At 33.9% G+C, this 67,543-nt stretch overlaps 1 protein-coding gene across 2 annotated transcripts; it reads left to right on the forward strand.

Annotated features, from left to right (window-relative positions):
• The first annotated feature begins 5,423 nt into the window (after positions 1–5,423).
• LOC143231648 (endosome-associated-trafficking regulator 1-like) lies at positions 5,424–58,524 on the forward strand. 2 transcript variants are annotated; one of them, XM_076466194.1, is made up of 7 exons: positions 5,424–5,632; positions 15,524–16,080; positions 27,629–27,702; positions 39,797–39,908; positions 53,298–53,360; positions 53,607–53,752; positions 55,731–58,524. In XM_076466194.1, the coding sequence occupies exons 1-7, from the start codon at positions 5,623–5,625 to the stop codon at positions 55,813–55,815; spliced, it is 1,047 nt and encodes a 348-aa protein (XP_076322309.1). In that variant the 5' UTR covers positions 5,424–5,622; the 3' UTR covers positions 55,816–58,524. The 2 variants fall into 2 exon arrangements, with proteins under 2 accessions (XP_076322309.1, XP_076322308.1); XM_076466193.1 differs by having other exon boundaries at positions 5,425–5,884.
• Positions 58,525–67,543: the final 9,019 nt, after the last annotated feature.

Here is a 67,543-nt window from a genome sequence, read left to right on the forward strand (position 1 = left end):
ATTTTGGGCTTGAGTTGTTGTATAAGTAAGGCTTCATTAATTTTGCGTTTGTTTATGTTTGTTTCTTTATTTAGTATTTGAGTGTTTTCTATGGTTATGTTGTGTTTATTTGAAAACAGTCATCATGTTTTCAAATATTAAACCATGAATTTAGGTTTACAGTTTATCATTTCTTTTGCAAATATAATATTGTAAATATTTATCTGTAACTGTTACATTCATGTGAATCAAAATTGAGAACAGTCTTTGAAACCACTTGATCATAACTTATATGAGATACTTAAAGCAATTTATAGGCTTTCTAATTAATTTTGTTGCTGTATTTACTAGTAATGTAGTTGTAACAGACTTAAACCATGAAAATAATATACTTACCACTAGTGCTATTATATGTCTAGGTGTAACCCTACAACATCTTGAATCTATCTCTGTTCTAAGTAACACTTTCTGAAGGTATGGATCTATAATTTTTAACATAATTCAAAATATACATGTGTGAAAATGTTTAATGTAAGTACTGCAGTGATGTGTTTTCTGAGTGACTAATGAACACAAGACATTCTAATGTAGCACTATATTTCCACAACAGATACATACATCTACAGTATGCACTTAACTATTATGATACATCAAAAATGTGTGTGTGTGTGTTTAACTAGCAATTCCATATACTACATACATGTTAATAATAGGTCAGTTGTAATAATTGAAAAAATAAATAAAAGTTGTTGGTAGGGCTTCTAACACACTTCATACTTTGCAGTTTTAAGTGCAGTGTTAGTATAAGTTTATAAAACGTATAAACTACATCATCAAAGTGATAAAGTTCTGTAATGTTTAATTCAATCTTATAAAAGACTGAATTATATCTTGCAAATATAACCTGAAACCATATTTATCCTACTACTAACAACTGAGATGGTACCTGTAAAACTCCCTACACAGACAAGCCTTCCCATTACTTATCAATACATACCTTGGAACACATGAAAATTTCTAACAAAACTGTAGTTAAAATTCAAACTACATCTAACTTTCCTGTATGTTCTCACAATGAAGTGCTATCTTCACCACCCACTTCCTTGAAAGATGTTTAATTATAACTTATGGATGTAATTATCACAAACTGATGATAAAATAAAGTTTACATATTATGAATGAAAGTTCAAGCCTAAATAGATATTCAAACTCATTCCCCCTTGCATTTTTTCTTTCTATATTGAAAGATTAATAACACTGTTTATTGTATGTTTATATTAATATTTATAGTAAAGATTGTTTAATTTATTAATTTTATTTATTTGTTGAAGTTGAAATATGTGTAATTCAAAACATTCATTACAGATGTTTACATATGTTGCCATGGCTTTAGTGTTCATTGTCAGTTCTGTTTCTGTGTTCTGATTACTGGAGAAAGTATTTTTATGCGAGATGAAAATGAGCAAAAATAAAACACATCACAGTGTTAAATCACAATGAAAGCTTCCTAATTACTTAAACTAACAAGTTCTCATCTCATACTAATACCTCAACTTGAGTATGTCTTGTACTACAGGTATTGAAGCTTTAATATAATATTGTGTAGTAAGTAAAGTTTTCTAATCTATTTTTTATGGCAGAGTCACAGAAACTGAAATGAGTATCATGATATTTCACTCAGTTAGTAGAGTGGTATCTTCATGTGGTATCTGAAGATGTAATTTCAAACACTTTTTTAAAACACGATATTTTAATCAACATAAGTCATTGAAGTTTAAAAACAAAATAAGTCATTGTGATAAACCTCATAATGTAGTTTAACTAATTTTTATTGTAAGTTTACAATTAAGTTAAACATCCAAAGTATAATAATACAAAGTATTGAGTAAAATGTATATGTAAATACGGCTTGTATGGATATAAAAAAGTCTATACAGAGGAGCGAATAAGGTTTTGACCTTCTTCGGTCATCGTCAGATTCTTAAAGAAAGAAGAAACTGACCAATAGCAAAATTAAAGAAGCCTTACTTATACAACAACTCAAACCCAAAATAAATCAATACGATGGAACACCTTTATTTATACCTATATCAATAAATATAATCCAACGTTTAAGCACGCCCTCTACATTCCTACACAACCGCCTTCAAACATGTGGTCAACTATCGGTCAGTTACCTCTTTCATTCTGTGTTAGTTTGACTTAAGAGGATGAGAGAACTGAGATGGACCAACAGGTGTCTATTGTTTCTTAGAGATTTTAGCTATTTTTTATTTTACATTACTCTTGAGCAAAAACAATCCAAGTAACAGTTTTTAGGAATTTTTGTTTAACACACAGCTCACAACTCTCAGAGTTCATTATTATTTCAAAATTTCGCCCATCTTTAGATTGATTTTGAATTACAGAAATACTTACTAAATCTTTGTGAAAGAAGAATTTGTTTTTTATTAAATTGTTTGTTATAAGGCCACAAAAACGATTATATTTGCTCTTCTCAACACAAGTATCGAAATCCTGGTTTTAGCAGTATAAGTTCGCAGAAATGTCGTTGTACCGCTGGGGGGATGTTTTTCCTTAAACTACTTAAGACCAAGCTTGTTATCGTAGGGAAAATGATATCCAATCGGAGTTTGTAACTTTTCCTTGATAATTTAAAGCAATTTGCCCGTTCTTCTTTATTAGTTTTATTTTGGAAGAAAGATGTATACATCTTTCGTTTTAAAAAAAGCAAACATATATTTTAAAAATTCGGCAAGCCTTTAGTGTATTTTCAAGGAAATTTTGCTTTAATTCAACTTTTTTTTTTTTTACAAATAAGAATATTTATTCAAAATTCATAAACCTTGAAGTTTAGTATTCCTTCTTCAACTGTATTTTTATTCTGAATCACGGTGTTGTGTAAGAAGTTCGAAGAAGTTTGACTGTGTGGGTATTTGGGTATTGATGTTGTTAAATACCCAGGAGGGTCAGGTACATTTGACCTCTTCCTCCCTCCCGAACGATTATAGCGTCTGTCTTTAGGGTTTTTTTTTTTTGGTTTTTTTTTTTTTTAAAGCTTTGGGCCAGAGTAAAAGTATAACATCATACTCAGGTCCATTTCAGGGCTCAGTCCATGCATGGACGAACAAGAAGTTTTTTTTTTGTTGTTTTTTTTCCATTTAATTTTTTTTTTGTATTTTCATATATATATATTTTTTTTGTATTTTTTTTCTCCTTTTTCTCGATTGAGAGAATGCTACTACTACTTGTAGTAACACAAACACTCACACAGAAAAGAAAGTAATAATAATTATTATTATTCAATACTTGAATAATAATTCAAAAAGAGAAGAAAATAAAAATAATAATAATGATTAAAAAAAAGAAAATAATAATTATAAAAATAAAAAAGAAACAAGGACTAAGTGTCTAGTGCATTGTGGCCAGCTTGTGTTACATTCTTAAATATATGTTAAAAGGGGAGAGGTATTTAGTACCATTTACATCATGTACGTGATATCTGTCGAGATCACACATTAAGTCATTTTTGTGCCAATTCTTATTGAAATATTTTAGAGAATTATGCAAGAGTCTTTCAGCTATTGTATCTATGTTTGCATACTTGTGCATGAATGTGGTTGAGGTGCTACGTGGTACTTTGTATGCTGAAGTTAGTACAGAATTTTGTATACGTTGAAGTTTCTGTACATGTGTGGGTGCTATGTTAATCCAGGCAGGTGATGCATATTCTATTGTTGGTCTAATGTACGTTTTGTAGATTTTAAGTATGTTGTCTGGTGATGTTCCTTGGATTTTACCTGAAAGACTTCTTGCATAGTTTGCTCTTTTCCAGATTCGTGTCAGTACATTTTTAATATGTGGTAGCCACGTTAATTTTGAGTCATAGGTTAGACCTAGAAATTTAGCAGAAGTAGCAGTCAGTAAAAGTGATCCATTCATATAGAGTTTTGGTGGATCTTTTTTCAGCTTATTCAGTCTGCTGAATACTATGACTTGGGTTTTTGGAATATTAATTTTGATTCTGTATTTCTGGCAGTATTCTTCGATGTTATTTAGGTCTGGTTGTAGGTTCGTTGCTGCTATTGACGGAGTGGGGGCACTTTTCCAGACTGCTACATCGTCAGCGAACTGTGATGCATAACCTAAATTTAGGTCCGACAGAGGCATATTACTCACGTACATGATAAATAATATAGGGCTAACAACCCCTCCCTGCGGGACTCCTGCTTCGGGTGAAAAGGACCCAAGGTGTTGTGTAAGAATTTAACTAAACCGTAGGTTTAATTTTTTTCGTTCAATTCTGAATCACGGTGTTGTGTAAGAATTTAACTAAACCGTAGGTTTAATTTTTTTCGTTCAATTCTGAATCACGGTGTTGTGTAAGAATTTAACTAAACCGTAGGTTTAATTTTTTTTGTTCAATTCTGCCTTGTTTGCGATTTAATTTATTTTTTATACTTCTTACGGAATAACACTTATTCGAGAGTTGTCTATTAATTTTGGAGTTACTTATCACATATTCGACAGTTGAGTTAATTATTGATTAATCGTTTACAGAAGTTAATTTAATTAACAACATTTTCAGATATGTTTTCCCGTTTTTCAAATTGTAAAATAAATCCCGAAAGGCCCGGCACAGCTAGGTGGTTAAGGCACTTGACTCCTAATCTCAGGGTCGCAGGTTCGAATTCCCATCACATCAAACATGCTCGCCCTTTCAGCTTGGAGGCGTTATAATATGGTGGTCAATTCCAGTATTCGTTTGTAAAAGATTAGCCCAAGAATTGGTGGTGGGTGTGATGACTAGCTGTCTTCTCTCTAGTCTTATACTGCTAAATTAAGGACGGGTAGAGCAAGTAGCTCTCGAGTAGCTTTGCACGAAATAAAAAACAAACAAACAAAAAAATCCCGAAAAATTTAAACGAAAATAAAAACTTAAAACGAAGAACTTTAGCAATAATACGTGACAGAGTTAAGGAAGTTTTGAATATCATGATTTTCTGTAGCAAGATTCTGCTCTTATAAAACCACACAAAAGTTATGTTTGAGTGTTTATATTCTGAGACTAGTTAAAAAATAAAATCCATTCTTGGCACTTTTGTGTTATGTCGGCTACATTTTTATAAATTATGAAAATATAAAACAAGATATCATAATAATTTGATATTGTGTACGCGGACGCAAGTTTGAGAAAGCATTGGAATCTGAATGCAATTTTAAGGTGACTGGATTCGATTAAATAACCCTTATGGTCACACTCGTGATGGTTGGGCTATATATTTTATACATTATGGGAATATGAAATACAATTTAATGAAGGCCAGGCATGACCAAATGCTTAGGGCGTTCGACTCTTAATCTGATAATTGTGGCTTCGAATCCCCATCACATCAAACATGCTCGCTCTTTCAGCCGTGAGGACGTTATAATACAATTAATCCCACTATTCGTTGGTAAAAAAAGTAGCCCAAGGTTTGGTGGTTAGCCCTCCCTCTAGTCTTACACTGCTAAATTAGGGATGGCTTACGCAGTTAGCCCTCGTGCAGCTTTGCACTAAATTTAAAAAAAACAAAACAATTAAATTATAAATTTACCTTGCATACGAGTAGCGGACAGAAGTACGAGGGAACGTTGAGTGTTATGTTTATAGGTGAGAGTTGTTTCGTCTTTGTATGGAGTTTACAACCAACGAAAAATGCAGGATTTAACATGAACAGTAATAAATGGAATAACCTTTCATGTACTGAAAAACAATTAACTAAATAGCTCATAAGTATCTTAGCCTTTTGAGACAAGGTTATGGAAGACTTGACATCAGGCTTAACACCTCATTTACCGAACGTTAGACTTAAGCTAGGTAAAGTTGCAAACCTCTCAGATACTGATAGTGAAAAGGAAGACGGTAAGTAATTAATGTTATCCCTTGACAGATAGATTCCTTATTTCATTTTTATCTTTACATGATTAAATAAAAAAAAGTCAGTATGTTAACTCCTAATAATGTTTAAAAAAAAAACAAAGTTAAAAAAGGGCTTTTAGTTGAACCTTAATAATTTTGAAGTTAATTGAATTAAGGTATTCTCAAAACACAAACGTAAATTAAGTGTAACCCATCATATCCATTTTACTTTTAACTAAAGAATATCCTTGTTATTTATAACAATTCCCATTAACAGCAAATTTGGCATCACCTCCAAAGTATTTCACAAGAATATTTTGTTTTCAAATAAAAACTTAAAGAAAACACTTGGTTTCTCTGAGAACAGTCAAATCCCATCACAAACTATTGTAAAATAGCAGCAACTACTACATCTGAAAGCTACTCATTCCATATGCCAGTGACATAAACTACAAATTTTATGAGGCATTTCTTATAAAATGAGTTGTATACACCACTTCTTTTAAAAAACATGCCAACATAAAATAAATTTGAATTTTTAAGTAATACCTATTAACAGTATCACTCAAATTTAACTACGTATTAGTAATTCATATATTTCGAAATATTCGATTCCAACAAAAACCGTGAAGTAATCTATTTCGTTCTTGATGTCCCTTAACATTGTAATGATAGCTACAGAGTTTATTCTTGAAACTACCACATGTGTCTTTCAGTCTGAAAATCTCGTCTTTAAAATTACTATTTAAATTTTTATTCTGAAGAACTTGTTTTTCCACATCCTCGTTGTCTTGGCTTTTCAATCATTTTGTTAATTTCACAATTTCCTTAATCACTGTCACCACTGTACAAGTTTCTAGTAGTTTAGAACCCAAACATTGCCATTTAATATTTAAGTTTTCTGAACAAAACTTGGAAGGCATTAGAAAAGATAAAAACAGTTACAACAACACATTTCAAAACAATGATTCAATATTAAATGTCAGTACATTGTCATACATGAACTTCAGTCATTTATACTCAAAATTTTGAATACCAAAGGTTACAGTGATTGTGTGGTTGATTGTTTTACATGCATGTTTTGAAATGTATTGCATATGCAGGCTCAGTATTTGAAAAAAAAAAAGTGATCATGAGACTGCCTATTAATTACAGTTTTACTGATAGTGTGGCTAGAAATGTTGGGGCAGGTGCTGTTCATTGGATGTAATAATATAATAGAAATTACATAAACTGATTAACTCAAATATTAGGCTTAATGATAATGATAAGTATTTGTGATGATGAGAAACCTACTTGAAGTAAAATGTATTCTAAAGATGGCTGTTATGGATATTAAAACTTTAATTAAAATAAAGTACAGAACAATGTTTCAACTCTCGTACATCCCATTCAGGTTAACAAAGTGTTAAGGTTTGTTAACTTTTGTTTAATGTTAACATTTAACAGTAAATTACTTTCTTTTTTGTAAAAGGTACTTGTGAGGACCTATAAACTTTGTCATTCCCGATACATGAAAAAAATGACATTGGGGATTTATACATATAAATTAGACGTGTGCATAATTGTTAAAATTAGTCCAAGAAATATGTGATTATGACCCACATAGTTTTAGACAAGAATAATGTTGTTGCTAATAGTAGTCTCAAATTTTTTTTTGTGGGAAATGTAATTAGTAACCTTTTGTTAGTGGCTTTAGAAATTAATTTCCACATGTAGCCTGAACAAGAAACTACCTTGTTATTTCTATCACTGAACCTCTAAGATCTTTATACTTTCAAAGTAGCACTTACAGTTTATTATATCATTTTGTTACAACAAAATGGAATATTACGTGGTACCAGGAACTACATAAACTGTCAGCTTGCTTTATAATATCCTCTACTTTAACATCTAGCATGTGTAGTATAGACCTAGTCTTTCTGCACTTCACAGTAAATGCTCAATGACAGTGTTTTCCACAACATTCTTGTTCTTCATTGCAAGTAGCTAAAGGTTTTCAAATCTGTTAGACTGATATTTGAAAATAAAAACCTGTTTCTACAGCACTAGCTCTTTCCTGTAACTACCTTTTTCTGCACCTCTCTTTCCTGTCTCTGTAACGAACCTTTTCCTGCATAACCGACTCTTTCCTGTCATTATAACTGAACCTGTTTATACAGTACTATCATGTTCACCCTTTTAAGACCATTACCCTTATCCTTACCCTTCTTCAAAGAAACCTTTACCATAATTGTTAATATACTTTTTCACTACTGTAATTTGTTTTCCTCCTAATTTTCACTGTTCCATATCTAATAACCCAGTCATTCCCAAAGCTATCATTGTACCTTTCTAAAAATTGCAATTCTAAAACATAATCTAGTCTTAGTATCCTACACAAACTATGAATTCCACCAAATGCATTTCTGAAAAACCTTCTTTTTGGAAAAATGAATAGTATTAAAGAAATGGTACTTGTCAGAACTTCCTATCATTTGGAGCCACAATATATGATAACTTTAGTTAGTAAGAAGTATCTAGTAATTAATAAAAAATAAGTGTAGGGACCTTATAGGCTACTAGTCTATTACCTTTGCTCTTTATTTTGTTACTAATCTATCCTTTCATTAACTGTTGATAAATCTAAACAAAATTTCAATATAATTAATATTAATTGTGTTACTTATACTATATCTACAATGTGCACTGTGCCTCCAATAACTTATAACTAAGTGCTAATTTAACTGTCAGCATCTATGAAAAAAAGCAAAACAAGCAGAATTTGTTTCTAATTTAATAATGTGTATATCCTATGCTGTATCAAATTTGTGTGCAAGTGCTCAGATGGTCATATTATCTTTTTATCTATCTCTCTGACATTTGGGGATTGTTTGCCTCTCTTCCTTTAGATTTCTGGCAAAGAGAATATACATGTGGCTCATCCACATGCCTGCCTCTGTGGAGCTTTTTCCATCAGGTGGCACACTCCATATGCTTTTGTTCTGGGTGTTTTCTCAAGGGAGCTCATCTAGGTTTAATTTTGCACAAAGGCCCTTTACCATTGCAGTGTGAAATTCTAGCTACTGTGTGTACAGAGGTGAGGTGTATTGCCTTGGGAATAAACTTTTTTATAACATGAAAATGTATTTTTTGGTGGATACTTTTCCATATTTTCCCTTTCCCTTTTATTCTGTTTGCTTTTGGTGCACTTTCTCCTTGCTTTATATAAGAATGAAGCTATTTTGAGAGCAGTGCTTAAAGGGAGTTACTCTGCATGTATGTAATGTGAGCCTCCTATTGGTGGAAAGCTGTTGTTGCATGGTGATGTCAACTTTGTATTAACCCCATGAATTTTAGGCATAAGTTAGTTCAAGGCTAGTGGCATGCACGTTTCACAGATGCACAAGAGATATAGCTGTTCTCTGTGGGAGAGATAGAATTTATTAGAAACACATTTTCATATTAAAAAATGTTAACTTTTCTCTCTAACCTGTTCGTTACACAGTTGCTTGTGTTGATTTTTCCTGTACTAAAGATTCCTTTTCTGTTGCCTGTTTTTGGCTGGATTTATTCATTTTTTTTCTGGTGCTCTTATTTCTTGAATTTTTTTTCCATTTTGTTGATTTCCCTTCTTTTATTTTTTCTTTCATGAGCTTGCTGTCCTTTGTAACTTTTCATTAACAGGCTGTATACCACTACCTTGACAGTGTTAATGGAATAACATTATACAAACATCTTTTATGTATCAAGTCATCCCATAAGTAATGTCTGAAAATTTAATATAGAAAGTACATCATCATTTTTGTCTTTGTAGACTAAAATATCAAGTAGGACCTGTATAAAAATGTTCAGACAAATAAAAGAAACTAACCCAACTCCACTTTTTCAGATCATTAATCAAATAAACTCTTATGAAGATGGATGTGTCCGAGGAGCACATTAAACATATAATGCTTTATGAGTTTCAGAAAGGCAATAATGCAGCAGAAACTACATGATTCAAGGTGTTTATGGTGTGGAGTCTCTCAATGAAAGAAAATGTCAAAAGTGGTTTCAAAAGTTCAGATCAGGTGACTACAGCTTAAATGATGCACCACGTTTGGGTCGTCCTGTTGAGTTTGATGACTTGCTGCTGGTTGCACTTGATGAAGCGTGTGCTTTAACAGTTGAAGAACTAGCACAGAAGCTTAATTCAACAGTTCACCATCATCTACAACAGCTTGGGAAGGCATCAAAACTTGGAAAATGGGCCCCTCCATGATTTGACAGAAGCCAACCTACGAGCAAAAATGGACATTTTAATTTCTCTGCACTCTCATGAACGTAACCTACCATTTTTGGACAGGTTAGTGACTGGAGATAAAAAAAAATGGATATTTTATAATAAAAAAAAAAAAAAAGTTAAGCATTACAGACAAGGGCTCAGTGCAGGTAAACTGGCTAAAACACAACCTAAAATGTAGCTTTACCTTAGGAAAGTCTGTTAGGTGTTTGGTGGGATATTGTTGGTGTGATCCACTTTGAGCTGCTGCCATTCAATGTAATGATTACATCAGACTTTTATTGTCAACAGTTAGAGTGCTTGAATGTTGCACTGAAAGAAAAGAGACCTGCTTTGATCAATTGTAAAGGTGTTATGTTACACCAGTATAGTGCATGGTCTCATACAGTAAGGGTTGTATCTGTAAAGATTGAAGAGCTAGACTGGGAAAAAACTTCCACATCCTTGTTATTCTTCAGACCATGCCCCATCTGATTATCATCTATTCTGAAGCTTACTATCTTGATGGAAAAGAGCTTGGAACACATGAAGATGTCAAAACTACTCTCTATACATTCTTTTTCTCTCAGACCTCAAGAATTATATACAAGTGGTATTCAAAAGATGGGAATTGTTGGCAGGAAGTAATTAATAATAATGGAATATACATTATTGATTAAATAACATTAAAAGCACTTGAAATCCTTTCTCTTTTTCTGAACCTAAAATCAGACATTACTTAAGGGATGACCTGATAGTATCCCCGTGTTTTTCTCCTTCTATAAGTATTTCACTTTCTTTGAATTAGGAATTTACTTTCTTCAAAAATTGTGTTTTGTAGAAGTTCTCTTTTATCCCAGAAAACAGTATCGACTCTTTTCCTTCATACAGACCTTAAGAGTAGTATCTCATCCGAGGGAGTCTTTGTGGTGTTCCCTCCTCATAAAATGTCAACCAGTTTGGGGCTTTGTGATCAGTCATTTCTAGAATTATCTCTCAGCTGTGGTCTAGTGTGGATTGACTTTTATGCATGCTTCAGCTATGGATTCACTTTGTGGGAGATGCTTGGGTTCATGGTATTTCTCTTAGGACCTTTCCTTCTCATTCAGGATTACTCCATGTTCCACCAAGACGTTCAGAGGGTATTTGTATGGAAACTTCATTCATTGTCTTTCCATTTCAAATTTAGCAACTTCTGTTTTTGTCCTGGGAGTCTCTTTTTTTAAAGTTCTCTATTTAGGGTAGGCTAGTCAGGTTCCTGATCCAATACTGATTTTCATTTAGATACCTTTCTAACTAAGTTGGGTGCAGTTCTGGATAACTTCACCTTTAGATGTTTATCTTTTCTGGAGTGTTGGTTTTTCATGTTAAATGCTGTTAAGATATGGACAGTTTAATAGATCTGCCAGAATATTTAATTTGAAGAATTTCAAAATATTGTTTTGATTTATATCAGTTATTCTACTATTATTTTTTACATCATTCTTCAGGTACTTTTTCTTGGAACCTCTGCTTGTTATTTGCAGGCTCCACTTTTTTGGTTCATGACAACAATACCTGGTTGTTTGTCTTGTTTGTAGCAAATTATTGCAAAAAGTGGCACATTTGTAATTCATCAATGCAAGTGGATATATCAGTGTTGTTCTATTTGTCACTTCCTTTTTCTAGATTCTTCAGTTCTTTGTCATCATACTTTATTATTTCACCCCGCTTTTGATGGTGGTCGCTCCATTTCTTCAAATATTGGTTAGAGTGTGGTTTTGTCAGTGACTTTCCATTTTGTCCCTAGCTATTTTTATCTTCAGTTTTTAGATATCTGTTTTAAGTCTGTATTTTCAGTCTTCGTCTTTTTATGATTTCACTTTTGTACTGAAACCTCTGTTTGGTTCATGAAGCTATTGCATGTCCTCCATTAGAATCTTTGACTGCATATTTCTTGTGCTATATCTTATGACATGTTCTTCTCACTGTTGCTCATGGAAGAAATTTTTGCCTTGGATGCATACAGTAGTGTTTCCAAAGCTTAAATTTTCTTAATCGAAAAATGTATTTCAAATACACAAAACCACTTTACCTTCATTCGAACTTCCAGTGTCTGTTTTGCCTCGTCATATGTGCAATATGATGATGAGGAAATACTACACAGGGAGAATGTGTCAATACACTATTCCTTCTTCTTTGGTAACTTGTTTGTCACAGTGGGAACCATAATAAGCCCTATTTCCATCTGCCATCTTAGTCCTTTTCAGCCCTTACCTGTTCCTTCTTCCAGGGATCCTTTACCTCATTGCCTTCTTCAGTGAAGGTTAGCATAATGCCAACAGTACTACTGACTACTCAGTTGGAGTTCGATTATACAAATTTGTTCCTCTTTGACTATTATTCATCACAGATCAATATTCAGGTTCTATCACACAGACTTCTCATACAATTCAAAAATGCCTCACCACCTTTGTCACAGGTACCAACTTCCTTTCTTCGACCTCAGGATTTCATTACCAGCCAGCATTTATTGAAGGTGGTTCATGACCTGCTGTCTCAACAGGCCATCAAACCTATGAATTGTGTTTCTCCTAATTTTTATTCCAGGCTTTTTGTTATCCCCAAGAAAACTATATTCTGGTGGCCTGTCATAGATTTTTTCCACTTCAGTCAATTTTTCAGTCTTTCCCCGTTTTACCATGAAATTATTTCTCACCCTCAGGTAGACTTTTTTTCCAAGTTTATGAATGACTAAGATGGATGTTACAAATGCTTACTTCCATACTCTGAAAGCTTGGCAGTTGTGATCATATCAAAGGTGGATTTCACATACACTATCCTTCAGGCTTGCTGTTGCTCATTTTCTCTATGCTCTCGGGATACATTTCATTTTCATACTGATCTTTTCAAATAGAAGTCTGCCCATCATACTTTTCAGCTACTCCAGGAGATGGTTTAAGTGGGTTGGTTAATCAAATTGGAGAAGTTGTTCCTTCAGCCTATCGAACAGTTGATCCATTTGGGTGTTTTCTTAACACCCATCTCATTCGGCTCAGTCTTCTTTTCATCAACTTCATTCAATGGAGCTTTCAGTTTCCCACATTCTTACTGGTTCCTCTCTTATAGCTCATGAAGTTCTGTTACTTTTGGAGACTTGGTCTTTCATGGTCACACTTATCTATCTGCTCTTATACAAGTTTTTCAGTGAGCTCTTTATAGCCATTGGAATCTCACACAAGATTATTTTGTAGGCTCTTATTACTTTTCTTTCAACCACAATCAATGAACCTATTAACCTGTGGATGTGGGCAGTTTGATTTGCTTGCCATCAAAATTTTATGTACTCATTATTGTCCAGTATATCTTCTCCTTCATCTGGATCATTCTTTTCTTCCCTAAACATTTGTGGCTAGGGAGGGTAACTCCTCCTTTTCAGTAATTTCCATTTCCCACCTTTATTTCTGCCATGATCTGGAAAGACTTCTCTGTTGTATACATACTCTTAGGTATTATATTTCCCACATGGCTTTTTCCTGTGGTGCCTATTTCTGCCTCTCTGTATCTTGGCAACCATCCTCTCTTCATGACCTTTTTACTTCTACCCTCACAGTTGGGTTTAATTGTCTTATTCCTCTTTATCATCTTCCTTCCATACATTGTACCAGGTGTTTTCTTATCAAATTCAACACCTTACCTTATCATTTGTGTCATTTTCATCATGCCTTGGAGGAAATTCTTCAGTTACTTGTGTGGACTACCCCTAATATATACATTTCTCACTATTTGCATAGGATCATGGTTTCTCCCTCTTTGGGTTATCATCAATCATCTGTAACAGTTCTTGAGAATTGACTGGGCAACTTTTTTGTTGTTTTTTCCATGGATGTTGGTTCCCAGTGGTTGAATTTTAGATTTAGAGTTGAACCAATCAATATTAATCTTCACATATGTATTATAGATGTCTGTATTCCTCCCTCATTTATACTCTTGTTATGCCATCTGTGTTGTAGGTCACAGCGGAGGTACTTGCAGATTATTAAGGTTCTTCCCCTTTCACTATTATTTGATGCTTTTATTCCAAAATTGTTACTGTACTTACAGTGGTTCTAGTAAATTTCTGTTTTGAAGGAGATATTTTACACTACACAGATGTCTTTCTGATAATGGATGACGGGTTCCTTGATCCTCTCTATCAATTTTTTATATTAACACATGCCCACATTATGAGTTTTGTATTGTACTTGAGTTCCTGATGGTATGATCCTCATTCTTCCCACATGTGGATCCTGGTGGCATGGGTTTTGAATGTAGTTGACTTGTGTGTACAGCCCATTGTGCCCTAGCCACTCTACACCTGAAGGCACCTCCTTTTAATTTTACTTACTTTGATATTTTCTTGGACAGAGTTTCATAAGTAATGTATTATTTGGATTACTACTTGGCTTTAGTTCTCTTCCATATGGATGTGCTCCTCTGTTTTGCTGCCCATATTTGAGGCATCTTTCTGTGATTGGTGAAGTTTTACCTGCTTCAGGATGTGGTGTGCCACATCAGACTATCTTATCTGAAGGAGTGTCCTTCAGATGCTTTCAATGGATGCTTCTTTTTTCCCTTGCACTGGTTCCTCCATCTATTCAATGTAGGATTCTAGATATATATGTGAGAAGAGGTAGTATACCATATTGGAGGTTACAATTTTCCCATGCTGAAAACATATTTTTGATAGGTACTTATCTTTCCTCACACTTCCCACCCTTCTTTCCTATCAAAAACTGATGCTTTCACCTTCTACCAAACTCAAAGTGATAGTTGGTAGAAATGAATAGAAGGAGTCTCATGCACCAAGAGAGTATGTTGCACATTTATTGGTGGAGAGTTGTCACATGATGATTTTCATAAGAAATGTTTTGAAATAAGCCATTTACAAATGAGGAGAGAGAAAAAGCTTCTGAGATGCATAAAAATGTTTTACATATAGAAGTCAGCACTGAACATGAATAGCTACTTATGTGATGGATCTAAGTAATTATTGGAAATACATTTTAAATTTAGGAAAATTATAACATTTAAATATAACACACATTTATATTGCAGCAAGTTAGCAAAAAATTGTTTATAAGCACAATGAAATGATTTATTTTTGGGGAAAGACATGTTTTGACATACTATTGCTTTGCCTTCTTTAGATGCATGATATTCCTCCCAAAATTAAGTCACTTCGTTATGTTTATTAAACATTTTTTACCTGTGTATTGTTATATTAACATAATGTGTTTTGATACTCAAGTTTATATTAGTTATGAAACATGGTTTTCAACCAATTCATGTTAAAGTATGTATGTTGAAGCAGTTTCATTTGTTTTTATTCATAGAAAGATAAATAAAGAAAACTGTGTATTTATTTATTTATTTTTCAGAGCTTGAAGGGGAGATAAAAAAAACAGTTGAAGAAAATCCATTCTCATTTAAAACTTTCATAAAGAAAACTTCATCACATCCATGTATTAAGAAAGAAGAGACCCACAGAAATAAGAATGTGTCTCTGGATATTTTTAAACTACCAGAAGTACTGGATGCAAATAGTTTACCTAAAATGTCTGCAGTATTACATATACCACAAGAAAAAAATAAAACATTTAATATAGTGAAAGATGACATTATTTTTGATGCAAAAAATGACTTCTTTCAAATTAATTCTTTACCAGAAAATCTAGAATCTTTATCACCAGGAGGAGCTAAATCATCACAAGGGAAAGAATTCACAAATGAAGCTTTTACTGATGATGGAAATTCATGTCTTCAGTCTTTATCCAACATATGGGGAGATCAAAGTAAAACTTCTGCTATGTTACAGCAAAAAAATAGTTTAACTTTTGAACAGAAGACACAGCATTTTTCTTCTCTTTGCAATGATACTCCTGTAGAAAGTTTGTATTCAGGTGTAGACAGTTTACCATCTTGTAGTAGCACTGAGGTGAGCATTGTTTGGACACAAAGATTTAAAATATTGGAAAGGTTAAAGAAAAATCTATAAATGAAAGACTGTGCTTTTAAGTAATTAACTATCAGTAAGATTTTATTGGAGTTTTTTTCACATAATGCTATAATATTCTTTTTTCAATAAGATATATCATTATAACATTAAAGTGATTGCTTTTATTTTTAATGAATTTGAAAAAAAGAAAATTAATCCAAATGATTTTTTCTGTAGTTAACCAACAGTTTTTATATCTTGTTTTCTGATAATTATGTTTAAGGATCTTTTATGAGTAGTCTTAAAAACATTGTGAAACACAGTTTATTTTAAAGCAGATTTTATCGTTTTTCTGGATAACAATTTTGAGTACCCATGTTTCTGATAATTAATTTTAGAATTTGCTCTTGTTAAAAAATATAAAATTCTCAAATTCTTGTTGAGTATATTAAGGCCTGTATTAAATGAAAGTAAAATGGGTATATTGAAAAAGTTTTATATTTCCTAAGTAAATATACAATTATAACTCAAGATTGTGAATAATATTATCTTTAAAGCATAATTATGACCTACTGGAAAATACTTCTGTATATGTTTTTGTTTTATATCATTAATCTAGATAATTCTCCAAGTTTATGTTGTTTGCTTGAAAGGAAGTTTAAATCAACCCTCTCTGTTGAGACATTCTTTACAGCTCATGTAAAGAGGTGGTTAGTGATATACCTTCGTATCTTAAACTGTTTTTTGTTTAGGTAGCTAGCAATCTGTGTCTTAATAGTATATATGTTTTAAGTTCTTAATTTTCTAATTCAATATTTAAACAATCTTGAATTTCCTTTGTGTGAAAAATAACTTGTTCTCTAGTCATCCCCTCTCCTTTAATTTATTCACTAACCCTTCAATAAGTAAGAAATGTAATGTAAATTACTTACTATAATGTTATCATTGCTCAGATAAAGCATAATTTTTATATACTTCAATCTTGTTTGGTTACAGAGCTATAAAATAGAAAATAAGACTCCTCTTGCCACACACATCTTCATGTCCCTTCTTTCAGGATTTGTTCATAGTTTTCTCTTTTGTTTAATACTGTGTTATTTATAACTAGCAGAAAACCAAAGTTTTTATTATATTATGAATTATATTGTTTTCTGTATAAAGAATTGTCGGTGTCTCTTTCAGCCCTTTGGTGTGGATTTCTGTATGTGGTGAGAGGGATCTCCTAGGGAAGGTTCTTTCAGTTTACTTCCCCTGGGATCTAAACATCTACCCATGTATTTGCCATGTGTGGTGACCCATAAAGGGGAGGAGAGGATCCTGGTGGTTGAGGGGTCCAACTCTGACACACCACTTTGGCCTTGAATTCCTACAGATGGGTGGCCTTGAGGTAGCCCCTCTTGGGTCAGTTGGCTGGTCCACTTGGGCTAGGGTCAACCAAATACCAGTGTTGGATGTTTTCAGCAGGTTTTGTGGACATTGTGTCTGGCGCTGGTGTTTGGGTATAGTGCTCACGAAATCCTGGCGTTGCTGCAGTGTCCTTGTTTGGCATTGTAGTGTGTTCCCTCATAGGGCTTCATGGTGGGTGGGGTCATTGGGCACTGAAATATTCCTATTTTTATTATGGATCCTCCAAATAAAAAGTTAAATAAAATAATGGAAAATGTTCCATAGGTAAACAACCACGTCTTGAAGATTCTTAGCAGCAATCTTCAACATCTTTAACACCTGTTGTACCTCATTTTCTTATACCACATTCTCTTTTAGACAAACCTTTAGGGCAAATGTCTCCCCTTTTCATTCAGAAGGGACTAGAGAAACTTGCTGGCTTTCCAAAGTCAGTAAAGAACTTCGATCTGGTGACATATTGGTGGAAACATTCACATCTTAACAGAGTGAACTCATTTTGCATTCAAAGCAATTGGGGATATACCTATTGAGATTACACCTCATGCTACTTTGAATTCATCACAAGGAGTTATTGTTGAGAGGGATTTGAAAAAACATTCCTGAATCTGAGATTTTCGCTGGTTTCTCCACCCGAGGAGTTTCTGCAGTGAGGTGTATCTCCACTCACGAAGATGGAATTAAGATGCTGACCAATGTCCTCATTCTGACAATTACATATCTATGTCCACCTGTCACCACCAAAGCAGGTTATCTCAATTGCAGGGTACAGCCATACATTCCAAACCCCCTCAGATGTTTCCAGTGTCAGCAGTTTGGTCACTCAAAGATGTCGTTGTGGTTCCTTCACGTGTACTCGTTTCGGTGGCAAGGAGTATAATGCCTATGAGTGTGAAACGGACCCTCATTGCATCAATTGCAATTGCTCATTCTACTTTCATTCTTGTCCTAAATGGTTGGAAGAAAAAGAGGTGCAGCATTTGAAAATGATTCATAACATTACTTATCCTGAGGCTTAAAAGCTGCTGTCCACCACTTCATCTCAGACGTATGCTGCTGCACTTCATTCCACTATTACAGTCATATCTCTCTGTGCCTTCAAAAGAATTGTTTTCAAACTAAATGAAAAGTCTTTTGACCTCCATGGTTAAAAAGGTTAATGAATCAACTTCAACACCCATCTCTGTCCCTTACATACATTACAGCAAATCTCAAGAACCATTTCCTTTGGTTTCAGGTACAGGCACTACCTCGGTTACATCTTCTTCCACCCCAAGATGCAAATTTATTTGTTCACATCCTGTCCAATCGACCCAGAGCAGGATAAATGGAGGTTGATAAACCTCTCTCGAATAAAGAGAGTAAAGAAAAAAGATGTGGTAGTAAACAGAATGGTTCTCCACCCAATTCACCTACACATAAATAAAAATGGCCACCATGATAAATGGAACTGTTTGCATGCACTTTTGCTGCTAACGGGGTATTAACTTTGATCCTGAACTCTATATCGGTGAAGCTGTGCAGTCTGTGGTCCCTGAGACAAAGTCTTGGGGCTTATCTTTGACTGTCAGCTGACCTTTATACCACACATCAAGCAGCTATGAATCAAATGTACAAGAGCACTGAACATCCTCCGTGTTCTCTCTTCCACCACTTGGGGAGCAGGTCGATGTTCTATGTTAAAAATATATCATGCTCTTATTCGATCGAAACTTGACTATGAATCAATAGTCTATGGCTCTGCCAGAACTGCAGCCTTAAAATGCTAGACCCCATTCATCATCAAGGATTTCATAGAGTCTCATGAACTTTCTTTGCACCTCCTCCACTTACAATTGTCTTTACTCTATGCTTTGAAACTTCATTCCTTACCGGAGCATCCCACCTGGTGTTGTGTTTTTATTCCTTGGTGGGCCATACTTTTTCAGAACAGACGATCTGCCATTGCTTCTTTTGGTCTTTATATCCAGGTGCAGTTGGATGAATTGGGCCTGTCCTTGGATAACATTGCTGTATCCACTGGTCAGCCCATCCCACCATGGCTTTTTACAGTCCCCAAATGTGACCTATCTTTAAGTCATCTGAGAAAAGCAGACACTCCTGTATTAGAAATACTGATTGTTATTTGCTGAACATTTTTTGAACCATCCTTCCATTCATGTTTATACAGATGGTTTGAAATCAGGTGACTGTGGGCTCTGTCATGGTTTGTTGTGGTTTGATGGTTGAGTGCAGAATTCCCTCCCCTTTTATGTTCACTGCTGAACTGTATGCCATTTCTCTTGCCCTGGATCACATTGAAACTAAGCAGTACTCATATTGTACTATTTATACTGACTCGCTTAGTTCTCTGTTGGCTCTGGAATTGTTTCATGTTCGTTCACACCCTGACCTCACCAATATTGAAAACCGACTGGTCCATTTCTCTTTAACATCTACTTTTATCCAGTTTTTCTGGATACCGGGTGATGTTTGTATTCACGGGAACGAGCTCACCAACAATGCAGCTAATAATATCTGCTCTGACATTATTACTACTGTACCTGTTCCATGCATGGACTATGATCCTGTATTCAAGGCTTGGCTCCGTGTCAGTTGGCAGTTGACTTGGAGTGAATAACATGAAAATAAGCTTTTCCAAATAAAACCCTCTATTAGACTTTGGCCATCTTGCTTCCATAAGGATTGGAAAGAGGAAGTTATTCTAACTAGACTATGCATTGGTCACAGTTTTTTAACATATGGTTTTCTTTTATCTGGGACTGATGCACCAGTGTGTTGTCTGTATAGTACTCAGGTCGTAATAAGTCACATATTACTGTCTTGCCGTTATTATGATTCTCAACGACGGCACCACTATTCGTAATGTTAGACAGTGTTATTGATGATGGTGACACTGTCCATCCACCTTATAAATGTTTTTAGTTTTTTAAAGGCCATTTATCTTTTTAATGCTATTTGAGTTTTTTAATTTATACATTAGACCTTTTTTAATGTGATTCCCTTTTAAGAATCAAAGTACATCTAGTTTGATTTGAAATTAGAAAATTGCCATAACGTCAAGTAACTCAAAATCAGGACTGGCAAGACCAACTTCTGGTGACTAACGCTGCTCTTTGAACTATCTGTTAGTCATCCTGGTGAGTTACAATTAATATTTTGCAACAAGTATTTTAAAACTTTTATTTACTTTTTGAAAATGGCCATAACATCAAATAACTCAACCACGACTGGAAAGGCCAATTTCAGGTGACTTAAGAGTGGTTTTGAACTTACCTGTTAGTCTTCCTGGCAAGTTAGGATAACTACAATTATGTTACAGAAAGTCCTTTACAACTTGTATTACTGTATTTTTTCTCTTACTGCTGTAGACTAGATATAAAAATTGGATGTAATGTTATTTATGTTTTGAATTTAAAAATTAAATTTTGTTTTAACATAATTTCCTTTTATGAATTTTAGTAATTTTACTTTAATTTTAACTTTTTACAGGATGTTTGGCACAGATAGCCAAGCTGCTTTGTGCCATAAAACAAAACCAACCAAGTCTCTTTCAGTACAAGCTTCATTCTCATGGGAAACATACCATATGGCATGGGTGAATTAGTAATGGCTCTTATCACATTGTTAGAAAGCCAAAAATTTGTAACATTTATGGGACATTGCCTGCTTTTGCATACTATTATTCTATGGTCTTTGGTGCATTATTTAATTAAATAAAAAATCAGGGCAGTACTACAATTATCATAGAAAAGTAGGGTGAAGTGTCATCAGTAGTTAACAGGAAAATGAATAGGGTCCAAGTAAGTACTTTATTTCTTGTTCTTCATGTGTATTTTTATTTATAATTAAAGAAGTTACTAAAATGTAAAAACAGTAATCTCATTAGTTTGTTTTAAGTTAAAATATCTAATAATATAAAATTTGTACTAGGCACACATGAGAGTAGCTCTGAGTAGCTTTTGGGTGAACTCCATGTTCCACAAGTGATTTACAACTTATAATGGTACAAACAGTTGTTTGTGGAGGTTCATTAAAATTTAAGTGTAAATAGATATATAGTATTAAGAGTTTAAAACTACATAGAATAAACAAATGTAGTTTCATGTTACAAGTTGAAGTCATTCCAGAAAGAAAAATGGATAATATAGATTTATTTCATGTTTTATTCTTCTTTTGTTTATAACCTTAGTCAAATTCACCAACCTTTTATACAGTTAAGGTAGAGAAAGTAATTGTTAAAGTATAAAGTTTTACTTAAAATAAATGTTTTAAATGTATTTATGAAGTTTTTAGAGATCGTGCAAATGGAATTTGAGGTTTATGAAATGAAGAAATCAATTCTATAAGTTAGTAGTATCAGAACTATAATGACGTGAAACAAGTACAAAGTGGTCTTGTGGTTGGTCAAGTTGAATAAGTCTGTGTAGAGAGAGTTAGTGTGATAACCTCATTTTATTAGGTTTGACTTATTGGTGAATATTAGTTACACTAACTATATAATTGAAGTTCAAGAAACAAAATGTCTTTTAAGTTTACTAAATTATGCACTGTTCTTTCTACCAAACAATCCAAAAGCAGCAACCATTACAACACTGTATTACTTCAGTAACTAAACTTGTGCATATAAATGATGTTCTGTAAGTACCATGTTTTTTAAATAACATAAAATTAGAAAAGGAAAATGTTAAATTACTTATATTAACTAATTGATTATGCAAATGTTTATAAAAGTTTTTTTTTAAGAGGGCATTGCTCAATCATTGTTTTTCTTTTGTAGTTTTAATTGTGCTTTTAAATTGCTATATTAGTCAAGAACATTTAAGTCACTTTCATCAGACTTCAAAGGTTTATGCAAATGTAAGGTGTTGTAAGAAAAGTTCCAAAATTAAACACAATAACGTGGTTTGAAATAAAATTTAACACAATAATTATGTAAACCCCTATGTAATTTTACATTTATTTTCTATTATGGTATACTGAGTCAATCATATTTGATAAAAATAATGTGTCCAGGTTTTATTACTCGTGAAATTACTTATTCAATACAATACATACATCCTCTCACCCAGGTAGCTTTTCTCTGTCTTACACTGCCCTCTAATCCATTGAACAGAAATTTTCTTGCTTGTACCACAGGTCTTTATATCCCCTGAGTTTGAGTTTCATATTAAGCATGCATGGCACATGTAACAACCCTCCATCAAGAGAAATGTGTCATATTCCCAGAGCAGATGGCTCCCAATGTATTACATTTATTTGTACCTTACTTATTCATTTGGCACCTTACAGATTGGGTGTGTTTCTCACTTTGTTTTCAAAACAGACTGAACATCAATTTTTTTAATGCATATGCTTTAATGCTAGCTTTCATTATGTTGCATTAGAGATTTTGATTCTCTGTTTCACAAACATTAAGTTTTTTCTATATTTGCAATTTCTTGTCTTTCCAAACATTATTACTATTGTTATTGGAGATGTAGTAATTTTTCTTATCCAGGCTTCAGGATTGACACTGTCTGTTAAAAGTTTTCACTGCTTAGTTTGTTTGGTGTTTGTTTTTCCCATAAGCACTAGATCTTCTCTATGACAGTTGAAGAATATTCAGGTTTTTGTGTATGTTCAAGGTGAGGATGATTTTGAAAGTTATATTTTTATTGTTTCCTTTATTGTGCTGTTGCATTATTCACTTTGGTAGAGGTTTGTTCATTTCCTCCTTTTTTTCCTACTGCTCTCAGTTGCTCGTAGGTAAGTTTATCAACTTGTATACAGCAATGCAGATTGAGATGTGCAGCCCAGATACTCCTTAGTGTGGCTTTACACACAAGAGCATTAAGTATTTCACACCATCAGTGTTCAGTCTTTAATAAGTTAGATTTTTATACACACTTTGTCATATCAGTAAATTTAGATGAGTTGTCAGTTCACTATTGATTGTTACTTTGTTTTCTAAGTAATATTAGATGTTTGCACATTTATTCTTGTTTCATGTTTTGTTGACTGGGTGCATTTTGATGATTTGTAAGGTCAATATTGATAAGTACTTTGTTGTCAGTGTATTTAGTGGATTTATCAGTTTAGTATTAGTAAGTACTTAAACAAGTTAATATTTAGATGGTTTGTACTTAATATATCATTGTTACTAGTAACATGTATTTTTATTGTTCTTTTCTAAGTAATTTTTTATAGTGATTGTGACATATATGCTTTATAATTCTAATTTTGATAAGCAAATGAATTTTTTTTTCATTGCTACATCACTGAACATGTCAGCAAAGTTCAGCTCCATATTCTAAATTTTTGATACTAGAAATGGATGCTCTTCTTGTATTTTACAATTTGGGGTTTTTGGTTTTATTTCTCTTGGGTTTGGAGGTTTGTGTGCCTCATTTCCTTGGCATTTCTGACTACACACTATAGCATTTTATGGTATAGCTGCCCTCATCAGCCATTCCCTACTTCCCTGTCTGGCTTAGTGTGGATTATTATTGGGGTAAGACATACTGCTTGTAGGGGTTTGTTTCATAATTTCTTCCCTGTGGGAATTCAGACTGGCTCTGTTTTTGTGTATTACTGTTTTGGAGGCCCATCTTGCTTCTTTTAAGTTGTATAATAGGTGGTTATCTTTTACATGTATCTCAACATTCTCGCCATTTTTTCATGTTCCCATATTGGTTGTCAACAGAGATGTGAGACAATATGTAGTGGAATTAGATTCTGTAGGGACTACATTCTTCAGGTTGTTTTTCTTTTTACTTCTGGGAGAACTATAGTTCTCTTTCATGGGTTTTATAAATTCTCCAGAAAGTCTATCTCTCCACTCCTCATTTATTATCTATCATTCCTTTCCTTCTTTCAAGAGTTCCTGCCTCATGTGATCTTCTCTAACCAGGGAATATTGTATAGGTATTTCAGTCTGACTGGAGTTTTCCTCTTGGCCTTTAGTTGTTTTCTGATTAGGTGAACTTTGGAAGCTTATCTTTGACCTCTCTTGTCTCCATCAGCTTCTGGATTTGTTCCACCAGGGAATTGTTTCTATCCCTTCATTAGTTTTCCACTTCTTGTCTGTGGGTAACCAGCAATGACATAGTAAATGCATACCTTCCCATTTTTTTTGTGGTCCATGGGAAAAATGTTCCTTAGTTCTGAGGTCTTCTCTTTGGGCTTAACTTAGCTCCTTTCCATGTTTTAATGGGTAGCAACAAACTTCTCTGGACTTCTACATGTGTTGATCCTTTGTTCTGATATTCCTCGAGATGACTGGATTCTGGTTCCTTCTTGTTTTGCATCTTTGGACCTTACCTGTTTATTACTTAGAGAAGGCAGATAGTGTGAGTTGTTTCATCAATACACAGATGTTTCTCTTTTACCCAGCCTGTTTTTGAGTTATTTTTGGAATTTTCTTCACTTCTCAACACTTGTTAGACCCTTCCTGTTCCACTTGGTATTGGAGATATGGAGCATTTAGTCAACAAGACCCTATCCTTGGGTGTTTAATCTCAAATGTAAGGTAAACATAATATAATGCAGAGTGAGCCACCTATTGCATGTAAAGGAGCATCTGAGAGGCTATAAATGCTAGTGTATCTTGTGAGAACTGTTCTTTTTCATGTTTTAGAGGACAGTAGAAGATAAAAAAGCTATTTGTGTGAAAGGAGACAAGTATCTATCAGAAATCAAGTTTCACTATAAGAAAAGAATAACGTATCATGCTTTTCTAGTAGCTCTGATTATATTTTGTTGCCTAGCACTCCAGTTTCTCTTATAAGAAACTTTTCTAATGGGTGATGAGGTCAATCTTGGACTTGCATCTTTGCAAACTTTCTTTCACTATACATGGACATTGACTTTCAAGATTGTGCTTAAGCAGACTTGAATCACTAAACTGAATTGGGGATTTAACAGGAATTGATGTGATTTTAGTTTCTTTATCATCTTAACAGTATTATTAAATGATCATACCTTATTGGAAAGGGCTTTCACATGACCTTCCAACCTTGCATTATAAGTTCAGTAGCTGTAGGTTCACCATGAGACAAAAATGTGTGTTAAACATGTCTGTAGCATCATGGCTTACATTTGTGATAGTAAACTACTGCTCTAGTTCATAGAGACATTCATACAAAATAAATTTACTTCTATGTAACTTACAGTACAATAGCATAATTTTAACAGTAGGTAAAGTGACAAATACTTGTTTGCTCTTCATAATAAGGATCAGTGATTTCATAGTGTGTTTAGTTTATTCTCCATCTGTACAGTGGATATTTACCTAAAATATCCATATTTTAACAGTAGGTAAAGTGACAAATACTTGTTTGCTCTTCATAATAAGGATCAGTGATTTCATAGTGTGTTTAGTTTATTCTCCATCTGTACAGTGGATATTCACCTAAAATATCCATATTTTAACAGTAGGTAAAGTGACAAATACTTGTTTGCTCTTCATAATAAGGATCAGTGATTTCATAGTGTGTTTAGTTTATTCTCCATCTGTACAGTGGATATTTACCTAAAATATCCATATTTTTAATTGCCTACATGTAGTTATATACATTATGTTCATCTCAATGTGCAAGATCATGTGGATATAGTTTTGATTTAAATCAAACTCAGTCCAGCCATATAATTTAAGCTGTAATAAGAGTAAGCTCACTAGTCACTCTTGTGTTTTGACTAATGTTGTAAATTAATGTTTATTTTCTTTAATAGAAATTTAGTATTGTGAATATTTGTAGGGAGAAATTAGTTATTGTGTTTTAGGCTTGTGAGTGGTTTTGTACCACATTTTTTGATAAAATAACTTGTCTCACGTAATAGCTTTTCTTGACTTGTGCTGTCTCTATGTGCTTACGTTTTTGCTCATCATTAGCCTTGAAACTATCACCTACCACCCTGTGTTTTCACATGAGGCAACTGTGTGACAGCATACAAACGAGCATATGACAACTCTCCACCAATAGGTGTGACACAACTCTTAGCTCAGCTGATTGCTTCTATGCACCTTAGCTCAAATTCTCTTTTTTTTTTACATTCTTGGTGATGTTTTTTTTGCTCAAGCATTATTTCATAGAATTTAAATTGAGTACTTTTTTTTGGAGAACTCGGATTTTAAAATTTGCTACAGGTATACATGAACAAGACATAACAGGAAAACCTACAGGCAAATAAGAAGTCTGCATGAAGTTAGCCAACTTTCAGTGAATAAAAGCTGTAACATCTTCTGATAACTGCATACTTGAATGAGAGGATAATGATTTCAATAGCCTATTTCCTCCCTTTATTTAAAACAGTTGCAGTTAGTTCCTTTTGGATATCACTAGGCCTCCTCCTCCTTTCCTAGAGTTGATCAACTGGGTTCTTTATCTTTTGTCTTTGTCACCTTTGATTTCTCCCATTTAAAGTGAGACACCTTCAGGCTACTATTCTGTTCATCCTCTTGCTGGATTCATGCCAAAATATTTGTGAACCAATTACAATCTAGGCTCTGCATGCCTAGACTCTGTAGTAATATGGAAGCCAATGCTTTGGTTTATCATCATTGTGTGTTTTTTTTTGTGGACTTGCAGAGGCTTGGTTATCCTCTGTCTTTGTGGTTGTTCCAATCCAAATTCTTTGATCATTTTTTCCAAACCTAAAGTGTTCTGTATCTGCCTCACTTTCATTCCCTTTCCTCACTTAATCTTATGTCTGAGAGTCATTTTTTGTTCTCCTGAGAGATTTTTTTAGCATCTTCCACCTTTTCTTTCCGAACATGGTTCATCTGTTGTTGGGATTATTTAGACCAGAACTGAAAGACTAATTTTTATTAGTTTTTATTTTTATAACATTAAATGATGAATCAGTTATTTTGTACTACACTAAGCAATACTTATAGGTAATTAATCAGTTAATCACCTAGCTCTAGTTGTGTAGCTTTCTACTCAGCAATAACATTAGAAAGTTCATCATATGTCACAGTATTTGGATGGCTTTTGTAATTTTTAAGATTTAAGTTATTTTTTTGTAAATGTATCTTTGGTTTTATTCAAATTTTTCAGTGAATTGTTTATATGTAAAGGTATTGTAGCCTTTTGTAAACATTATTTCTAAAATATTGTTAGGTTTATATTTTTGATAAATATATATATATTTTTTACAATAGTTTATTGAAGAAAATAAAGTAATGAAACAAAAACTTGGTGAAGCCCAAGAGGAACTGAAATCCAAAACCAAGAAGTGAGTTACTAGATAAATAAAGTTTGGATTTTTTTTTCAATTTTAATGCTGTTTTAAGATAGGTTTTGTTTTTGCTATGTTGTTTGGTTATTACTGAGGCTTTGTAACATGTTTTCAAGGTTTTTATAATTTATGAAATGTTCACATATATGAAACATAGTCTCCTTCTGCAGTTGTAATGATTTTAAACTGCTCAATTGTTACTAGAGATATAAATTTGTTATTCAAGTTGAGTAGTTAGGTCCCATTAGAACTTCTGTTACTGGGAGCTAACTACCTTACTTGTATAGCAAATTTATATCATTTCTATTATGGTAATATATTTATTGAAACCTACACAAATCCTGATATTTTTGCTTTAACTTATAAATGTACAGATAATTTAATAAATATGAATAATCCTGAAATAAATGTTATCAACACTGTTTATCCAGAAGAATTAGAAATTGAAAAATACTACAATAACTAATACAGAAATACCATATTTAGATTTAGAAATTAAGATAATTTATAAGGCTATTAGTGTAAATATTTTTTGATAAAAGAAAATATTTTGCCTTTTCAGTTAATGGTTTACCCTCTTTCAATAGTTTGCTCAATGTGGTTTCCCGTAAGTGGTGAGGGGACCTCCAAAAGAAGGTTCTGTTATTACAGTTTACCTTCTCTGGGATCTAAACATCCACCGGCATGTTTGCCGTGTGTGGTAACCCATGAATGGGAGGACAGAATTCTGGTGGTTGAGGGGTCCAACTCCAACACACCACTTTGACCTTGAATTCCTCTAAACGGGTAGTCTTGGGATGGCCCCCCCAGGATCAATCGGCTAGTCCATTTGGTAGGGCTGTGACGATTACACGATTAACCAGTTACGGTTCGGTTACTGCTCTTAACCGGTTAATCTAAGATTTTTTTCCAAGAAAAATAAACGAGGGAAAACAATACAATTATCGACATTTGCGTGTAAATATTCCATTATTTGACCTTGACATTGGTATGTTTGCTTATCGCGATTTTACGAACTGCTTGCCTTTTTGTTTGGTTGAATTTTTGTTGTTGTTGTTGAAAGCCTTTAGAGTTTTTGTTAACGTTCGGTGCGGCCGTCACGCGCAAATTCCTTGGGCTGTTAACCCTAATTAATTAACTGGTTACAGTTTGGTTATGAGGCAAAGATTAACCGGTTACAAAAGTCCATAATTATCGCAGCCCTACCATTTGGGCCAGGGTCAACTGAGTACCAGCAATAGGACATCTACAATGGGTGTTGTGGACATTGTGTCTAACACTGGTGTTTGGGAAAAGTGCTCACAAAACCCTGGCATTGTCTGCAGTGCCCTTAAGGCACTGTGGTGCATCCCATTGTAAGGCTCCATGGTGGATGGGGTCAGTGGGCGCTGAAAAATTTTCTATTTATTATGGATACTCCTAAACAAAAAGAATAACACAACTTGAAACCATCGAGGAAAACCAGACTACTGGAAAATGACCACTAATGTATCTGTACAGCCTAACTCACCACTTGAATCTGTCCTGCGATTCCTAATTTTGCATACCTTAAGTGACAAACCTCTAGGGCAGATGCCCCCATTTTTTATTCAGAAGGGCTTGCTGACTCCCCTAAATCGGTAAAAAAGCTGCATTCGGGAGACATCTTAGTGGAAACATCTTCATCACAGCATTCCAAACTCCTCTTGATGTCAAAGGTCTTGGGGGACATACCCATTGAAGTTACTACTCATTCTACTTTGAATATTTCCAGAGGAATCATAGTTGAAAGAGATTTAAGGACTGTCCCTGAATTGGAGATCCTTGCAGGTCTCACCAGCCAAGGTGTCACAGCAGTACGCTGAATCTTCACTCGAAAAGATGGAATTCTGGAACCAACAAATGTTCTAATACTAACATTTACTGTACCATGTCCTCCCACCACAGTAAAAACAGGATATCTGAATTGTAAGCTACGACCATATATTTCAAATCTTGTTTGATGTTTTTATTGTCACTGATTTGGTCATTCAAAACAATCTTGCGCTGGTTCCTTGACCTGTGCCTGTTGTGGTGGTAAAGACCATAATGACAACTCTAACCACATTGTATAAACTGTAATGGTATGCATCCTTGTTATTTTACCTCTTGCCCTAAATGGGGAGAAGAAAAAGACATACAACGTCTCAAGACAGTTAACAATCTCACTTACACAGAGGCTCAAAAATTATTATTACCTATTCTGACCAGAACTTATGCTGCTGTAACCCGTTCTACTACTACAGACCTTACCCTATCCCCTACACAATCTTCACCAGCAAATCTTAATGAAACACTTCCCAAAATCAACACAGTTCACGAATCAGTGTCTCCTTCCATCTCTGATCACACTTTCTAGTCATTGCTGAACTTCACCTTCTTTACATCAAGATGTTTCCATGGGGTCTCCCTCTCTTGATACCCCAAAATTAAACAAACAACTCATCCACGCCCTCAATTATTAGTACGTGCATCGATAAATTCAGACCTGACCATTTGAGCTAGAGCAGGTTCCATAGAGGGCGATAGACCCACATCCAATAAAGAAAAAAAATGCGGTCACAAGCAGAAGGACTCTCTACCGTCTTCTCCTCTGAAATAATTACACATGGCCACACTAATCCAATGGAACTGTCGAGGTTTCCAATCAAATGTGACTGACATCAAAAATCTGATTGACTTTTATCATCCCATATGTCTTTCTTTGCAGGAAACATTTCAACAGTCTACAAATACAGTTACTATCTGCCACTATTCATTATACTGGAATGACAGGCTATGTGTAGGACAGGGACATGGGGAAGTTGCATTGCTGGTTGATTAGCATGTGCCCTCCCAGTCCCTGTCATTGACCACACTCTTGGAGGCTGTAGCCATCTGTGTCTCCTTGGGTTGTACCATCACTATTTGCTCTCTATACCTTACACCTGAAATGCATTATAATCAATCAGATCTCGATACCCTCATTGAGCAACTGCCTACCCCTTTTTAATCTTGGGAGATTTCAATGGGCATAATCCCCTCTGGGGTGGCTCCCGTATTGATATGAGAGAGCGCGCCATAGAGCATATGCTCCTTAACCACAACCTGGCTCTTACACAGATTTTCATGCACCTAGTCAGTCATTTACAGCTATAGATCTTTCTGTCTGTTCCCCTTTGCTACTCACTCACTTTTCCTGGGAGGTTGACATTAATCCACGAGGTAGTGATGATTTTCCCATCATCTTACGAGAGATTGGCCGTGATCAGTACTACCCGATTCAAGTACCTCAGTGGAAGTGGGTCCAGGCCAACTGGCCTTCTTTCATTATTCTCTCGGAACTTGATCCTGCCATCTTATGTAAATCATCCATAGATGATTGTGGGGCAGCAGTAATCAACAGTATTATACAAGCTGCTACTCAATGCATCCCTAAAACCTTGACATGTTCCGTATAGCATTCCCGCCCTTGGTGGAATTCTGCCTGTTTCAAAACATGGAAAACTCAGAAGTGTGCTTGGGATAAATTTCAAAGATACCCCACGCTTTCAAACTGCATTGCATTTCAGCAAGCCTGTGCACACCCTTGGCAAGTTAGACATCAAAGCCTGGCAATTGGTCTGGTAATACATCAGTCAGACCTGATAATATACATTATGAGACGTTACGCCACCTCTCCCAGAACTCTTACTATCCGATGTGGCAGGAAAATGTTTATCCAGATGCTTGGCGACAAGCTATCATACTCCCTATTCTGAAACCTGGGAAGGATCCAATGATTCCTTCGAATTACTGTTCCATTGCTTTGACAAGTTGTTTCAGTAAGATCTTAGAAAGGATAATAAATGCCCACCTCATTTGGTTTCTTGAATCAAACAATTTCCTCTCACCTACTCAGTGTGGGTTCCAAAGACAATGCTCTACAATAGACCACTTAATTCGCCTTGAAACATCAATCAGAGAAGCCTTTTTACGGCAACAATATCTTGTTACTGTTTTGTTTTTTTTATTTAGAAAAAGCTTATGATACAACATGGAGATGTGGCATCTTACAAAACCTTGACTCGTATGGATTGCGTGGAAACTTACCCCTTTTCATCCAGCAGTTCTTAATGAAGTGCCGATTCCAAGTCCGTGTAGGCTCAACACATTCTCATTTTTTCCCACAGGAACTTGGAGTCCCTCAGGGCTGTATTCTGAGTGTCACGTTTTTCGTTATAAAGATTAATGCCATCAGTGAACAGCTCCACCCCCTACAGTTGCAAATGGTCTTTTTGTTGATGACTTTCACATCTCATGTCAGTCATCAAACATGAGGTTTATTGAATGGCAGCTACAAACTGCAATCAATCAGATACTGAAGTGGACCACGGCAAATGGTTTTAAACTTTCACTCTCTAAAACTGTTTGTATACATTTCTGCCACCCAAATCCAGAACTCCGTCTTGAAGATGTTGTACTTCCTGCCGCTCCTTAGGCAAAGCTCTTGGATCTTATATTTGATTGTAAATTAAATTTTATATTGCATATCAAGCAACTTTGTATCAAATATCTAAAAGCATTGAACATTCTCCGTGTCCTCTCTTCTACTTCTTGGGGAGCAGATCGATACTCCATGCTCAAAATTTATCATGCCCTCGTCTGATCCAAACTTGACTATGGATCTGTGGTTTATGGTTCTTCCAGAACCTCAGCACTAAAAATGTTGGATCCTGTCCATCACCAGGGGCTTCAGCTTTGCATTGGAGCTTTTTGTACTTCTCCCTTGTAAAGTCTGTATGTGGAATCTTATGAATTCCCTCTATATATTTGCCATTTGCAACTGTCTCTAATGTATGCTTTCAAACTTCAATCCTTACCACAGCATCCTACTTGGAGTTGTGTTTTCCAACCACAATGGACCTAACTTTTTAATAACAAAAAATCTGCCATTGTTTCTTTTAGTCTTCATGTCCAGGCACAATTAGAAGATTTGGATTTATCCTTGAATAACATTGCAGTTTCTTCAAATCAGCTTATTCCACCATGGCAAATAACTGTCTCCAGTTGTAACCTATCTTTGAGTCATCTGAGGAAAGCAGATACACCTGATTGGAAATATTGCTCTTTCTTTGCTGAACATCATTCTTATGATCCATCCATTTCTATACATACAGATAGTTCCAAATCGGGTGACTCAGTGGGCTCAGTCATGGTTTGTGACAGTTCGATTGTGGCACACAGACTCCCCCCTACAGTTTGTTTTCACTGCTGAATTGTATGCCATCTTTCTTGCCCTAAATCATATTGAAATAATGCAGTATACAAATTGTACAATATATACGGACTCACTCAGCTGTCTATTGGCCCTGAAATCATTCCATGATAGTCATTACCCTTTTCTCATAAATATCAAAAACAAACTGGCCCATCTTTCTCTTTCATCTGTCTCCGTCCAATTCTTTCGGATACCAGGTCATGTTGGTATTTGTGGGAATGAGTTGGCCGACAGAGCAGCAAAGTCTATCTGTTCTGGATCTATCATTCCAGTACCCATTCCATACATGGACTATGGTCCAGTTATCAAATCCAGACTGCACACCAGATGGCAGGCAACCTAGAATGAGCAACACAATAACAAGCTTTTTCAAATCAAACCTTCGCTTGTTCCTTGGCCCTGTTGCTTCTGTAAGGATCGAAGAGAGGAGGTTGTTTTGTCAAGGCTACACATTGGTCACAGTTTTTTAACCCACCACTTCCTTTTATCTGGTACTGCTGCACCAGTGTGTGGTCTGTGTGGCACTCAGATCACAATCATCCACATTTTATTATCATGTCATCACTACAACCTAGAACAACAACACCATTTTAAAGATATTTGTAAGGTGGATTTGCCCTTGACTTTGGCCCATGTTATAGGTGATACTGCCCATCTGACTCATGTTTTTACATTTTTAAGAGCCACTGGTCTTTTACACTTAATTTAAGGGTTTTTATTGGACTATATAGTATTTTATCGTGATTTCTTTTACACATTTTAATGTTTTAACACAATTTCTTTTACACATTTCAATTTTTATTTTGATTTGAACCCAGGTCTGGAAAGGCCAACTTCAGGTGACTGACTACAAATTCGATCTTGATGCTTCAGTCTTCCTGGCAAGTCTTAATTTTACACATTTTAGTTTTTATTTTTCTTTTGACCTAAACCCAGGACTAGAAAGGCCAACTTCAGGTGACTATCAGTAAGGGTGTACTTCTTGTTTCAGTCTTCCTGGCAGTTCCTAATTTTACATATTTTACTTTTTACTTTAATTGCCCTATACATATTCTGTGCTACATCTTCATTGGCACAGATAACCTTGTAGCTTTGTGCCAATAAACATTCAATACCTACCTACCTTTTAATAGTAATGTACCATACCCTTCTGTTATTAACATTATAACTTCACAATTATTCAGATATTGTAAAATTTGTAATAAATTACAATATTTTATCAGTAATATTGAAATAGTAATACAAAAATTAATAGTTAGTGGATTTTATAAAGAAACTTTAAATAAAATTATTAAACTATTCTGTAACAAATATAAAAATGTATTAAATAAATATAAAGAAATAAAAATTAGAGAAATTTTACTTAAAATTTTGAATAACTATTGTTAGTTATGAATTAAGTCATTTAACAACTTGGCACTACTTTATGCAGATGTACACCTTGCCACATATAAAGGCTTGTTTAGAGCATGATTGCCACAGTAGACTTTATAAATGGGTGGTGGTTGGGGCCTATACTGGTTTGTTTACATAACTGGATGGGACTCTTCATACCAGTATAATTTGTTGTCTGTGCTATCAGTTAGTGCCTTTCTACCATACTGGGAGCTAGAATACTAACTTCAAGAGGTAAGTTTTCAACTTCTTTACCTCCAAATGGTAGTACCTTATTTTCTTATTCTTATTAATTTTTCTTCTTTACTTTGAAGAGTAGTCAACTTCCCACAATTGTCTGCAGGCAGTGAACGGTGATATGGATGTGGGATATCTCGCTCTCCTAATTTCTATTTTTTTATCTTTTGCCACTTTTTTATTTCCTACGTGAGACTGGCAAATGGAGGTTAAGACTGACAGACAGTGTATGCTCACCCCAATGTGGGTCCTACTTCTGCTGTCACCTCCAAATCCTGGGGTACACATTATAATCTCATATTATAGTTTGTACCCTTGGAACATTTAATTTAGTGACACATTTGTGTTTATTCTTGTTTTTGCTTGTTTTTTATGTTATAACAAACTAATATACATATATTTTAGTGAAAATCAATACATTTTGATGAAGTTAAATAAACGAAGTCACAAGGAAAAACTGCATTAAAACAACAAATCCAAACTTCTGACTGATCATATAATTTGTTGTAACTTAAAAACAAGCCTAAACAAAAATAAACAGAAAGCATGTAGAAAACATTCAAGACCATTTTATTTTCTGTCTTTAAACACAAGACAACTTTTCTTCTATTTCTCCCCTAAATTTTCTTCCTCTTTCATTTTCTCCTCCTTTCAATCATGTTTATATTAAATGTTTTGAGAATGCAGTTTCAGATCTCTTAGGCAAATAAACATTTGATCTTACTCCAAGATATTACTGACATCTCTTTGTGGCCCCCACGAAGTCTGAGGGCTGGGATCTGACTTGCGATTTCTCAGTTGATTTCTACTCATTCTGCTGTTTTTTTCCAGTGATCCTTTTTAACTGGTCTATGGATAACCAAGGTCAACATTCCAGATGCTTTTTATACATTCTAATTGCTCTATTCTGCAGAAATTTTCTTCATCTTGTCCATTGGAATTGAGTCTTCTGGTTCATTGCTATTCCATTTAGCATTGGGTCTTCTGTTATGCCTTCATTTGAATCATGGGGCAATTGCCTGACATATTCTTGGATTAGGGATGAGGTTCTGTTATTACATAGACAATTGGCTTCTCATTTGACATTTTTAAGAGGATTTTTTATATCTGGGCTGGCTAATCAAACATTCCAAGTCTTTTCTCATACCTACTCAATATTTAGTACACTTGAGCATGTTCTTCAGCTCTGTTCAAGGTTAAGTTCAACCTTCAGCTTTTTGCTTGTGAACAGCAGAATGTTTTGTCACCAAGATTTGTGCTTCATACTTACACACTGGACACAAGGTTGTTTAGTTTTTTTGGTTACTGTCTTCACCAAAGCCACTCATTTTATGTTTTGAAAATGTGCATCTTCTTTAATAAACCATGCATGTCGTTATGGTGGACATCTCCTTGCTGTCATTCCCCAACCCATCTAGATTAAAAGACTGTTCAATCCATATCAACATATTTGAACTTCTTTCAGTTGTTTTATATCAACCATTCCAGAACTTTTTTGCTTTTCCACTTTGGACATGCTATTTTGGGATCTTTCCTTTGAGTATGTTTTGTAGTTTTTCATGTCATCTGTTATAGCTCTCTCAGTGCCCACTGTTAACATGGGGAAGTTTACCTGAACACTGGAGGTATTGTCATGGTATTAAACTTACTTATTTGCTCGATCCATACATTCCATGGACTGCCATGAAAAAAGCCAACACAAAGGAAGTGAAGCTCACTTTAACTCATGCTTACTAGCTTTTCAAAATTGGGTTTCATGTCACCCATTGCTTTATCCCCCAAAGAAACGTTCCAGTAGACATCCAGTGGGAATCCGAGCACTTCTCTGGGTATTCCCAATTAAATTTTTCTCTTACTTCATTAAGTAAAATATTGAAGACCCTTGTCATTTGTCAGTTTTTAGTTAAAGGGGTGGTGATCTTGGAAACTTCTTCATCAATCATGCACAGCATAATATGATGAGCTTTACACAGCTTCTTGCAGCAGGATGGGTTTGTCACCCTTCTATCTGGCTATCTGGTTGAATTGATGTGAGACACACATGGTACAGTTTGATAAAGCACTAACTACATTATATTTCTTGGCTTGCCCACCACTTGCATGTGGGTGTTTTGTTGGTCATGTGAAAACTACTGCCCATTTTTGTGATACTTGGAGATTTTTGTCTTTCCATCTTTTTATTTCTTGTTTGAAAATGTACACTGGTTGAGACAAGATGTAGTCTCCCACAGGTGTGACTCTGTGGGACCCTTACCAGCACATGTTTTACTCAGTGGACTTTGCTTTGAGCACTTTCTGATGGGAGCTCTAATATTGGCATTTGTCCTTTCACCAATTCAGTATGGGATTCTAACTATTCTATGTGAGAAGGCAGGGTATCATTTCAAAAGTTAATATTTTCCTTACCTTGAGCACTTGCACTTGAAAACTACATTCTCAGACAAGGCAAGAGTTAAAGGAGAATTTCTATTTCAGGAATTTATGTCATTCTCTTATTGGTGGATTGCAACTGAAATAAAATGACATCAAACACTAGGACAGTTCATGTGCAACACATGAGTTTTAGGTGGGAGTTAGTTTGTGGCCAATGGCATGAAAATCTTGCAGGCAGATGCAGGAATGATCAAACAGTTCTGTGTGAGTGGATGATTATCTGTTAGAATACATGTTCAGATAGGGAAGGTACTAATTTCTTCATAAAACTAGCAATCAATACATCACAATCGGAATTTAACTCTCTGATATTATTAACTATACAAAACAAAGTATATTCAGCACATACAAATTTCCATAAACCATTTTTCAAACATTTGGCTAGTTTATAGCTAAATAATTAAATATTTGATATGATACATCTTAGTGCACAGTTTAGTTTATGTACTTTTGATAATTTATAACAAAAACCAGTCTCCATTTGTGACTAGTGCATTAAGGATGGAAAAAATGATTTTGTTATATAGTATGATTTCCTTATTGTTGTTTCATTTTACTCAAGCTCACAGTAATACTGATTTATGTATTTATTTAACAGTTAGCTAATTTGTGTTATTTAGTTTTAGTTAAAAGAAAGTTAAGTAATTTTATGACATGTATGAAGAGTTAAATAGATTATTTCATGACATTTACTTTCTACTAATAATTGGCAAATTGTTGATTATAATATGCAAACATTCGTAAGAATTTCAAGTGACAAAAGTTAATTGCTTATACAAAAGGCACAGATAGCACTCATGTGGCTTTGCATGAAATTCAGAAACAAACTTGTACAAAAGAATCAGGGTGCTCACTAGTGTCCCAGATTCTCAGCATTTTTATTTTCAAGGGTCCCATAGATAGAATTTAATGAACTTAAAAAGAAATGAAAAAGTACTTCAGTGTTAATAAAAAACTTTACATTTAATTTACCTTCTGTAAGTGGAAAAGATTGTGCTAAATGAAAAACTTATAATATATACTACACATCGTTTTCCTTTACATGTGTAATTTTCATAATAAGATTAAAAATACTTTTTTTATTTGAAAATTTTCAAGTGTCAGTTACATTAAAGAAAAGCTTTGTTTTATTTGTTATTTTTATTACCCTCACTCTATATGAGGTCAGTTGACTCTTGTAACCATTATTAGGAAATAACTTTAAATTTCCCTATGTTATTTTTGGAATGACTGAAAATTGTGATAGAAAACCACAACTGTTTATTATGAGTAGTTTAAAGTTTTTAACAGTATATATAAGTTGTGTTTTATTGGCTTTGAATTGTGCCTAACTACTATTCATGCCATATAAACTACAAGCATGGTGCAAATGTGCAGCTAATATTACAGTATTGAATCACGTAATGCTCATAAAATTTATTATTAATATTAGCTATATTTATTTTATTTTATCTAACCTAAAAATTTCAATTTATACATTTTAGTTACTTTTGTGGTAGGAAATAAAGAATCCATATGAAAAACAAAACCTGGGTCTTTTTGTTATTATTATTATTTTGCTTTTTACTGAAAAGATGTGACATGCACACTTTGACCTACCTGAGGTGAAAAGTCAGTTGTCGTACTTTTATGTGGTTTTACTTTTGTGCAATTAATTGTCATTGAAGAAACCTGTTAGGAGTTGATTATTAACAGCTGTGTGAAAACAGTGCTTGTTTTGTGCATGGGTGATCTTGCAGTGTGTCAGGGATGCCAAATCGCATGCATCCGAATTCTTGTGTGTATGAGATTGTAGGGTTCAGGTTAACTAGAACCCTGAAAATATCAATTTACTTTATTTTGAGTACATGGTGACTATTTATTTTAGCTTGTGTCACAAATACCTGTTAAAAGACAAAACCTCTACAAGCCGAAATGTGTAGATATTTTAAAAGGTACCACAACAGTGTGATCGAATTTTAAGACACCAGGAATCTTTGGTATAGTTAGATACACCATTCGTAATTATAGTTAACAAGCCTTAAGTAGAATCCATCAGTATATGCAGTAACACTCACTTTGTCTTCACTCTATTAACTCCAAAGGAATGACAGCTTAAATTTATTACAGTTTGTAGTTTCTAGCTTTTACCTTGACAAAGCTATAATAAAGCATGTGTCAGTGCATGCTTGTTACAAGCATATATGCATTATTCTTTTTTAATAGAAAGTGATAAAAATAACTTGTACATAGTGTTTACTTTTAATAATGTGCAAGTGAATGCTTTTATTTATAATAACCTGGCAACCTTCTACCAATAGAAATAAATGAAACACTGATTCTGATTAAAGAGATTGAATTAATAAAAAATAAGAAGAAGAGATGGTAATGGTACTGGTTTTGTTGCTTGGAGAAGTAGGAATAATTAGCAACTGATTTCAGTTAGTTGATTATTTTTTGTGACATTAATTTATGTTAATATAATTTCAATTAATCACTTATTTTATTTGACTTGTGTAGTGTAACCAGTGCTCATAAATTAATTATTATAGTGAAATCTGTTATATTGGTTAATGATGTTAATTCAACAGCTCTAGGTATGGATGACCTAGTGGTTAGCTTGACAGGCTGTGCATTTGTTTTTCTGTGATTCTAGTTCAGTTACTAGAAAACAATTTGGGTAGAGTGGCTTATTATAAGAGTAACAGTATAATCTCACTTTTAAATTACAGTATCTCAAGAGGTAGTTTTGATAAACTATACAAGACTTAAAAATCTTTCTTTTTTCAGGATAGAATCATTAGAACGTTTGGTTGAACAGTTTAAAAGAAAAGAAACTGAAGAAACTATTACATTAGAAAAGATGATCCAACAAGTAGAATTAAATCTTGAAATTAGCACAGTAAGTTTTTGTTGCTGCTTTCTCTGTAAATGAAAAGAAATGTAACATTCAGAGCACAATATATTCACAAAAATCAGATTATTGTTTAAACATTTTATATCTATGCAAATATTTCTTTGTAACTTAAATAGAAACAGTTAAGATCATTTGTTAGATATACACAACTGTTTAAGTTTAATGTGAGCATTATGATGTAGATAATGTAAAATAATGTGTCATATTTAGTCATTTTTCAAGTAAAAGTTTATGGTAAGTTTACTTATATAACTATTTATGAATCGTACAATGTGTGGTTCAATTGTTATCAATTAGTGATTGTTTACAATAGTGAGATTATTGCATCCAAATATCTAGTATTGCATGGTACAAATATATATTGAAAAATCATAATATAGTTCTAGTTCTAGACATTGTGATCATGAGTTTAGAGATAAAGTGTTCAGTGGTGATTTTCAAAGTTAAATTATCACAGACTATATTGTAATAACAGGATAGGGAACAATAATTTGTCTCATTAATTACATTCTAAAGTAACTGAACCAGATTATGTGGACTTTGACAGTCACTTTAACTCTGAAAACAATTCTAGTAGCCAATATTGTAACAAATATTTGTATATACAGTTGATTTGTTTTTAATACATTATTCTTAAACCAAGTAGAATGTTTTGTTGTTTGTTTACAGTTGAATCCAGCCTTACTAAACCTGAAAGTTTTTTGTCTTAAACATTATAAATATTTTTAAAAAGTAATGTTCTACAGTTAAGTTAATGACATGGTATTTGTACTGAATTATATTTGCTTTGCTCAAATAATAAAAATGTTGCATATAATCACAAGGCAGGAAAACTCATAACTCAACCATTTTTAGAAGGTAGGTTTTTCCTTGTTTTTACAGTGCACCCATAAACGCCACTTATTTTCCCACAGAACAAATAGTTAGTACCCCATTCTACTGCCTTTGAATACCAAACTCCTATTGAGCACTCTGTACATACTGAAATGTCTTTCTTTTACTTAACAATGTAGTGTTCTATTGTGTTTTATTTTCAATAAGAATTATGGAATCTTTGCACTTACTGCTTTTAATTTCTAATTAAAAAATCAAAAAAGAAATCTTAACTGATTTCAATTAGAGCTTTCTTTTCATATTAATGTTTGTCTGTTGTATATGGGCCAAATTCTTTACACTTGCTGTCTGTGACTTTTTGCTGATAACTTTCAACATTAAATGGATAGTGCACAATCTACTTGTTTTAAGAATAACATATTAAAATTAAATCAAAGTATTATATGAAAATGTGTTACACTATTGGTTATTACTATTTTATCCAAAGCCTTAAATAACTGTCTCTTTTTCATTAAATATCACATAGGTTGATTTCTTCTCTTAATCAGATTGAGAATTTGAACATTTGTTTTGGAGTCTGTAATTTGTTTGTTCTTTTTACAGGAATAATACTTATCATTATTAACACAGAATTTTGGTATTGGGAATTAAACCCAACTTCTTCCATGGAAAAATGACCAAGACCTAATTAACACATACACACCAAACCTGTATTAAAAACAAAACAAAAAAAAAAGATTCTAACACTATTATTACTACTTCCCATAAATTGTGGATCATACTGAATATAAGTCTTCTCATATCCATAACTTCTGGAACCTTCCAAGGTCCTGATTCAAACTGTCCTCCTAGGAGTTTTCTTATTTTTTTAAAATAGTGATATGGTTACTGGAATTATTTTGATAGTGATCATTGTTACCACCATTATACATTATGGTGTTGAATTTATCCTACATTTTCATCTCAGACCAAACACATGCAGATTCCTACTTCTGTAACTTCTTGTGTGTTTGCATTATCTTCTAGACTGCTTTAATTGGCTTTCTCCCACAACCTGCCTTTGCTTCTGGTTCTTTTATCTCTGATGAAAATCAAGTAAAACACTACCTTATTCATCCTCCTCTGATAACTTGGCATTTGTTCTTTTACTCTTGCATACATCTCCACTCATAATAATATTTTTCCTTTTCCTTACTCCCATGTAGTTGCTAAATTATTGCAGATTCTTTGTCTTTACTTTGTGTTAATTCTCAGGTGCAACAGACTCCTCATTAGCATATGATTGGAATTCTTCGTATTTCTTTTCTATTGTTTCTATATCTTCTCCCAGCTTGAGAATTGAAAGTTTCTTTTACCTGCAAACTGCTTATCTTCACCTTTTGTTTGTTTACCATCTTGGGTTGCTGTTATCTTTACTTTTTCAGGGCTCAAAATAAGTGACAGGCCAAGAGCCAGTGGTCCACCAAAATGCTGGCAAGCCTCTAAAAACTATCTGCTAGATAACCCACATGACCCCTTAAAATCAGAAAAACCATTAAGTGAATGATAATGACCTACTTATATAAGTAGGTATGTAACTGTCACAAAAGTTCATAACAAAAATGAAATTAGTTGATGAAATCCTTTTAAATTGTAAGAGTGTAGTTTTAGAAAAACATAATTTTGTTTTGATTTTTCTACTGTTTGTAATAAAACATTCCTTATTTAACATAATTATTTGCACTCAGATACTCAATAGTTCACATGCAGTGTGATTTTTATAAAAATCAGTATTTATAAAAATACTGTTTCATATCTGACAGTTTTCACATTTGTATAATCTCTTGAACCTATTAAATGAACATCAAATATTTTTATGGTAAATTTTATATCATTAACTCCAGATACCATCATCAACATTCAGATAATATTACTATTTTTACCAATCGTGGTACAGTTGTAAATTGCTGATTGCTGATAACTGTAGCACACAGCTTGCTTGACTTTAATTACATACAGCGGAGTTGATGTTGTCATTGTGTGATATTGCTGAGAGTGTAACATTAAACAATTACAGAGGGAACAGTTTGAAGTTTCATTAAACTTGAAATGTTAGTTATCAATAAATGTGGAAAAATAAATCATGATCTTTCATCCATTTGTTTATTTGAACGACTGAAACTTAACGATGACTGAGCCTGTGACTAGTACATGATCAGTACATAACATTATGTGACTATTGTGAAAGAGACATTGTTGAAGGACTGAGTGGCTAGTACATGATCAATATGTAGCTTTGTGTGGCTGTTGTGAAAATTTAACAGATTGCTGACTGATCTGGTGGCTAGTATGTGATCATTACATTATGCTATGTGAGAGACAAATAGATTGCTGACTGATCTGGTGGCTAGTATGTGATCATTACATTATGTTATGTGAGAGACAAGCAGATTTCTGACTAATCTGGTGGCTAGTATGTAATCATTACATTATGTTATGTGAGAGACAAACAGATTGTTGACTGATCTGGTGGCTAGTATGTGATCATTACATGATGTTATGTGAGAGACAAACAGATTATTGACTGATCTGATGGCTAGTATGTGATTATTACATTGTTATGTGAGAGACAAACAGGTTGTTGACTGATCTGGTGGCTAGTATGTGATCATTACATTATGTTATGTGAGAGACAAACAGATTGCTGACTGATCTGGTGGCTAGTATGTGATCATTACATTATGTTATGTGAGAGACAAACAGATTGCTGACTGATCTGGTGGCTAGTATGTGATCATTACATTATGTTATGTGAGAGACAAACAGATTGCTGACTGATCTGGTGGCTAGTATGTGATCATTACATTATGTTATGTGAGAGAGAAACAGATTGCTGACTGATCTGGTGGCTAGTATGTGATCATTACATTATGTTATGTGAGAGACAAACAGATTGCTGACTGATCTGGTGGCTAGTATGTGATCATTACATTATGTTATGTGAGAGACAAACAGATTGCTGACTGATCTGGTGGCTAGTATGTGATCATTACATTATGTTATGTGAGAGACAAACAGATTGCTGACTGATCTGGTGGCTAGTATGTGATCATTACATTATGTTATGTGAGAGACAAACAGATTGTTGACTGATCTGGTGGCTAGTATGTGATCATTACATTGTTATGTGAGAGACAAGCAGATTTCTGACTAATCTGGTGGCTAGTATGTAATCATTACATTATGTTATGTGAGAGACAAACAGATTGTTGACTAATCTGGTGGCTAGTATGTGATCATTACATTATGTTATGTGAGAGACAAACAGATTGTTGACTGATCTGGTGGCTAGTATGATCTGGTGGCTAGTATGTGATTATTACATTATGTTATGTGAGAGACAAACAGGTTGTTGACTGATCTGGTGGCTAGTATGTGATCATTACATTATGTTATGTGAGAGACAAACAGGTTGTTGACTGATCTGGTGGCTAGTATGTGATCATTACATTATGTTGTGTGAGAGACAAACAGATTGCTGACTGATCTGGTGGCTAGTATGTGATCAAACAGGTTGTTGACTGATCTGGTGGCTAGTATGTGATCATTACATTATGTTATGTGAGAGACAAACAGGTTGTTGACTGATCTAGTGGCTAGTATGTGATCATTACATTATGTTATGTGAGAGAGAAACAGATTGCTGACTGATCTGGTGGCTGGTATGTGATCATTACATTATGTTATGTGAGAGAGAAACAGATTGCTGACTGATCTGGTGGCTAGTATGTGATCATTACATTATGTTATGTGAGAGAGAAACAGATTGCTGACTGATCTGGTGGCTAGTATGTGATCATTACATTATGTTATGTGAGAGAGAAACAGATTGCTGACTGATCTGGTGGCTAGTATGTGATCATTACATTATGTTATGTGAGAGAGAAACAGATTGCTGACTGATCTGGTGGCTAGTATGTGATCATTACATTATGTTATGTGAGAGAGAAACAGATTGCTGACTGATCTGGTGGCTAGTATGTGATCATTACATTATGTTATGTGAGAGAGAAACAGATTGCTGACTGATCTGGTGGCTAGTATGTTATCATTACATTATGCTATGTGAGAGACAAACAGATTATTGAGGTTCAATACCTAAATTCCTCTTTCATTTCAGCCATAAGTTCAAAGATATTTTTTGCTATCACTCCACACATTTTGAACAAAACCATTTTCTAAACTAAACAGAGTATTCCAAACAAATGATGATCATGTGGCTAGTACACTTAACTCACATTGGTAATTGTCACAGATTTAGGTCCCAGTCCCATGAAACATGCTCACCCTTTCAGCCGTGGGGGCACTCTAAAGTAATGCTATGGTTTAGGTTCAATACATAAATTCCTCTTTCATTTCAGCCATAAGTTCAAAGGTTGTATTTTTATTGCTACATAAACTTTACAACCTTGAAAAGAGAAAGAATATGACAATTTTAAATGCATTAGTATAACAAAGATTTGCATCATACTAGTAGAATTATTTAAAATTTATCACCTCCTAGCTTGACAATCACGTATGTTTCCATCAGATTTGTTTCATATCTCAGCACTTACACTGTGTCACTTTTGTATTTGAATAAAATTTTGAAATGTTAGATTTTACTGTTGATAAAGATGTATACACTCCTTTAATAGTCACAGATGCAACGGGCAGCTGGTAATGAAAGTTGCACACTTTTGTTGTTTTTGTTTTCAAGCATTTTCTTCCTATTTGAAAAATCTGAAATATCTATTTTTCCCATTCAAAAGCAATTCAACCAATCAATATTCACATTTTTTCAAGCCACAACTACTTTGAACTTTGCATATCAAGGCACACAGTAATGTGTTGTACATAAAAACAACCTGAGGGATGCATTGTGTGTTATTAACAGGAGTAATACTTCAGAAATTTTCCACCGTCTGTTTCTTGGACTGTGATATTCCGTACTATCACATATTTTCAGTGGATGTGCAATACTGAACTGTTATTTCACATTCCAAATTTAAAGGCAGTCCAAATAATTTTTGGTCTTTGTATCAAAATTATTGAAACTTTATTTGACAGAAAAATGTACTTTTATGGATGTTTGTTTTTCCAGATTTGATACACTGATATATCTTTGCAGTGTACAATCAGTTGTCACATTTGCTGTTAAATATAAACCAGATGTGCAGATTTGTTCAATAAAAATTGCTCAATTTGACCAAAATCTTTGAGCATATATCAACACACAAAACAAGCATGTGAGCTGTTAGTCTAAACTTTTTATTTACAGTTTCTTCTAAGAGTAAAAGTGGACTGTTTTTAGTTTTTTTGTAATTCAGATTAAGGATGGCTGAGTTAGAACAATAAAATTTAGTGTTAAAGCACTCTTAATACCTAAGTGTTGGTTAGCAGTTTTTTAGCTCAAGTTTTCAAAATGATCATACAGGTGGATGGTTATTATTCATTATCAACTGTTAAGCATAAATTTGGTAAATTTTGTTAAATTCTCCTTAAAGAGTTTTTAGCGTCACGTGGCATTGGAGTAAGCACGTAGCTTAGATAATTATGCTTGATACAATTGTGTCGAGCGTATGCAGCTGACAACAAAAAACTATTAATCTAGTTTCCATGCTTTTACTATAAAGTAAGTTATTCACTCTGTTTTAGAGAGGATAGTTGCCACCATATGTTTTAAAGAATCTAGTGTTTTTAATTAGATTTATAAATAATAGGATTGTCAACTAAAGAAATGATATGCTCCATATTTTATAAATACCTGTTTATTATTTTTAACTTATTGTGACATCATCACCAGTGACCTGCACAGTTTAATCAGTTGATCAGATCTCTATTGCAAAGTAATGGAACATTCCAAATTTCTAATTGTTCTGATATTGTGCACTCTTTAGTGATTTCTCCAAACAATAACCTCATACACTGTGTGGTACTAACTGGAAGAGTCATGTGGTATATCATCCTGAAAACTCAGGAAAAGTCTGCATAGGTTTCCGACAAACCTACATGTAGTTCTATGGTGAATAATGTTTTGTGTCAAAAGGGAAAAATAGAGTTGTATTTGTAAGTATACTCACAAATCAAATGATTGTTGTTTTGAATTAAGTGGCCTGGGTGGTGTTATTTTTAATTTCTTGGAAGTTGGTTTCCCATGATCAGGAATTCCACAAATTTTACTGATTCCAGTTCTTGCCCAGTTCTTTTTGACAAACTGATTATCATTGAAACACTGCATAATATAACAATTTTAAATTAACACAGAATAATGATTTTAAAATGTCAATAATAATGCATTTCTCATGATGGTGTCTCTGATACATTTTCCACATCTATTTCATTACTTAATTTCACCAGACATAAAAAGAAAAGCTAGCCATGGGCTTCTATCACCCCTGGGGATAGGAGGAGCTAACTAACATCTTTGGCCTTCTTAACTTATTGCTGTCTGTACCAGCTCTGCTGAGGTAGAGAGGATTAACTGAGGTGAGCATGACCAATCTGAGATCTTGTCTGGGAGATGAATGATCAGTTTCTGGTCATGTTCCACTTACCTGCTACAAGTGACTTTGATCCAGTAGCAGCTATCAATCTTTGAAACTTTAGATCATCTTGTATAAAGAGACCAAATATTAGTATGGTCTGAATTAAGAAGCAGGTGCAGGAGTTTGACAAAGGGGAGGATGAAGGATGGATCCAAGATTGGATGTTGAGACACCATGGGACACTGATGCATTCTAATTTCCTTTTATTATTTATTTTCATTAGGAAAGGACATTAAGTTTAACTCATCACTACCTAAGAAATTTAGAGCATTTTGCTTGTTTTTCACATGCTGCTAATTTTAAGATTTTACTTATTCCAAATTGAAGGTCATGAATGACTAATTAACAACTGTTTCAATATATGAAAGAACTGATTGCTATAACTTTAGTAGTAATGTAAATTGTATGATTTTTTTCTTCTCTCTGTTAAAAGTGTTTGATATTTTACTGACAAATATGTGTCAGCTGGCTGATGTGTCACATGGGACGAAAAATACAGAACTGATGAAAACAAGACAAATGTGTTTCATAAATACATTTTTTATTCACAACCAGTTACAAACTCTCTTTGTTAACCTGAAGATGAACTGAAAAATTCGAAACAATTTTCTGTTCTTTATTTTAATTAAAGTTTTAAAATCCATACCAGCTCTCTCGAGAATACATTTTTACTTCAAGTGTTGTTTTTTTTCACCATAGTTGAATGGACAACCATGATCATCAGGTTCCATGGGCATGAATAAATGATGTATTTGTGAAATGTACAGTTGTGTTATTTTCTTCATTCTGTAATTATGGGAACTCCACTTAATTCAAAACAAATTTCTCTGTTTAAAGTACTGTCCTTTAACAATCAAAATAAACAATAGAAGATTTTGCATTGTTGTTAGTCAGAATAACCTGTTCTTGTTCCATATAATCGATACTTGACACAGAAATTAAAGATCACATATGGAACTAGCAGAAACATTTTCCTATGTGAGGCTGTGTATTCAGGATACTTGGAAGTTGAACAGTGTGCTTTTCTATCATGAAATTGGTCCTCACTTTTTTTAATTGTATTTTGGCAAGCAGTTTCAGATACTTCTGTATTTTGGGTTTGTTCCTGATTTCTTACTAGATCTTACCTCAAAACTTAATGGAAAAAATTCTCTCTTTCCTGCTCTTTGTTTCTATAACTTATATCCTCACTTTTCTGCTTTTCACCATGATTTTTAATGTTTTTATCACTTTACACTGAAACTGGTGTAGAAAAATAGTTGTATAGCTTACGAAAACCAAGTTACTACAAAATTTCTGCAAATTCGTATGAAATGAACTCAATACAAAGGACTTGAAATTCCTTCAGTCACAGAAAGATTGAACTTATAATGTATGTTAGATTCTCCAACAGAGGAAGTCACCTTTCTTTTGAAATATCACAATGATTTTCCACTAGAAGGACTCAATTTGAAATTCCACATAAAACAAACTTTACTACAATTTTAGAAGTTTTATTAAAGTAATTTTGTTGATAATAATAATAAATATACAAAATCATGTGCATTATTAAAAAAGAACGAAGTGTTATTTCTCCATTAAAGAAGTGATTTAGGAAAAGTAATAAAAAATAAGGTACTTTTTATTTTTAAAGTGTAATGAGGGTCTATTTTATAACATTCTTCATTTTTGTGTTGTACAAAAGTGTTATTGACTTATTTTTCAAAAAAAGTGGACACATTTGTTCAACAAACTCTTTATGAAATGTTGTTTGGAACTTCCTCTTTTTGATATTAAAAAACCATACAAATTTTCAACCAAATCATACCTAATCTGGAAGTGATTAGCAGACACATCGGCATTAGCTGTACAATACATATGTACAGAGAGATAAACAGATAAAAGTAATTTGATTCATCTGAAAAAAATTAAATCAGTTGACTCGTGTTTCATTTTTATTTTTTATGAACTTTTCAACTAAATAAATTGAAATAGGTTGATATCTTTCCTTTCCTTTCAGTTTTCATAACATCTACTATTAGATTTGGTCACTTTTATGCCAACCTCCACTGTTGAATATTTTTTTATAATGAACTATAGGATTAACCACTGAAACTGTTTTCAAGATGCCTTATTTTATGGAATTACATCATCCTTTCTTCATGAATACTTTTTCAGTAATTTCTCAACCTGTGGCTCCTGTGTAGCATTTTCTCCTCCAGATCAGCCATTGTTGGGCACAATGATCAGTTGTTGCTGCAACCTTTCCCCTTAAGTTTAATCCTGGGAAGTTTGGCTCTTCCACTCTATGAGTCTGTAGACTTATTTTGCTGGAAACCTTAGACTATGCAGGTTTTCTTTTAGGAGCTTTCTTTGTTTTTCAAGGTTTGCACTATCTTATTTTTACTTATTTCTGAGGGGCTTTACACAGTTAATGTGGGGTCTGGATTTACATTATTACACACTCATTGCCCTGTTCTTGAAAGCATCATCTGCTACAACCTCCTTTCTATTTTGGGAATCTATTTGTTTAGTTTGACTAGTTAGACTTCTTATTCTGTACTGATTTCCATTCAATATTTAATTCATTTGAGAGTCTTTGTTGTTTTAACTCAACCTTTTCTTTTTAGTTTTTGGTAGAATGGAAGTCTTAAGTTTCCAAGACTCTCCTTTTATTCTCACATATCATGTTCCTTCTTTCTCATGTATCTCCTCAGTGTGGATTCCTGTATGTGATGACAGGACATCCCAGGGAAGGTTCTGTTGTTTCAGTTTATCTCCTCTGGAACCTAAACATCCACCCACATGTTTGTCATGAGTGATGACCAATGAAGGGGAGGAGAGGATCCTGTTAGGGAACCAACCCTAACACACCACTTTGGCCTTGAATTCCTTGGGTCAATCAGCTGGACCACTTGGTCTAGGGTCAACCATATACCAGTGTTGGATGCTATCAACAGGTGTTGTGGACATTATATCTGAAGCTGGTGTTTAGGTAGAGTGCTCATGAAACCCTGGCGTTGCTGCAGTGTCCCTGTTTGACATTTGTACAGCTTCCCCTCGTAGGGCTGCATGGTGGGTTGGGTCAGTGGGCACCGAAATATTCCTGTTTTTATTATGGATCCTACAAATAAAAATTTTAATAAAATAGTGGAAAAAAAAGTCTATAGGTAAATGGCCATATCTTGAAAATTTTGAGCAGCAATCTTCAACATCTGTAACACCTGTTGTACTTTTTTTTCTTATCCTAGATTCACTTTCAAACAAACCTTCAGGGCAAATGTCTCCCTTTTTCATTCAGAAGGAACAAGAGGGACTTGCTGGCTCTCCAAAGTATAAAGATGAATGCCATCACTGAACAACTCCCTCTCACTGTTGCAAACAGGCTCAATGTTGACAAATTACATGAGATGTAAAAGTCGTTGACATTGAGCCTGTTTGCAACAGTGAGTTCTTCAGTGATGGCATTCATCTTTATACTTTGGAGAGCCAGCAGCTACAGACTACCCTCAATCATTTATTGAAGTAGACTGCAGCAAACGGCTTTAACTTCTCTCTCTCTAAAACCATATTCACCCTTATCCTGAACTCTGTATCAGTGAAGTTGTGCTGCCTGTGGTCCCTGAGACAAAGTTCTTGGGGTTTATCTTTGACTGTAAGCTGACCTTTATACCACACATCAAGCAGCTACGGGCCAAATGTACAAGAGTACTGAACATCCTCCATGCCCTCTCTTCCACTACTTCGGGAGTGCATCGATGTTATATGTTAAAGATACATCGTGCTCTTATTCAATCAAAATTTGACTATGGATCTCTGGTCTATGGCTCTACCAGAACCTTGGCCTTAAACATGCTGGACCCCATTCATCATCAAGGACTTTGGCTTTGCACTGGAGCTTTCCACATTTCAGAGCTTATTCATGGAGTCTCATGAACCTTCTTTGCACCTCTGTTTGCAACTGTCTGTACTATATGCTTCAAAATTTCATTCCTCACCAAAGCATCCCACTCGGGGTTGTGTTTTCCTTCCTCGGTGGGCCATACTTTTTCAGAACAGACAATCTGCCATTGCTCCTTTTGGCCTTCTTATCCAGACGCAGTTGGATTGGATGAATTGGGTCTGTCCTTGGAAAACATTGCTGTATCCACTGGCCAGCCCATCCCACCATGGCTTCTCACAGTCCCCAAATGTGACCTGTTTTTAAGTCATGTGAGAAAAGCAGACACTCCTGATTAGAAATACTATCTGTTATTTGCTGAACATCTTTCAAACCATCCTTCCATTCCTATTTATACAGATGGTTTGATATCAGGAGACTGTGTCTGCTCTGCCATGGTTTGTTATGGTTTGGTGGTTGTGTGCAGAATCCCCTCTACAGCTTCTGTGTTCACTGCTGAACTGTATGCCATTTCTTTTGCCCTGGGTTGCATAGAAGCTAAACAGTACTCAAACTGCACTATTTATATTGACTTGCTTAGTTCTCTACTGGCCCTGGAATAGCTTCATGTTAGTTCACACCCTGTTCTCACCAATATTCAAAACCGGCTGGTCCATTTCTCTTTAACATCTACTTCTGTCCAATTTTTCTAGATACTGAACCATGTTGGTATTTGTGGGAAGGAGCTTCACATACACTGTAGCTAAATCTATCTGTTCTGTCACTATCACTGCTGTGTCTCTGGTCCTAAAGAGGAAGTTGTTCTTGCTAGACTACACATTGGTCACAGTTTTTAATTCTTTATTTTCTTTTACTTGGAACTGATGTACCAATGTGTTATGATAATTACAGTTATGCTACAGAAAGTCCTTTACACCTTGTATTACTTTAGTTTTTCTCTTAACGTTGTAGATTAGATGTAAAAATTGTATTTAATGTTATTTATGTTTTTAAATTAAAAATTAAACTTTTTCTTGTTTTATCTCCTTTTAAAATTTTACTAATTTTACTTTAATTTCAGGTTTTTACTGGATGTTTGACACAGATAGCCTAGCTGCTTTTTGCCATAAAACACCAAATCAACCAACCATTCTCATGTATCATCTTCCATTTGATATGCCCCTTTTGTGCTTGTTTTTAGCGAATTCTTTGCAGATTGATGAATATACAATGACTTATTGTCTTCTACCATTTCTTTATTATTTTACTATTCCACTCTGAGCATCCTTCCAACTGAAAACTACATCCTTTCATGGATTTCCTTTATATTGGGGTAGGGTGCAGTTCTAAACACCTTAACAATTTTTAGTGTTTGGTCTTCTTAAGAGTGGTCTTTCCCATCAATATCTCAAAATACAGGCAGTCCAATGAGCTTGCCTCTGCCTTTTATTACAGCTGTCTGGACAATCTGTTATGATCTATTTTGACAGTTATACTGTTTTCTTTCTGCATTAACCAACAAGGAGGTACTCACACTGGGGTTCTTTTCATTTCATATTCTAGAGCCACACTTTTGTGCTTCAAACAACAAAATCTGGTTCTTGTCCTTTGTGTTTTTGAAGTTTGAATTTAGTGTTGGATTGGTTGTCTAAGAATGAATCCTTCAGACAGAGTGCTCCTCTGGATCTGTTCCCATATTGAAAACTCTTTTATTCATGCACTTTTCACATTTTTTGTCACTAGTCCCATACTTCATAACTGTACTTGATTTTGGACTGTCTTCAACTTCTTCCTACAGTCTGTATTTAATTTATAGTTTCAGGCTCTTCTCATTGACAAAATCATGATTTATGCTCCTTTGCCTCTTACAAAATCTGGGATGTCTGTCCCTTCTGTCTTGAAGAGCTTTGCATGAATGTAAACAGATCACTACATGTGACACATATTATTTAAAGAACTTTTATTATATCTGATAAATTAGAACTGTTTGTAACAAAAATAAACAGTTTCTGTTCGATATTAGCGAAAAAGTTGATTGGCACAACATACTAATAATATACTTATTAAATTAAAAAACATAAATGATTGTTTATATAACATTTGTATTTTCATTAGAAACGGGCCATCACTGCAGAAAGCATGGTTACAAAACTGAAACAAGAACTTAAAACAGCTCAAGTGAGTATCGTGTGTCTCATTTCAAGACCTTAATGGTAAGTGTATCACAACCCTTTCCATAGTTGTCTGTGTCTAATGCATTTTTCATTAGTTCTGAGAGAGATATTTATGTCAGTAGAGAAAGTACTAATTTTGATTACTCTTATGTTAGCTGGGAGTTTTTATTTGTTCAATTTTAAAAACAAAACTAACAAAACATTAAGGAATTGCTGTTGTATTAATGAGTATTAGTTTTAACACTTCCAGACCCTGGTGAAAAGTGTACAAGAAGAGAATGAGATACTACAGCTTGAACTAGCAGAACTAAATAATCAAGATGATGTTCACCTCAGAGCCCAAGATGTGTCTCTCCAGCTTCTTTCTGCTGCAGAAAATGCTGAAAAATCCTTGAAGTAAGTTGTGATTAGTTTCACCACCAAAATGGAACGTGACAGATTCAGTCACACCTGTTTACATAAAAACAAGAATAACTTGTCGATGTGTGTGAATATAAAAGATAATACAAATAAACGACAGAGTGAAACAGTTTAAAAACAGGAACAATGTTTATTACACAAGTTAAAGTTATTATACTGTCTAACATTTTTGTGGTGGCTCATTATCAGAGTTGCCAAAGTTTGTTAGGTGTAGGTTAATAATACTAATAATTTTATTTGATGTGACATATTAATGTAAACATTAAGTAGTATCTGTACAAGTAGGATTAGAGAAATTAAGTGAAACTTGAAATACTGCTAAGAAGACATGAAGTTACAAACGGTAGTCACAAATATACAAGTAATGAAATCAGTTTAATAATTCTAAAAGTTAATATTTAGAATATGTAAGAGAAACTAATTGTCATGTTAAAATATTACTAGCCCTTATGAAACATATAAGATGGTTAAGCCATCATCTGTTTGATGACTAAACTCAGTGCTGTTGTGTAAACCAAGGAAGAAACACAAAAACTTGTATCAATATAAATATAATAGTACTGTCTGTTGTATGTCCATGTAACTACTTATCTATATAAATATAATAGTACTGTCTGTTGTATGTCCATGTAACTACTTATCTATATAAATGTAATAGTACTGTCTGTTGTATGTCCATGTAACTACTTACCTATATAAATGTAATAGTACTGTCTGTTGTATGTCTGTATAACTACTTATCTATATAAATGTAATAGTACTGTCTGTTGTATGTCCATGTAACTACTTATCTATATAAATATAATAGTACTGTCTATTGTATGTCCATGTAACTACTTATCTATATAAATATAATAGTACTGTCTGTTGTATGTCCATGTAACTACTTATCTATATAAATATAATAGTACTGTCTGTTGTATGTCCATGTAACTACTTACCTATATAAATGTAATAGTACTGTCTGTTGTATGTCCATGTAACTACTTACCTATATAAATGTAATAGTACTGTCTGTTGTATGTCTGTATAACTACTTATCTATATAAATGTAATAGTACTGTCTGTTGTATGTCCATGTAACTACTTATCTATATAAATATAATAGTACTGTCTATTGTATGTCCATGTAACTACTTATCTATATAAATATAATAGTACTGTCTGTTGTATGTCCATGTAACTACTTATCTATATAAATATAATAGTACTGTCTGTTGTATGTCCATGTAACTACTTACCTATATAAATGTAATAGTACTGTCTGTTGTATGTCTGTATAACTACTTATCTATATAAATGTAATAGTACTGTCTGTTGTATGACCATGTAACTAACTACTTTTCTGTACAAATATAACAGTAGTGTCTGCTGTATATCCATACTTCATAGCGTGTGGTTGGATCTTCACCATAATAAGTGTAGAGGTTCATTAGGTACATGAAGGAACACACACACACATTTTCAGTTTTTATGTTCCTCTTTTACCACTATTTTGTCCATTGGTGATGGATCTTGAAATTTGTTGGATCGATGCATAGATACTGCAAGTTTATTGATTACATTTTGTGTTTTTAAGTTTTTATGGTCGTTTTTTAGTTTCTTATAAGGGAAGCAATTTTTCATTTTCATATCCTAAGATGACCATTCATTAATCATGAATTTTCATAATGTAACGTCCGTTGGAGGCACGGGTACTCCAGCTAGTTTTCTTATCTTTTCTCAAGCCTTATTTTAAAAAAAAGTTTTAAAATTTTTGGACTTAGAGTAAAACTACTATTTATTGTGTATTCTTGATTAGAAGTGCACTTACTGACAGTGTTTAGTTCACTTTTGAAGCCATATTCAAAAGCTTTTGTTTTACATATCACTTTTTATGTTGTTGTTGTAAGTTTGAGGTCTGAAAAGTACATGATGTGCAAGCATTGTTTAAGTAGGTGTTGCACTTTTACAGGTTCCTCTTGGAAGGAGTGGATAACTTGCGATTGATATCATCATATGTAGCAAACATTGGAAGACTTCAAGAAGATGCTAGCTGATGTCATAAAATTAAATTTAATGAGAAGTAATTATCACTGCTGTTGTTTGTAGAATGATTATGTTGATATTAGTCATTCATTGATAGAATATATTTATAAATTAATGTTTTGTAATTGACCAGTTCACCAGTGGGTCAGTGGTAAATTTAAGGGTTTACAATGCTAAAATATGGATTTCAGAGATTAGATAGCCCATTTTGTATCTTTAAGACATTCTACTGAACTACCTACCTATTTTATTATAAATTAGGATCAAACCCCACCGAAAGGTGGCACTGCTTAATATTTACAACGTGGAAAGAAAAGAAAATTACAAAGACTGTGTATTTTGGTAAAATTTACGAAATTTACATAGACAAAATATATTAATTTAAATAGACATTAGCGTCTTAATTAACAGGCACTAAGTTACATTTAATTTCATCATTAACTAGTAAGAAGCACGACAGACCTGAGTTAAGATTAAAGAAATTTCAAATCTGTTGTTTAAATTTTCACGTTCATTGATTGGTTATAATTTGCGTTATATGTGTTTCAATAATAACTACATTTATATATGTATTAGTGAAACATATTCTTGAAATACGTAATAAAGGTAATACTTTAGTCACCAAGACAGTTGCGTATTGTATGAAGATTGGTTATTGTGACTCTGTCAGACATATTAATCAGTACGGAAAGTTTATGATACCCCTAGTTTCCTATAATAACCTATTATTATTTGACAGTGATATTAATGTTTTGCTTTTGTTTTCTCGTGTTTTGTTTTAATTTATATAATTTCGAAGCATTAGATGCACTCGAAAACAAGTTGGTGTTTAGAAATGCTGTTTTCTCAATTGCTCAATAGATGACACTGTTACGTTGCTAACACCTGAATGAAACGTATCTATTGGCCTTCATTCGAACATAGGGTATAGACATGCAAGCTCAAACTTCTGTTACTCAACTGTTATTTGTGATAAATGTGCTTTATCACTAGTCTCTCTCTTATACTAACTTGGTTCTTGTTGTTTTTATAAGTAATTTATTTGCATTATGATTCTATTTTATTCCCCAATAACTCATTTATTTAAAAAACAAACCTGGATATAGCAGTGGTTTAGAAATCACGTGCTTTTAGAAAAATGACATTTTGCCTAGAAACGTACAAGAAAAGTGTCTTAAGTTTAGGCCACGCATTCTGTGCCAGTAAAGATAAATCCATTTACCACTTTCAAAAGTTAGATTAATTTTATATACTGATACAAACGTTTCGGGTGTTGATTTTAAAATTATTCTATGTTTCATTATAAAACAAGAGGGATAAAAAATATATAACACGAAAAGTGACAATGGTATATCAGTAATAGTGTAAGAAAAATCGAGCACGTAGTCGTCACTACAAAGTAATAAATCTTAAATTTAATTATTAAGTAAATTCTTAATATATAAATATACACATACAGTTGACTGAATTAAAAGTGATGGATAAATCCAGTTAAATGATATAGAGTGCTCGAATATTTGACACTAACCTGTATTCTCTTATTTCAAAATTAGTTAGTTAGAGCAGGTAATCTTTGTGTGGTTTTGCTGAAATATCTCAAACAAACAAATGCATTTGTTTAAGAAATTATTAAATATTTTAGCTGTTGAACATAAAAAAGGCTAAAATATCGAGAACACTTAAGAGTATAAATCATTACAAAAATTGTTTTATAATATTATGGACTTGAATTAAAGCGTTGGCAAGATAACGTGTTTGTTTGTGTTTTTCGGAGTTGGACAGAACTTTTATTATTTTGTTTGCTCATCTGCTACTGTTGAGTTGTCAGGTTAAAACCACGACATTGACAGTTAGTATTTAGGCTTACTTAAGTGCTTACTGCTGACTATAATGAATTATTAAGTCAATTTTGGACAATTTATTGTGATTTGTAGAAATACAGTCGGCCCGATATGGCCAAGTGGGTTAAGGCGTTCGACTAGTAATCTGAGATTCGCGGGTTCGAATCCCAGTCGCACCAAACATGCTCGCCCTTTCTGCCGTGGGGGTGTTATAATGTTACAGTCAATCCCAGTATTCGTTTGTAAAAGAGTAGCCCAAGAGTTGGCGGTGGGTGGTGATGACTAGCTACATCTAGTCTTACACTGCTAAATAAGGAACGGCTATCGCAGATAGCCCTGGAGTAGCTTTGCGCGAAATTCAAAAAACAATGAAGCAAGAAATACAGTCGCCATATTATATTATAATTAATTCTACATATGTACGTATGTTTACTGTGTTTATATGTTATTTTTTACGAGGACAGAGACCTCGAACTAGGCCTAGCATGACAACTAACAGCCATGTTTAAATTCATAAAGTTAGTAAGCTTTCACTAAAAATAGTTATAGGTAGGTTTCTGCTTGTTTGATCTGTTAATAGGAATAATAGCTTTTCATGTTTTTCTCGTTTGTTTTGTTTGTTTGTTTGTTTGTTTGTTTGTTTGTTTTTGCGCAAAGTTGTGTGTGTTTTGAGGATCGGACCCAGAATTCTAGCAATATGTCTTCGAGCGCATTGCTAAGATGTGATATATTGAAATGTCTGAAAATATGTACATTTCAGAAAGTAACTCAGTGTTATTCATACATTAATTTGTATCCGTCCAAATGTGTGCGTATTGTGCTGTATTTTTTGCGCTCAAATATTGTATTTAGTGGATAATAAAATAATTTCTACATTAATTGAGCTCACTTCATTGCTTTTGTAAGTGTATTTTTACCAAACAGTCTTGTCCACTAATACCCGTAAAAGATTAAAACAATATTGAAAAACCTGTAATAATATAGGCTGACATGTTTTTGACCTTCCATGCATTTAAAGGGGACTGTTTTGTTTTTGTTGGTTCTGTAAAACTGGTTTGATCCCTGGACTGTACAGTGGACCAGAAGGCTGTGACTGGTGTGAGAGTGACCACAGGCTGTGAAATACGTTTAAATTTAAATTAACCATTGAGCGAAAGCGTGACCAAACTCTTCTGTTGTACAATATCCTCTTTAAGCTTTCAGTGTTAAACTCGTTCTTAAGTTGACGGTAGTTAATCTTCGGACTGCGAGTCTGAGGATTCAAGACTCGTGTCCCTTGTTCCAAAAATATGCTGTATACTTTGGAGTCGTAGGTGTCCAATAAGGATAGCAGTCAAAATTCCACTATGCGATCAGACAAGAGTTGGCGGTGGATACTGTTTACTACCATCCCCCGCTGAGACAGCGGTACGTCTACGGATTTACAACGATTCTCCTCGGGGACCCAGCAGATAGCCTGATGTGGCTTTGCTACAAGATAAAATGCACAGACAAACACACATTGTTTATTACCTGCCTACCCTCTAGGTTGTTAGTTCCGAATTCAGGAGAAATATGAACATATCAGTCTTCGTATAATTTCTCGTGTAAATTCTAAATCAAACAAACAAAAATTTGCTAAATAAAATAAGTATTGTATTAAATTGTATAGTAAAGATGAATTGTAGAACATTAGTTGGTAAAAAGCAGATTTGTTTTTCAAAGAAAATAGAACTGTTTTACTTGAATTACTACAGTAATCAGATTATGTGAGTAACAATAAATGTTAACCATACAATACTTTAATGTTCGCACGTATCTATATTTTAGTAAATAAAAACAAATTAAGTTAAACACGCTACATAAATGGAAATAACTTACAGGATAGACTATAATGTGAGATATAAATGTATCCTGGGTTTTGAACACGACTTAGAAGTAGGACTCGCATTGTGGTGGGGATACACCTTCTTTCGTTCTCCACTCTCACATGAAGGAATTTAAAATGGGCTATTCTGAAATGTAAGGGTCATTATTTTCTTTTATCAAAATATATAGTATGCACTAGAAATTTTGATACTGTTAAAGTAGAAAATGTTTGCTATTAACTTTATTGTAAGGTTTTTTCAAGTCTTGCTATTTGTTTATGTATTTCAATGAATTTTTAGCATCTTTAGCAAACAAAAAACTGTATAGGAATATAATGATTTTTTTGCAATAAAACCCGATATTTCTGTAGACAGAGGTGTAACATGTAATGAACACAAATAATTAATACGTTTTAACTCATATTTCATGTTGTTATAATTCATAACACTTTCGGTTTGTTGGATTTCATGCACAGCTACAAGATACCTATCTGCGCTGGTTGTCTCTTAACTTGAAAGTGATAGGCGATATGTAAGGCAATTAATCAGTTCTGCTTATTGCTCTCTCTTGGACTAACGAAAAGTGGGATTGATTGCAGGTTAAGACTTTTACGACTAAAAAGACTATCGTGGAAGGTAACAGAATTAGAAATCGCAGATTGCGAGTCGAGCATCATAAACATCACATCGTGCCGAAACAACTATGTCTAGAACGGGCAGTGTTGAGGCCTAATACAGCGAGTGTATAAAATAGTGTTTGCGCAACACTATTACAGACAAACATAAGAATAAATGAACTTGTTTTAGTATATTTTTCTTTATTTACAAAGCATTGAACGTCCAACTGTATGTCTACATATATGTATATATTATAATTAGTGATTTATTTAATACGAAAGTCACTGCTGAACTTAACCAGTTTCTATATTTTGTACCATTGTTCTGTATCATGAATTTATTATTACTATGACGCACGAACTGTTAAAACATTTAATTTACATGTAGGCTTATTAATAAATTTAAATTTAACGATTCTAGCGTACTGCTAATGTTTTAACGAAACCGTGTCGAAGTTTAAAACAAAGTACAAATCTTACTACTAGCGGGCTGTTGTTCACCCAACATTTCGTTTACCTGTTACGGTAAGCCATACTAAACGTGGGGAAAACCAGGTGGGAGAGAGGCGGTTCTGCCAGAAATTATATTCATTGAATTTTTGTATTGTTCATTAACAGAAAAAATATTAACAAAAATTTATTTTAAATTGCCATAAGATTACCGTGTTTATGTAAATAGGTCAGGTAAGGTGACAAACTACTCTAGTATTTAGTAGCCTATTAGTAACATTTTAAACAAATATAGTCAAGGATATTTTCTAAAGTTCTGAGTTACAGAAAATACAGTGATCGCGTGTATCTGATTTAGGCACTCGACTCGTAATCTGAGGAACGCGGTTTCGAATCCCCGTCACACCATCCATGATCGCCCTTTCAGCCGTGGGGGCGTTATAATGTTACAGTCAGTCCCACTATTCGTTGATAAAAGAGTAGTCCAAAAGTTGGCGGTGGGTGATAATGACTAGCTGCCTTCCCTCTTGTTTTTAAACTGCAAAATTAGGGACGGCTAACGCAAATAGCCCTCGAGTAGCTTTGCACGAAATTCAAAACAAAACCAAAAAATCTGATTTAGGATAGCTTATATTATTGTAATTAATATTATTTTACTGTTCTGAGTATTTGGTTTTTTAATATAAAAAAGCCTACAGGAAAAATAAATGTAAACGTATGTTGTTGTTTTTTGTTTTGGTATTGACTTCATAAATATTTTTTGTTTTTGTAAAAAGTTAGTGATAAGGTTTGGAGTTCTCCGAAGCCCACGTAACAAATAAATATGTGTACCATTAAAAATTACTTATTACAAACGTATGTACTACGTGAATTATTGACGTTCGGTAATATTTTTATATGTAATAAGAGGGATTCATCAATAATCCCGGCACTCGAATTCGAATTCCGTTCATGCAGGCTTATAGTAAATTTATCTAAGAGATCTTCTTTTACCTCTTTTTATAAGCTATATTTTTGTGCGCCAGCAATACCAAACTTAGTGCGTGGGTATACCCGATTCGATTTTATCACTTATCAGGATCTCTACCAGCCTACCCTCAAACTGGAATTGTATTAGACAAGGGAAGAGTAGATTAATCTACGAGACTTCAATCGAAAAGGTTTGACCTTGGGAGTCCAAAACTGTAATTTGATCTTAAACCAGTCAACAGATGGCAAAGCTATGAGCTAAAAGCTTGTACTTCACATTAAATAAATAAAAATTGAGTCGTTCCATGAGCCGTTATGCCGCAGCAAATATACACTAAAGACTGTGTTGAAAAAATAACGTATAATGGACTTTCAGTAAGCAATACTTTTAAGACTTCGTTGTATAATAATTGAAATGTTGAATATCCTCAGATATTGTACAGCAATATGCTGTTGTTTTGAATTAAGCACAAAGCTACACAATGGACTATCTGTGCTCTGCCCACCACGAGTATCGAAACCCGGTTTTTAGCGCGGTAACCCCACAGGCATGCCGCTGTGGGGGCGCTAACAATATTTCACTGACATTACTTGATGACCTTCACCTAGTTTCTATAAAAATAAAGTAGTATAAAACAATCTTTATTTAATGTGTTTGTCAAATTCCATGTACTTATTAACTTAAACTGTGTCTCCCAGTGGCACAGCGGCATGTCTGTGGGCTTACCTCGCGGACTTACAGCACTATAAACCAGGTTTCTATATCTGTGGTGGGCAGAGCACAGATAGCCCATTGTGTAGCGTTTGTGCTTAATTCAAAACAACTTAATCCGTTACTTCTTTAACTTTTTTTTGATGTTTAACCATGAATATCAGTTTGTCAGAAGCAAAATTCTGTACTTTACAATTATTGTCTATATTTTGGTGGCACATAATATATTAATTATATGCATATAATTGTCTTCAAAGTACTTTGTGTTTTATACAAGTGTAATCCAAAAATTACTTCACTTACACTTAAACCTTTTCTTTGTAAGTATTATTTGATTTAGGGCAACGAAACTCTAATCTTTTGTTTACCATGGTTTTGTACTGGTACATTACCAGAAGTAACACTAGTCTGGGGTAACTAACTGTTACAACACACAATAAGTTTATACTACGTCGTATCGAGATTTATAGTAATGCTTCACTTGATACCTGTTCCACCAATGTAGTTTGAAAGTGTCTAACAAAGCATGCTCCGAAAACTAATACCCGTTCCAATAATACAGTGAACAAATGTTTATTACCTAGTCAAGAAACGTTCTCACAACATGTAAAATGTAAATATTTACTGTAAAAGTGAACTTGTGAATGTTATTATATGCACAAAGTTCATACATCTATACGCATAAATACGTCAGTGTTAAATGTCATAAGACCGTTATAAATAATAAAATAGTATAGCAAAAGCTACAGTTATTATGTATCATATTGTCAAGTTTCTATAAAGAATATTGCGTTACTAAATTATGGAGTGTGTGTTTCCTTATGGCAAAGCCACATCGGGCTATCTGCTGAGTCCACCGAGGGGCATCGAACCCCTGACTTTAGCGTTGTACATCCGTAGATTTACCGTTGTACTAGCGGAGGGCAAGTTATGGATGTCTTAAAGTAAGTAAATTGTATGGTCTATTTAAGTTACAGTAACCATGCTGCATAACATTCCAACTGGAAATAATTTATTATTCCAACAAGTAATAAAATATTTAATCCTATAAAAATATAGGAAAACGACATCTGAACAAGGAGTGAGAGTCAGGATATTTGTTAGCTCTGTAAATACACTTTTACTGCCACTACTGACACGTAAAACATTTAGATTTTCATTTAGAAAATGTAATGAGTTCAGTCTTCACTCAGAAAGAAGATTCAACCAGCCTTTACGATGTTCACTGAAAACGAGTCGATGGTTTACGTACGAAAGGGACCTGAATACTTGAACGGCCCATGTACAAAGGCCCTTGAACTGCTTTAAAGTCAACGTTCTCGCGTCCCATGCCATGTTCCTTGTTTACCAACAGCACTGCTATACAAAGACTTGACGGAAAAATGGGTCAGGGGGTGAATAATAACTTTAAGTAGATTTCGTTTGAGCTGAACAAGGTTGTTGCAGCTTCAATAGTAGAGAAACCTGGGACCCCCTGAGCTGAACAAAAAGTGTATTCTCAAGACGACTGATATGGGTGGTTATTAAAACTTTAATTAAAATAAAGTACAGAACAATGTTTCGAACTCCCTAGGTTATCATCTGAAGATGTGGGTTTCTCGTCGTCACGAAGGTTGTTACAGTTCCAATAGTAGGGAAACCTGGGACCGCATTTCTGAGGAAACAGCAAATAAATGGTGAAGCCAGCGATCCAGGAGGGTAACATTTGCTAACTGATCAGTCGAAGGCAACAAAATATAATGGAAATTATACATGTCTTATTTAAGACCCTACGAGAACACTGAAAACGAAACCTATGTGATATTAAGGAACTTACTCTCTCTCAGTGATTGTCAAATTAAATCCAAATGTGGCGAGTAATTCGATTAGTTTCTTAAACGCTAATAATTATTATATTAAAAAAATTACTTATGTGACTCTAGTGTAACGTTTAGGAACATCCAAAACTGCACATAATATCACTGTCTGGTATATTAATTTGCATGCCTCATGCATCATCAAAGACATGTTAGGAAAGGTGTAAGGAAGTATGTAAATCTAATAGTTTTTTTTGACATCTACAGGTTTAAACTTTTAACTAGTTTATAAAACATAGCGTACAACATCATTGTCATGGTTAATATCCTATACGATCGCAGAAATCTTAATTAATTAGTTTTCATTGATTTAACTGTCAGTGATGTTATTGTTTAGAAACTATTTTACACAAAGCTTCAATACCAACTGTTTGTTATACAATTTTAGAAGATTCTTTGCTATATTTGATAGATTAATAATAGAAAACGTAATTTGATTTCTGATACACTGTTAGTTTTTGTGACCGTTATGGTATAGAATGAAACTGAATCAGTTTGATTTGTTAATGACTGAAACTATAAAAGATTTTTGATAGTATTCGACGACTGTAAAATGGATATAACTTTATTCGGTTGCAAGTTGTTTTAAAAAGTGGTTAGAACGCATTTGTAAAATGGTCATCCTCAGCCTTATTATGGAATGCTTAAGTTAACATGAAAACGCTCAGCATACAGAAGAAAATTCTTTGATATTTAAAATGTTTTGTAGTCCAATGCTTAGTTTGTTCTTAGATGTAGTGTCGCTTTCTTTTTTGTTTGTGTTAATCTTATGTTTTTATTAATTCTTAACCCAAATTCCAGAAACAGATTTGGAAAGATCATTAGAAACATTTTTTTAAAATATGATTTTCAATACTTATCTGAAATCTGAGACTTTCCCCTCCCTCGCCGTCAGTGATACAGCGGGTATTTCTGCAGACTCGAACTTCTACAAATTGGATTTCGATACCCTTGGAAGGCAGAGCACAGATAACCATTTGTGTAGTTTTAACTTAATAGTAAACATATTGTCATTCTACTCTAGTGGCTTTGCGGTTAAGGATTTATGGCGCTAAAATTCCGAGTTCGATTCTCCCGTCAGACAGAGCGCATTGGGTAATTTTACACTAAATCAAGGAATTAAAATTACATAATGTGCAGAGACGACTGTCGATTTAAGCCCGCAAGATTGGGCTAGAGAGGTTAAGAATCACTAATATATATCTTGTGACTGTCTAGGATAGTTTCACTTCTGTCGAGATACTTTTTCTCGCTGAGTAAGAAAGTGAATATTATTTGTGTAGTTTCCTTATGGAATCTTTACTTAAATAATAATGGTAAATTTATGTTTAAAAGATGAAATAATGTATTATAAAAACAAGTAACAAATATTTCAGCTGTCAGCGATATTGTCAACTAAATATATTTATTATTATTATGATTATGTTTATTTGTTGTTAAGCGTAAAGCTACGCAGTGGGTGGATTACCTGTTCTTTGTATTCAACTCAAGTATCGAAATCCAATTTCTGGCGGCGTTACAAGCCCTCAAGACATACAACTGAACCACCGGGAGGCGTTATTATCACGAGATGATACAAAGAAAGAAAGATCAGCGAAAAACGGTAGTAATGCTAAATACTAGTTGTAAGTGAACCAACATGCCATGATTTTCAGTTTCTATCTTTTAACCACAAATCTGCCAAACGGCTTACCTTTGCTATGGCAGCAGCATGAATTGAACTGTAATCTTAGCGTTATGAGCCCTGAACCTTGTCTCTGACCCACCAAATGGGGTAGGTGTCCAGAAATAAAAGAAAACCAAATGATTCTCAAGACATATTTGTCCATTTTTATATTTAGTTTTTGAAATGTCAGTAAACAAAATACACTTTATGTTTTCGTGATTTTAAATTCTGGTGTACTATAAAAACTTAGAAGTGTAAACTAAACTTCTTAAGAAATGTTTTTTTTTAACTGTTTAACGTGACGCAAAACGTGTTCAAAGTTTCACTTTCTTGTAAGATTGTGTTGAGCACTTTAAATATTAACTTCATAAAAGTGTTGCAGAAATTTAAAGACGATTAATAGGTTATGCTAATTTGAGAAGGCCCCAAGGTGTAGGTCAGGAGGTTTATTATAGCTGTAGAAATCCTGTCCGAAGAACAGATGTGGAACGTGACACGAAAAACTTTAGAACCATGTCCATCATCGTTAGGCTTGAGAAAATTCTCCCAAACAGCAGTTCCCAGCCTATGGTCAGCGGAATTCCTTTAGGTGGTGCAAACCAAATGATGTTTAACTACGAAAACTAAGCGGCTGTATGTATAGTTTGGAGATACTGTGGTGGTCCGAAGATGGGAGTGAGATTTAGATCCACTGTGAACAACAAAATACATCGTCCTAGGATAAAATCAAGAAAGTTAAAAACAATAGCTCTATTGAATTTTATTATCTTATGAAGTAACAAATCGTATTGGTAACATTTTTATTATGGAGACAGTGAGAAAGATGGGAGGGTTGCTCAACTTAATCATTAGTGAAACTTCTAATAACATCTGAGGAAAATATCGGGTGTCATCGGGCATATGTAATTAAATATATTGTTTGAAACATGAACCAGGTTAAAATGTGTAACTAAATTACATACACTTCTATATACAAACAAAATTCATATTTAATGTGTAATTTCAGAAATAAAAACTTCTCTATGTTGGGAACAATTAGTGTGTAGACAGTATAATAGAATATAGGTATGTACCTTCGGATCAGTTTGTGTATACAGTATGAAATAATACATGTTCCCTAACGTTATCTTGAGAACAGTGTAGCTATGCAGTATGACAGTATATACAGCGTGTTCGGAAAGTCACTGTGCACTTATATATTTATTAACAGAGATGTTTCAATATAGATTACAGGAGATAAATATGAATGACAATTATAAACAATGTTGAAAGTTGACCCCCGTTGACATCAATACAGGTCTGGATCCTTCTTATTTTGTTTCTAAACACCGCTACCAGTTGCTGGCTTGAAATTGACTGAATAAAATATGATTACAAAACTACACAGTGACTTTCCGAACACCCTGTAGCTATTTTACTGTACTTTGAGAATAACATATCTACACAGTGTATTGGTACTTACTGTCCAAGGAGTTGGTTGTTTGTTTTAAAGCAAACTGGGTTTTCTCGACATCACTAATTTGGTATCTTGAACTGTCGCACAAAGTTACACGAGGGCTGTTTGATAACCATCCTTAATTATGGACTGAGAGCCTGAAGAGAGGTCAGCAAGTCAACACCACTTACCGTCAGTTCTTCAGCTGCTCTTTTAGTAACGTATATTGATATTGACTCACATTATAACGCCCATTCACCTGAAAAGGTAAGCATGTTCGGTAGCGGATTTCAATCCCGTGACTTCAGACTGCGAGTTGAGAGCTCAGGCCCATCTCGAAAATACA

The sequence above is a fragment of the Tachypleus tridentatus genome, chromosome 11, assembly GCF_004210375.1.
Source record: "Tachypleus tridentatus isolate NWPU-2018 chromosome 11, ASM421037v1, whole genome shotgun sequence".
Lineage (NCBI taxonomy): Eukaryota > Metazoa > Arthropoda > Merostomata > Xiphosura > Limulidae > Tachypleus > Tachypleus tridentatus.

Coding starts and splice junctions, on each gene's coding strand:
- LOC143231648 (XM_076466193.1), top strand. CDS start 5,782: ATGGAAGACTTGACATCAGGCTTAACACCTCATTTACCGAACGTTAGA. Junction 53,361..53,606: donor AAGAACTTAAAACAGCTCAA/GTGAGTATCGTG, acceptor TAACACTTCCAG/ACCCTGGTGAAAAGTGTACA. Junction 53,753..55,730: donor AATGCTGAAAAATCCTTGAA/GTAAGTTGTGAT, acceptor GCACTTTTACAG/GTTCCTCTTGGAAGGAGTGG.